Source organism: Lactuca serriola, chromosome 3 (genome assembly GCF_051521515.1).
Source record: "Lactuca serriola cultivar US96UC23 chromosome 3, Lser_US96UC23_V15, whole genome shotgun sequence".
Lineage (NCBI taxonomy): Eukaryota > Viridiplantae > Streptophyta > Magnoliopsida > Asterales > Asteraceae > Lactuca > Lactuca serriola.
In genome coordinates, this window is record NC_136410.1 from 185,406,989 (window position 1) to 185,479,077 (window position 72,089).

General features: G+C 35.3%; 5 protein-coding genes and 1 non-coding gene across 8 annotated transcripts; 3 read left to right on the forward strand and 3 right to left on the reverse strand.

Moving 5' to 3' along the window:
* Nucleotides 1-21,579: 21,579 nt before the first annotated feature.
* LOC145093436 (uncharacterized) lies at nt 21,580-25,409 on the forward strand. 2 transcript variants are annotated; one of them, XM_079031562.1, is made up of 9 exons: nt 21,580-21,790; nt 21,998-22,333; nt 22,459-22,492; nt 22,873-23,052; nt 23,167-23,256; nt 23,913-23,978; nt 24,085-24,176; nt 24,259-24,306; nt 25,126-25,409. In XM_079031562.1, exons 2-9 carry the CDS (start codon nt 21,999-22,001, stop codon nt 25,241-25,243), a joined length of 963 nt encoding a protein of 320 aa, XP_078887688.1. In that variant the 5' UTR covers nt 21,580-21,790; nt 21,998; the 3' UTR covers nt 25,244-25,409. The 2 variants fall into 2 exon arrangements, with proteins under 2 accessions (XP_078887688.1, XP_078887689.1); XM_079031563.1 differs by having other exon boundaries at nt 21,580-22,333.
* A 4,394-nt stretch (nt 25,410-29,803) lies between these two features.
* On the forward strand, nt 29,804-38,231 carry LOC145093437 (polyribonucleotide nucleotidyltransferase). Its single transcript, XM_079031564.1, has 16 exons — nt 29,804-30,279; nt 30,369-30,524; nt 30,610-30,780; nt 31,337-31,462; nt 31,575-31,736; nt 31,829-31,948; nt 32,829-32,966; nt 33,039-33,201; nt 34,082-34,207; nt 34,321-34,451; nt 35,358-35,577; nt 35,663-35,746; nt 36,193-36,272; nt 36,361-36,504; nt 36,601-37,296; nt 37,874-38,231. The coding sequence occupies exons 1-16, from the start codon at nt 29,926-29,928 to the stop codon at nt 37,976-37,978; spliced, it is 2,976 nt and encodes a 991-aa protein (XP_078887690.1). The 5' UTR covers nt 29,804-29,925; the 3' UTR covers nt 37,979-38,231.
* Nucleotides 38,232-38,602: 371 nt separating this feature from the next.
* TRNAV-UAC (transfer RNA valine (anticodon UAC)) lies at nt 38,603-38,675 on the reverse strand. The gene has a single exon. It is a non-coding gene; the product is annotated as a tRNA-Val (tRNA).
* A 442-nt stretch (nt 38,676-39,117) lies between these two features.
* On the forward strand, nt 39,118-43,062 carry LOC145093439 (chaperone protein dnaJ C76, chloroplastic-like). Its single transcript, XM_079031567.1, has 6 exons — nt 39,118-39,272; nt 39,910-40,060; nt 41,363-41,555; nt 42,036-42,142; nt 42,508-42,706; nt 42,805-43,062. Exons 1-6 carry the CDS (start codon nt 39,172-39,174, stop codon nt 42,927-42,929), a joined length of 876 nt encoding a protein of 291 aa, XP_078887693.1. The 5' UTR covers nt 39,118-39,171; the 3' UTR covers nt 42,930-43,062.
* Nucleotides 43,063-43,451: 389 nt separating this feature from the next.
* Nucleotides 43,452-47,749, reverse strand: SIRB (sirohydrochlorin ferrochelatase B). 2 transcript variants are annotated; one of them, XM_079031569.1, is made up of 8 exons: nt 47,606-47,748; nt 47,285-47,375; nt 44,737-44,795; nt 44,385-44,584; nt 44,192-44,253; nt 43,990-44,100; nt 43,806-43,898; nt 43,452-43,681 (listed from the first exon to the last, which is right to left on the reverse strand). In XM_079031569.1, the coding sequence occupies exons 3-8, from the start codon at nt 44,784-44,786 to the stop codon at nt 43,580-43,582; spliced, it is 618 nt and encodes a 205-aa protein (XP_078887695.1). In that variant the 5' UTR covers nt 44,787-44,795; nt 47,285-47,375; nt 47,606-47,748; the 3' UTR covers nt 43,452-43,579. The 2 variants fall into 2 exon arrangements, with proteins under 2 accessions (XP_078887695.1, XP_078887694.1); XM_079031568.1 differs by lacking the exon at nt 47,285-47,375 and having other exon boundaries at nt 47,606-47,749.
* Nucleotides 44,915-47,277, reverse strand: LOC145093438 (pentatricopeptide repeat-containing protein At2g22070-like). The gene has a single exon (XM_079031565.1). The coding sequence runs from the start codon at nt 47,273-47,275 to the stop codon at nt 45,038-45,040; it is 2,238 nt and encodes a 745-aa protein (XP_078887691.1). The 5' UTR covers nt 47,276-47,277; the 3' UTR covers nt 44,915-45,037.
* Nucleotides 47,750-72,089: the final 24,340 nt, after the last annotated feature.

Sequence of the window (72,089 nt, forward strand, 5' to 3'; positions counted from 1 at the left end):
ACACACACACACTACAATCATAATTGTAGTTCAAATCACGATTTACAAAAACAGGTATTACGATTATCCCCTCCTTCAAAAGATTTTGTCCCCAAAATTCTTTATCGATCAACTAAATAGGTAAGGATTCTTTTCCCTAAACTCGGCTTCGGGTTCCCAAGTTATGTCGGAACCTTTGTGGTGACACCATTCTACTTTTAATAATACGGTCTCATTATTTCTCAATTTCATTATCTTTTGATACAGAATCTCCTCGGGTTGCTCGGTATACCTCAATTTCTCGTCCACTTCAATCTCAGTCATTGGTACTGTTTGCGTCTTATCAAACAGGTTTTTATTAAGTAAGAAATATGAAAGACATTATGAATACCTTGCAATTCATATAGTGTATCCAATTGATATGCAACTTTTCTGACTCTCTATTGTAACATCCCAACTCCCAGGATTATGGAACCTACTCGATGAGTTGCAAGACCCCAACTCAATGACTTGAGGCTATGCATGAAAACCCTAATTTTTAGGGTTTGCACCCTATTTAAAGGACCTTAAGTCCCCTCACCGGCCTCCCATACCAACTTATTGTCCAGAGAGAAACCCTAGCTGTGCTTTATTACTTTCTTGAGTGTGTGTGTGTGTGTGAGAGCTTTGGATAGTAAATCTTGTGTTCTTTTGGAAGAAACTAGAAGCTTGAAGATGTTGGATTGCGTAGATGGCCTTAGATCCGGGAGCTTCACTGCTTTTGCAACCATTTGGAGGTAAAAAGTCGCCATCTTGATCACTCCTTTGTTAGATCTCTCCATTAGAGATTTTATGGTCATTTCTAGCATATTCTTGAGTCATTCTTGGTCTTGAGCATGCTTTGAGGCTAGGACTTCAGATCTGATCATCTTAGGGCCTCCTTGGACTTAAAGTTGCCAACTTTATTAAGTCTTAGCCCTCCTTCATTCTCTAAAACCCATAATAAGCTTCATATGAGTGTTTTAATCCCTTTGATTCCTTGCATGCACGTAAAGTTAGCAACTTTACATGGTATCTCAGTCCTAAGGGGATAGATCTATAGTTTGGAGCCGTGGTTTCGACTAGAAAGGGTTGAATACACTAAGACAGGAAAAATCGTTGAGTTGCTTAGACAACTCGACGAGTTGGATAGGGTTTCCCACTTTCTGGATATTGAGTGAACTCGGCGAGTCGATGAGATAACTCGGCGAGTTGGTTGAGTTTTCCCAGTTTTCTGAAAATTGAGGAAATCGACGAGTTTCTCTAGTAACTTGGCGAGTTGTCTCGAACTTTTTACAATCTTCTGAGATATGAAGTAACTCGACGAGTCAATAGATGCACTCAACGAGTTGGGTCAACATGGATTGTTGACCTTAACTGTTGACTTTGAATTTGACCATGGTTAACCAAGTTGGACTTCTGAGGGTATTTTGGTAATTTGGGATTTTAATAGAATTAGTCATATGGTGGTTACAGGCAGTTGAGTTTGGAGCTATGAGTTGGGATTCGATTTTATCGGTTCAACACTACTTGTGAGGTGAGTTTTCATCACTATAATAACACGGTCGAAGGCACCAATGTCGGCCCTTTTTGGATTGTTTTCCTGGTTATCGCATGATGATATGCTTAGTGATTTGTTAGATTTGTATCCTAGTATATAGGATGATGCTATGATTAGTGATTTGTATGACTGTTTGTACGTGCTAGCTAGCATTTCATATGTATGTATTGATTGTGTGTTTGCGGGTGGGTTGAGGCGGTCCTTCTTTGTGCTCTAGGCCAACAGACCCAAGGTGGATTAGATAGACTGAAGGCCAATGGGGTATACCAGTCAAGTCGAAGGCCCGGAGAATGGTCCAGATATGTTGTAGGCCCGGTAGGGCGAACCAGACATGCTGAAGGTTCTGAGAGTGGGCCAGACAGACTGAAGGCCCAGCGAGGGCGGTCCAGTCATACTGAAGACTCTATATGCATGTTGTTTGTCATGATATTGTTCTGGTTTGTATGGCATTGGTATTTTGGGGGAAACTCACTAAGCTTCGGGATTACACTTTTGGATTTTGTTTCAGGTACTTCGGATGATCGCGGGAATGCGAAGGCTTGATCATGCACCTCCTCACATTTTATGATTTTGATTTCTGGGATTCTCTAATATGAAACTATTTTGGAAACATTTTTTAATAACTAATGGCTTTTGGATGTTCGAAAAAGTTTTAAATTTTTATGAATTTTATGGATGTTACAAGTTGGTATCAGAGCCTTGGTTTGAGTGAATTGGAGGAACACTCGTGTGAATCCAATCTCAAACTAAGGAAAAGGTATTCAAATGGTTTTCAAAATACTAAAGGAGGATGCAAAGTATACGATCAGTCGGAGCTAGTAATTAGACCCCAAAATACCGTACTGTTATTTGATATTGTGATATGTTAGAACAACATGCTAGTGATAGGCTAGGGATCTTCATGAATTGCATGATAGAATTGCCTGATTATATGATGCCTGATAGCCTAGGGTTTTCCTTATATGGAATTGACATCATTACTGTCGTTGCTTAGTATATGCATCACAGTTGTATATGACTAAGATCTTATAGCCTAAGAATGTTTGGTTTGGCCTTATTTCCTGTTCTTGTTTGATGAAGGGCTTAGGGTAGGATCTGATATTCGAATATCTATAGGCTCCAGTGTTATGTATGGCTAGCATACACGAGTGTTGCAGGGTTGGTGGAAGTTTCATGGACGAGTTGTGTGAGGTCAGTCGGCCAGTTGTGAGATATTTAGCCTTCCTCTAGGAGTGAGGATTAAGCGCTCGCCTATGCTTATGTACATTGTTAGGGTGTTGTGATGATCCTTGAGACAAATATGGGTAGGTGTGGAAGGTAGTATTGGCCCGTACTACTAAAAGCACAACACCCATACACGTAGAAAGGAAATCACAACCCCTAGGGCTTTGTTGGGAGTTGGTTGCCTGTTATTATATGGAATGTCTGATATCTTCCTGGTATATTTTCAGCATGGTGGTTACGAGGTGATTTGTGACCGGATCTGGGTCGGGATCAAGAGATGGCAGTCAGGGTGGACCAACAGTGCCCGAGAGCATTGGTAAAATGAGACCAGATGAGTTAAATGCCAGGCTTAGGGAGATCCTGCATGATGAGGTTGCTACACTTTTCCGGGCTCAGTTACTGGAGATGTTTGGGTTTATTAAGACCACTATGGTTGAATACTTTGATGAGTGTTATACAACCATTGCTGAGACGGATGCCGTTGCAGCCTCCGTAGTCGTGGCAGTTGTAGGTACGGGGACATGTCGGGCTTTTCAGTACTGGGACTTCGATAACACGAAGCCCCTGACTTTCGATGGGATTTAGGACCCGATTATAGCCATGAGGTGGCTATCTGACGTTGAGGGATGCTTTTTCACATGCTCGTGTTCTACTAACCAGAAGGTCAAGTGTGCTCTGGACCTGCTGAGGTCCGGAGTGAAGGACCGGTAGAGATTGATGATGGGGTCGTATTTTAATGAGCAAAGAGCTGCGGTTACATGGGATCAGTTCAGGTATATGTTCCACACTCGCTCCATTATGCGGGTTGAGCGAGAGCGGTTGGCACATGATTTTTCGGATTTCAGACAGGCTTTGGAGTCGGTGACGAAGATCACCCATATGTTTACTAATAGGGCGATGTTCTGCCCGAAGTTTGCTTCCGAGCAGGCTCATATGACTCATTTTCTGAGCATGCTCAAGACTGACATCATACAGTCCGTTGCTACCCAGCGTTGTGATACATTACTGGAGCTACAGGAGGCCACTAGGCGGCGTGAGCTTGAGATTAAGTTGCAATTGAGAGAGTAGAGGCAGGCCCCGACGCAGTCACAGCCTACGCCGAAGCGGCCCAAGACCACCGATTCTAGGTTTGGAGGCCAGCGCAGCCGCACTTGTGGGAAGTACGAGAGGGGTCTTTCTGGAGTTTTTCGATCCAGTGGTGTGTGTCGCAAGTGCGGCAAGGAGGGGAACATTGCGAGGGATTGCCACCAGTTAGCCCTAGTACAGGATATGAGGATTTGTTACCACTGCGATCAGGTTGGTCACATGAAGACCAACCGTTCGTTGCTTGCTGCCAGGCCGGCGCAGGCTCTAGTGTCGGCTACACTGAGGATTACATACGGGATTCAGGGTAGACCAGAGCCCCCAAGGGCTTGGGGACACGCTTTTCAGCTTACAGCCGAGGAGGCCAGGACAACACCGGATGTGGTGGCTGGTACGTTTCTATCCTTTATCTTATTGATTATATATGTTTTATGCTTATGTGTTTGTATAGTTGTACCTATGTTAGGTATGTTCTTAGTGAACTCCTTACCTGCGTTGGTATTGTTTGACTAGGGGGCGAGTCGGTCTTTTGTCTCTCGATCTTTTAGTAGGGATTTCAGTTTTCCCTTAAGAGAGCTAGAGTGTCCATTGCGAGTCTCTATCGCCAACGAACATGGGATTTCTGCTTCTTCAGTCTATCAGGGTTGCGTTTTGGAGATCTTCAGGGTATCCTTCCTGATTGACTTGATTTCGATTCCCATGGGGGATATGTGTGTGATAGTGGGTATGGATTGGCTTAGTCGTTTCGGTGCCATGATCAATTGCGAGGGTCAGCGTGTAGTAGTTCGAACCCCAAGTGGGGGAGAGCTAGTTATCTAGGTGAAGGCACTAGGTTGGGTTCAAGGTTCTGTTCAGCCTCCAGGGATCGGCAGTATATTCAGCATGGGTGTGCGGATTATCAGGTGTATGTGGTGGATACACTGGTCATGGATCAGGTCTCAGTTTCAGAGGTTCCAGTCGTTAGAGAGTTCGTTGATGTGTTCGCGGAGGAGTTACCCGGAGTGCCTCTGGAGAGGCAGGTCGAGTTCAGGATCGACTTTGTACTAGGTGCAGACCCTATTTCCAAGGCGCCATACTGATTGGCACCACCAGAGATGTAGGATCTATCATCTCAGCTGCAGGAACGCTAGGCAAGCAGTTCATCCGTCCAAGCAGTTCTCCATGGGGAGCGTTTAATCTCTTCGTCAAGAAGAAGGATGGTTCATATTATATATGCATTGACTACCGGGAGTTGAACAAATTGACGGTGAAGAACCGTTATCCACTTCCAAGTATTGATGATCTCTTTGATCAACTATAGGGATCATCGTGGTTCTCCAAGATAGACTTAAGGTTCGGGTACCATCAGGTCAGGATGAGGGAGGAGGACGTGGAGAAGACCGCGTTCTGGACTCGTTACGGACATTACGAGTTCGTGGTGATGCTGTTTGGACTCACCAACGTGCCGAAAATATTCATGGATCTGATGAATCGGGTATGAAGGCCGATGCTCGATCGCTCAGTCATCGTGTTCATAAATGATATATTGGTATATTCCAAGACCAGAGAGCAGCATGAGGAGCATCTCTGTGAGCTATTGAGAGTCTTGGGGTGAGAACGGTTGTATGTCAAGTTCTCGAAATGCGAGTTTTTGTTGCGAGAGGTTCAGTTCCTTGGACATCTCGTTAACCAGTAGGGGATTTTGGTCGATCCGGTCAAGATCGAGGTGGTTATGCAGTGGGAGGTTCCGAAATCTCCCTTGGATATCAGGAGATTTTCGGGATTGGCAGGGTACTACTGGAGATCCATACATGATTTCTACAAGATTTCAATATCCCTCACTCGTCTGACGAGGAAGGGGTGGATTTCCAGTGGGGCCCTTAGCAGCAGATTGCATTTGAGACTCTGCGACAGTGACTCTGCGAGGTGCCATTTTTGACATCGCTGAGGGAGTTGAGGATTTTGTGGTGTTCTGTGATGCATCGATCACCGTATTGGGAGCAATCCTCATGCAGAGAGGACGAGTGATAGCCTATGCTTCGCGGCAGCTGAAGCCGCATGAGCCAAGATATCCTACACACGATCTAGAGTTGGGAGCGGTGGTATTCGCTCTTAATATTTGGAGACATTATCTCTACGAGGTCTGCCGTACCATATACACGGACCACAAGAGTTTGAGACATATCATGGATCAGCTGAACCTGAACATGAGGCAACGCAGGTGGCTGGACGTAGTCAAGGATTATGACTACGAGATCCTTTACCATCCGGGTAAAGTGAATGTGGTGGCGGACGCCCTGAGCCGCAAGTCGGCTGGATCTTTTATTCCAGTGACATGTATGAGGATATCAGTGGATTCTCCACTTGTGAGCTTGATCGGGGAAGCTCATGTCGAGGGGGTACAACAGGAGAACTAGAAGCTGGAGAGGATTAGGGGCTCGGGGATTGTTGACCCGTTGTTGTTGGGTATGGGTTCCGATGTCTGGTGGGGTCAGACAGATTGTAATGGAGGAGGCTCATAAGTCTCATTTCTCTATTCACCCGGGGGCCACCAAGAGGTATTGAGATCTTAGACTAAGTTACTGGTGGCCATGTATGAAGAGGGAGATCGCCTGGTACGTCCAGAGGTGCTTGACCTGTAGGATGGTCAAGGCCGGGCATTAGAGGCCGCATGGCAAGCTGCAACCTTTAGAGGTTCCCATGTGGAAATGGGAATAGATCACGATGGACTTCATCACCAAATTACCGAGAATGGTAAAGGGTTTCGACGCTATTTGGGTTATCATGGATCGATTGACTAAGAGTGCCCATTTTCTGCCCATTCGAGAGAGCTCATCAGTCGTGACGTTCAGTTCACCTCCAGTTTCTGGCAGAAGTTCCATGAGGAACTAGGCACGCGACTGCATTTCAGTATAGCTTATCATCTGTAGACAGACATCCAGATTGAGTGGACCATACAGACCCTCAAGGATATGTTGTGGGCCTACGTTATTGACTTTGGTGGGAGCTGGGACTCCTACCTACATCTTGTAAAGTTCTTCTACAACAATGTCTTTCATTCTAGCATTGGTGCTCCGCCTTTTGAGCTATTGTATGGATGGAGATGTCGTAGCCCAGTCTGTTGGGGTGAAGATGGTCATAGGGTGATGGGTCGGACCGAGGTGGTTCTGTAGACTACCGAGATGATTCAGCAGATCAGGTAGCGGTTTGCAGACATCTCAGAGTCAGCAGGAGAGTTACGCTGACCGGTACCGATCTGAGTTGGAGTTTCAGGTTTGTGACATGGTACTACTGAAGTTCTCACCCTGTAAGGGTGTGATTCTCTTCAGGAAGAGGGGAAGTTGGGTCCCTGATACATTGGACCCTTTCGGATTATTTCCAGGGTTGGCAAGATGGCGTATAAACTGGATCTTCCAGAGGAGCTCAGTCAGATTCACGTCACTTTTCACGTCTCGCAATTGAGAAAGTGCATATTGGATAAGGATACAGTGGTGTCATTGGATGATATTCAAGTCGATGAGTGCCTGAATTACGTGGAAAGGCCAGTGGGCGTTCTGGAGAGGAAGGTGAATATTTTTTGTAACAATGAGGTACCTTTGGTAAAGGTACAATGCGAGCATTAGAGGGGGTCCGAGTGGACTTGGGAGCCAGAGGACGAGATGCGGGAGCATTATCCAGAGTTGTTCACCGCAGTAGACTTCGAGGATGAAGTCTAGCTCAAGTGGGGGAGAATTCTAACATCCCGACTCCCAGGTATGAATTTTAAGAATTTTTGTACATCAAATAACACCTACTCGACGAGTTGGAGGCCCCAACTCATCATGTAGAGACTAATAAGGCCGCGTGGATTATGGAACCTACTCGGCGAGTCGGAGGATCCCAACTCAACAAGTTGAGGTTGTGCATGAAAATCCTAATTTTTAGGGTTTGCACCCTATTTAAAGGACCTTAAGTCCCCTCGCCGGCCTCCCTTACCACCTTATTGTCCAGAGAGAAACCCTAGTTGTGCTTTATTACTTTCTTGAGTGTGTGTGAGCTTTGGAGATTAAGTCTTGTGTTCTTTTGGAGGAAACTAGAATCTTGAAGAGGTTGGATTGCGTAGAAGACCTTAGATCCGGAAGCTTCACTGTTTTTGCAACCATTTGGAGGTAAAAAGTCGCCATCTTGATCACTCCTTTGTTAGATCTCTCCATTGGAGAGTTTATGGTCATTTCTAGCTTATTCTTGAGTCATTCTTGGTCTTGAGCATGCTTTGAGGCTAGGACTTCAGATATGAGCATCTTAAGGCCTCCTTGGACTTAAAGCTGCCAACTTTATTAAGTCTTATCCCTCCTTCATGCTCTAAAACCCATAATAAGCTTCATATGAGTGTTTTAATCCCTTTGATTCCTTGCATGCACGTAAAGTTAGCAACTTTACGTGGTATCTCAGTCCTAAGGGGCTAGATCTATAGTTTGGGGCCGTGGTTTCGACTAGAAAGGGTTGAATACACTAAGACAGGGAAACTCGCCAAGTTTCTTAGACAACTCGACGAGTTGGATAGGGTTTCCCGGTTTCTGGATATTGATTGAACTCGGCGAGTCGATGAGATAACTCGGCGAGTTGGTTGAGTTTTCCCGATTTTTTGAAAATTAAAGAACTCGACGAGTTGCTCTGGTAACTCGGCGATTTGTCTCGAACTTTTTACGATCTTCTGAGATATGAAGGAACTCGATGAGTCAGTAGATGCACTCGACGAGCTGGGTCAACATGGGCTTTTGACCTTGACTGTTGAATTTGAATTTGACCATGGTTGACCAAGTTGGTCTTCTGAGGGTATTTTGATAAATTGGGATTTTAATAGAATTAGTCATATGGTGGTTACAGGCAGTTGAGTTCGGAGCTATGAGTTGGGATTCGATTTTATCGGTTCAACACTACTTGTGAGGCGAGTTTTCATCACTATACAAACAAGGTCGAAGGCACCAATGTCGGCCCTTTTTGGATTGTTTTCCTGTTTATCACATGATGATATGCTTAGTGATTTGTTAGATATGTATCCTGGTATATAGGATGATGCTATGATTAGTGATCTGTTAGATCTTTATGATTGTCTGTACGTGCTACCTAGAGTTTGATATGTATTGATTGTGTGTTTGCAGGTGGGTTGAGGCGGTCCTTCTTTGTGCTCTAGGCCAACAGACCCAGGGTGGCTTAGATAGACTGAAGGCCAATGGGGCATACCAGTTAAGTCGAAGGCCCGGAAAATGGTCTAGGCATGTTGTAGGCCCGGTAGGGCGAGCCAGACATGCTGAAGGTTCTGAGAGTAGGCCAGACAGACTGAAGGCCCAGTGAGGGCGGTCCAGTCATACTGAAGACTCTATATGCATGTTGTTTGTCATGATATTGTTCTGGTTTGTATGACATTGGTATTTTGGGGGAAACTCACTAAGCTTCGGCCTTACAGTTTTGGATTTTGTTTCAAGTACTTCGGATGATCACAGGAAGGCGAAGGCTTAATCGTGCACCTCCTCACATTTTATGATTTTGATTTTCGGGATTCTCTGATATGAAACTATTTGGGGAACATTTTTTAATAACTAGTGGCTTTTGGATGTTCAAAAAACTTTTAAATTTTTATGAATTTTATGGATGTTACATATATATTATTTGGAAAGGTGCAAGATATCGAGGACTCAACTTTCCTCATTTACAGAAATGAATTGTACCTTTCTATGGAAATACCTTTAACATCACCATATCACCAACCTAAAATACTAACGGTTTTTGTCACTTGACGAAGATGAGCAACTCTCATATATTCTCTAATCTCCTTGATTTTAGCCTCGGTTTCTTCCACAATCTCTGGTTTTGTTAATGACCTTTCTCCAGCCTCAGTCCAGCATGTGGGAGTCCTACACGATGTTCCGTATAGTGCTTCGAATAATACCATTCAAATACTAGAATGGTAACTATTATTATACGCAAACTTCACTAAGGATAAGTGTTCATTCCAAGCTCGTAATATATCTTAAAGCATTTCAATTTTTCTTTTGCTTTATCCATCAGTCTTAGGGTGATAAGTAGTGTTCATTAAGATCTTAAAACCCATTTGCTTCTGAAAAAACTCTTCCAAAATCAGAATGTAAATCGACTATCCCTATCAGATATAATGGAAGTTGGCACTCCATGAAATTTTACTACTTCTTTTAATATAAACATATGCCAATCGATCAACAGAAAAACTTTCTTTTATAGGTATAAATCGAGCAAATTTGGTCAAATGATTAACCACAACCCATATTGAATCGTGCCCTCAAGAGGTTCACCGTAACTTCGTAATAAAATGCATAGTGATTTCATCCCATTTCTTCATAGGAATAGGTAACGACTATACCTTTCCTCCTAGCTTCCGATGATTTGTTTTTACTTGTAAACAAGTTAGGCAGTTCTCAACATACCTTCCAATCTCCCATTTCATCCTCGGCCACTAATACATCTTTTTCAGATTTTGATACATTTTCATACTACTGGTATGCACCATATATCAAGTACAATGAGTATCATTCAACAATAGCTTTTGTGTCTCACCGTATCTTGGAACCCATACCGTCCCATGAACGTCTTAATACCTTGAGAATTTTCAGTCAATTGGTTAATATAATTAACCACTTTTCAACTTCTTTTTGATATTTTCTAACCAAATCTGGTAATTGGTTAACAATTCCCATTCGAGCAGAAATCACTTATATCAGCTTCTCCTTCCGACTTAATGCATGGGCAACCACATTAGCTTTTCTCGGGTGATAATGAATCTCACAATCATAATCTTTAAGTAATTCTATCCATCTTCGTTGTCGCATATTCAACTCCTTTTGCTCAAATAAATGCTTCAAACTCTTATGAGTGGTAAAAATCAGGAACTTTACTTCGTAAAGGTAGTGTCGCTAAATCTTCAAAGCAAAAACTACCGCAACAAGTTCTAAATCATGAACAAGATACAATTTTTTGGTTGGTTTTCCTCGATGCATAAGCAATTAATTGACCTCTCTGCATTAAAACACATCCAAGACCGATTTGAGACACATCAGTATACATAATAAAATCATCTTCACCTTACGTCAAGACTAATATACGGGATTGACACAGTGTTTCCTTCAGTCGCTAGAATGCTTGCTGTAGGACATATGTCCATTAAACTTCTTATATTTTCTCGTTAATTTTATCAACAGAGCTACAATTAAGGAGAAATTCTCTACAAATCTTCGATAATAACCTGCTAGTCCGAGAAGGCTACGAATTTTTGATGAAGTCTTTAGAGGATCCCACTTCATTACCTCCTTGATCTTAGTAGGGTCCACTTGTATGGCATGTTCGCTAATAATGTGACCAAGAAATTGGACTTTTTAATGCCAAACTTCACATTTAGAAAATTTAGCAAACAATTACTTTTTACGTAACGTCTCTAAAATCTATTGCAAATGCACTCGATGCTCATCTTGACTTCTCTAATAGATCAAAATATTGTCTATAAAAACGATTATGAATTTCCAAAAATGGACGACAATTTCTATTTATCAAGTCCGTAAAAGCTGCAGGTGCATTCGTTAACACGAACGACATTACCAAAAATTCATAGTGACCATATCGGGTCTGAAAGTTAGTTTTTGACATATTTGACTCGTTCACTTTCAGATGGTGATATCCCGATATCAAATCTATTTTTGAAAAGAATGAATCACTTTGTAGTTGATTGAATAAATCGTCAATACACGGTAGTGGATACCGATTCTTTATGGTGATCTTATTTAACTCGCGGTAATCAATACACATATGCATGGTACTGTCTTTCTTCTTAACAAATAAAATCGGTGCACCCCACGATGATGAACTCGGACGTATAAAACCTTGATCTATTAAATCTTGTAACTATTTGCGAAGCTCTTCCATTTCTGAAGGCGCTAGTTGATAGGGAGCTCATGCTATAGGAAATGCTTCAGGTATTATATCAATAGCAACCTCAATTTGCTGATCAGGAGGTAATCCTAGTAGTTCATCCGAAAACACATCAGGGTACTCCTTGACAATCTTAATATTATCTATTATGCATTCTTCCAGCTCCTTTGTGACAAATAAGCAATGTATTCTGTCCCACCCTTTTTAAGATCATGTTTAGCTCTTGCCATGGAAATTATCGAGATTTTGCCAAATCATCTATCTCATCGTATATTTATCATGGACTCACTGAGAGGATCAACAATAAGTAATTTATCATCACAAAAATATGAGCCTTATTGTTTGATAACCAGTCCATCCCTGCAAGCATCTTAATTTCTTTGGTAGTTATCGGTTTCAAATTGATAGGGTAAGCGTTCTCGTCAATTCTAGCCGACAATCTAAATACTCACGTGTAACCAGAATTTAACTCTCATCAATCATTTCTACTATAACATTAACATCTAACAGGCCTAATGGTATTTTAATCTTCTCAGCAAATCGACTCGACATTAATGAAAATGTCGCATCGGAATCAAATATAGCACATATGGGAAGTGATTTTAAAGTAAACGTACCTGAGACAACATCATGTTTGTCTCTAGCTTCTTTAGTAGTCATTTGAAAAGCTTGTGCTCTCGTACGCATGCATCTTTCTTTATTTTTCTTCACATCATGCAGTCCTCCTCTATCATTCCGTCCGACATTTCTCGACACCTCAGTTTTCGCCTTTGGGCAATTTGCATAAAAGTGACCACTCTCTCCACAGTTAAAACATAGTGGTTTACTTTTTGAATAATTTCTTATGGTGTGTGTTGTCTTTTCGTATTGGAAACATTTTAACAAAACATAAATGTTGTCACAACTTCTCACATGCTTTTTTCAACATCTCTCACACCATCTGCCATCATCTTTTCTTGACTTGGTAGGATATGATTTTCTTGACACTTTTCCTCTTTTTGAGGATTCTTCAGTTCTGCTTTCCTAGTGGTGCTTTTCTCCTCTTACTTCTCTATCTCCACCTCTTTCCCTTTCTTGATCTTGACGTCTCAGTTCTATTTCACGATCTCTCGCAACATCTACCACTTGATGGAAGGTAGTATACTTGGAATCCCATATAAATTCACGTATCTGAGTCCATAACCCTCATCGGTATTTTTCGATCTTTCTCTCTTTAGTATCAACCAAATTTTTTGCAATTCGAGCTTTATTGTTAAATTCAACAGTGTATTCTTGAACTGATTTTGTTCCTTGCACAAATTTGGAAAATTCTTGTTCCAGTTGTTGCACTATAGTTTGAGAACAATATTCTTCACATAATTTTACTTTGAATTGTTCCTAGGTTAACATAGCCGCCAAATCGTCTCCTAAAGTACTACTGATCATTTGCCACCAATAATGGGTTGCTCCAGTTAGCAAGTTAGTGACATAATCCAATTTATCTTTTTCTACACATTTGCTAGTACGATTTTTTTTCTCAATGTGGGTCAGCCACATCATAGCAGCTATTGGATCGTCTCGTCCCAAAAACTCCATGGGTTTACAATCCATGAATTCTTTAAAAGTGTATCCCATCTTATTTGAATTCTCCTTTTTTGGAGCTCACCACCTCTCTTTCCTTGTTTCTCTTTATTAACATCTTCTACGATCTTATCTTGCTTTTGTTTCCGATTTGACTCTTCCCTAGCATTGAGAAGAGTAGGAAACACATCTCGGAGGGCTTTAGTTACTTCTTCTACAATTATTGCTCTAAGTTTCATGGGTTATTCGGGTGGCCTCTCATGTCCTCCTTAGCATACTGAGCCTTATGATCTTTCTTGTCCACCATGAGAACTGTCCCTTCCATGTAACCCACCTCTGTTACGGGTATCCACCATCTTTAACAAAAACTTCAAAAATTTAGCTCAACATTTCCATATATATATATGTGTGTGTGTGTATATATATATATATATATATATATATATCATGTAACATCAACATCATATCATTCTCTAAATAAAACTCATTACAAACGCACAGATAATGTGAAGTAGCCATATCGACTCACTCATTTTGGTTTAAGTTTTTAGGTATAAATCTCTTTTTTTCTAAAAAATACCCAAATTTCAGTTAAACCTCGGCTCTAATACCAACTTGTAACACCCGACTAAAAATAAAGTACACTGAATTTTTTTTTGAAACATGTGTACTTCAGACAAGCCAACATACAAGTCATTATCATTTATGTCAAAAAGATAGTTATACAGGATTGCATTCGAGTTGGGTTTATGGTTTATACAAATACATTCAAAAGTTTGGTCATCAAAAGAATCACACTATGCCTACTCCATTAAGCTATTTCCTTATCCGTGATGCTTGTACCTACAATCATAAAGCAATTGACAATAATAAGCTTAAGGCTTAGTGAGTAACTTTTCATATAGTATAAGGAATTATGATCATAAGATCGTCTCTTGCATCAATTTGACTCATATACCTCTCATGTATATAATGTAGAAATCTCATATATTATGCATCAATCTCATTTAATATTGATGTCTCATATCAAGAATTTATCTATCTCAATTAATCTCATCTTGTATATCATCATAACTATATCAAGATCAACTTAATGAATTTCTCATCCATAAGTTATCAAATCACCCCTCATGGGTTTACTAATCTTAACTCGCATTTTATATCAATCTTTATCTCTTGCAATTTACATATATTTGCAACATAATCAATACAACGACATAAACTTGAAATTTATCTAACATGTCAACAATCACAAAGTCAATATATTATGAAATTAAAGTTTACTCACCTTGTATCTTATGGTTTATTTTGATGATATCCCTACCTGGAACCTCCTTGCTCGACCCTTCCTCTAGATTTCCTAATCACAATTATCTCATAAACATCATTAGCAAGATCAATTACACATTTCAACTCATAAACATCAATTATCATTTGTGAAACCATATCATTATTTCATCATGAATGGAATGTATAAGTATATCAATCAATAAATACTCATATCAAGTTTAATTTACCTATTATATCATTACATACATCATAATCCAACATTCAAAGACTTAATTCATTAAGGCATATTTCTTCATTCATGAACCCTAATCCTTATGAATCAAACTTAACATACAATGTTCAATAACATTGTATTAAACTGGAATCAAGTCACAATATATCAAATAACATCCTAATTTTCATCAATTGAACTCAAACCCTTCGTCTAGGGTTTCAACTAAAACCTTCAAACTTTTCCCTAATTTCGCAACAAAAGTGTTATAGATGATTATCCATACCTTGATTCAACAAATTGGACCTCTATGCCTTTAATCTCTTCAAAATTGGACTTAGGAGGGTTAACTAGGTGTAAATCGTACCTCAATGTGTGTTTATAGAGAGTTGGAATTGTAATACCATGTTTAAGAGCGTAACCAGTTTTTACGTCTGTAGCGTCGCCACGTCATGGCATTTTACCGATCGTGTCGTGGCCATCTTTTCCAGACACTTCTTTCCTACGACAAAGCATAATCCGTTGCAAATAATATTAAGCAACATAATTTCCCATGTCGTGGAATTTCCCCTTCCACGTCATGGTATCAATAAAGTAGGATGTCGTCACTGTTCATTTACGTAACTTACATCCCGTTCTCCCATTTTCCATGTCGTGGCACTTTCTTTTCCATGTCGTGGGGCTCGATATCTCAGTTTTCCTCTTGATTGTTTAACATGTTATTCTACCAAATAACATCACATAATTTCTCATACCATAATACTCAGCTTTCGGTTAAATTCACACAACATATAACACAATATATATATATATATATATATATATATATATACACACACACACACACTACAATCATAATTGTTGTTCTAATCACGATTTACAAAAACTAGTATTACACTAATTAATCCATAAGTCCTTGAAAGGTGTCAAACAATCACAATTCGCCATGTAGCCACTTTTAGAACCTTCATCATTGAGATACATTGCACGAGCATCAGCCACACACATGATGGAGGTAGCATCTTGAGCCAAGATAGATCATCAGGAATGACCATGGCGCATCATGATGAAGCATCCTCCATCATGATGATGCACCCTCTGCCAAAGTGGTACCATGCCATTTAGAGCATCCACATTGAACATCTTCCATTTCTAAGAATCCTTGGACAATCTTGAGCATCCTAGTGTACCTCACAAGATAAGTGGAGCATCAAAGGACAACATGGTGCATTAACAACACATGTGGCGCATCAAGCTACCGAATGGTGCATCCTGATGCTCAAGTAGCACATCATGATCAATAGTGACACATCCATGCTTCAACAACACATCAGCAACACATCAATACTTCAAAGCACACCAAGGAACACTAGAGTGACGCAACTTGTACTAAGGTGTCACATACATAACATAAGTGGTGCACCTTGTTCCTAAGATGGTGCATCCGACTCCCAAGTGGTGCATCTTGTCTATAGATGACATATCCTCTTCCACAATGATGCATCTACCTTCCAAAGTGGTGCACCAAGCAACGAGATGGCGTACCACGCATGAAGATGGCACATATTTTCTATAGGTGGCGTACTTTCCTGCAAAAGGGTGCATCCTTGTGTCATGGTTCATCAAGGATGCTTCATTCCCTTCGTAGGTGCTCCATTCCCATTTTGAGTGTTCTATTCCTTCTTAAGTGCTCTATTCCCTTCTTAGGTGCTCCATTCCCTCCGAGTGCTCTATTGCAACCAAATGCCCCATGAGAATGCTCTAAATGATTAAGTCACATTTAACAGGATTAAACTGGGTCTTTATCAAAAAAACGATTTTCATTAGAACCTGAACTCATGGTGAATCCCAACAAATGAACCCTCTCGATAAAGCTTAATCTTTTTGTATTAAATGATGATATTGTTTCCTTAATGCCTAATGACTTTGGGCCAATTCTAGAGCTTTTTAGGGTTATTAGACTTCTCTGTGAGATAGACATGGCATTCTTGTGAGAGTGATTGAACTCAAATACTAGCAAGCAACTATAATATTTCGATTAGACCTATGTGTGAACTATGTATGAGAGCTATTTTGGTCTCTTGCTTTTTGTGGCTTTCAGACCTATAAGAACAAGGGTGCATCCCAATGTAAGTTAGCTACCCGAACTCCTATATGGTTGAATCTATAACTATTATAGTGCAATGGTCAATCTATTGGCGACTATTGGTTTCGGTGATGTTTATATCCCACCGCATTGCTTATAATGGTGATAATGAATCCGCAACTCTGAAATTTTTACCATTAGAACCACTATTGGGACGAAAATCATGAGTAGATTTTTAATAATTCTTCCCTTTCTTCCCTCTCACAAGTTTGGGCCAGCCTACTTTGCTAACAATATTTTAAAAAGGAGTTACTAACAAGGAAATCATGGGTTCTATCACAAACATATACTAACCTATCGTTCTATAATAATAATAATAATAAATAAATAAATAATAATTCTTCCCTCTCATTAGTGTTAACATGTATCAGCAAAGTTGTAAGGTGCGTAAGGATTTGTTAGCATTACTAATATTTATCCGTTAAATTTTATTTTATTCTAATAAATTGGCCGAAATACCAACTTGTGATTTAGGATATCTATTTTTGTATATTAGTTAGAAACGTACAAATAAATATGTGTCGGTGTTTGCCAAAGGTAACAATATTGAAAACGTGGATACCTCTTAAAGGTCTTGTCGAATATATGAAAAGTCATTTTCCACAAAATAAAATAAAATGAAAAGTATACAAAAACACGAAAAAACACTACAATACGAGATAATAAAAAAGAAACACGTGTTATGTTCACTTATTATACAGTTTAGGAAACAAAGTTATGTAATTGTAAAACATAAATACTTTAGGAGTGGGGTCTTGGTCTAACTCTAACACATCAATATGTAGGAGGAAATCAATATAAATTATAGATGCCCTGTTGAGGTTCAAGATGTCGATACCAATACTACCATTATACCATGATACTATAAGAACTTTGTGCTCAATTTTAATTTTTTTAATCACCTTGGAATGGATTTTACCAAAAATGCAGGCGAAAATGTTCATGTTTTCTTTAAGTAATTTCTTGGGAGGAGGGAGTCGTACCCTCCTAACCCACCAAACTCACTGTCACATCAATTTTTGCCTCTTCTTTTTCTTCATCTTTTCCAACCCACAACACACGGAAATTCTATCTTTTTGAACCCATTCAATCCACTCAATTAAAAAAAAAATACAAAACAACTAAGATACAAGTTTTAAAACACATGGTACAAGAGAAAATAAGAAAGAAAAAATAGAGAGATGATGAAGTGGGTTAGTGAAACCAATCAACCCAGTCGTTGAAGTGTGAATGTTACCGCCGATAACTCTATTTTAAATTAAGATTTTACATTTGATTGTTTTGTATTTTTTTTAATTGAGTGGGTTGAATGAGTTCAAAAAGATAGGGTTTCCGTGTGTTGTGGGGTCGGAAAGATAAAGAAAAATAAAAAATAAAAAATGATGTGACAGTGGGTTTAGTGGGTTGGGAGTGAGTGACTCCCTCCTCCCTTATTCGAGGCAAAAAAAGAAATGATATATCAGATCATCAATAATAGTTTTGTTTATATTATCATATATAATGATTGCTTAATTTCCTCTAATAAAGAAAAGGTTTTTTGCCACTTGTCAATCTCTCGTGATTTTTTATACTTGTCATTTTGTGGTATTTTTAACTAGATTTTATCAACTTGTCAAATTCTGATTTGTTTTAATTTTTAAATTAAAGTCATATATATATATATATATATATATATATATATATATATATATATATAGATCCGGTAAGAAATTTTTTTTGGTACGAAGATAAGAAGTTTTTTTTTCTACATATTTTTTTGACGAACTAAGGAAATGAATCACTAGATGATTCATTTGTAAGATGATTCACAAGAAAAAATTCACTTTTGTGACAATTTTAGTGAATAACAACAAAATCATTGTATAAATGAATCATCGAGATGTTTTTTTGAGAATTTTTTCTTGTGAATCATCTTACAAATGAATCATCTAATAATTCATTTTGTTTGTTCGTGAAAAAAATATGTAGAAAAAAAATTTCTTACCTTCCTACCAAAAATTTCATTCTTATTTGATCTTGACTCTATATATATATATATATATATATATATATATATATATATATATATATATATAAGGTATTAAATATAATATATATGAAATTAAATTGCAATGAATATATTTCTTTTTTTCTTATTTTAAAGTTTTATATAAAAAATAGTTACTACTTACATTTTAATGTTTAATTTTTTTTAAACTAGCTCGTATAATATACGGGTCTCACACCTCCTATAAATATAAAGTATAGAATACGATTGTTATATAACTAGTATTTTACCCGCCGCGCGTTGCGGCGATAGTAATGAATTTAAGAACTAAAAGTTTGTCGCTATTTATTGAAAGTCAATGAAAATGTTGTTTCTATTTTTATTTCGTTTGAGTATATGCGTTTTCGAATACTACATACACCATATTATGTAGGAAAAGTTATATACATTCGTACATTCAAAAATGTTGAAAGTCGAAGAAAAATTTTCATTTTGTTCGAGTATACACATCTTCCGATACTGCATGCACCACATTATGTAGAAAAAGTTATGTACAGTCATACATTCAAAAATTTAGTTATAGTTTCGAGGGTACCAACAATTCTAGGATGTAGTTAAACACGAAAGTTTAAACAATGAGGGGATGAAAGTGACATTGTAGAAAATTCAAAGTTAAAAGGTAAAAAACGACGATTAAAAAAACAAATGGTGGAAAATAAAGGGGTGAAGTGATTTCTTAAAGACTTTAATGTTAAAAAGGTAAAAATGATGTTTTAAAAAGTAAAGAATGAGAAAACATCATTTTCAAAAGTAAAGAATGAGAAAAAACTTCTTACCTTCCTACCAAAAATTTCCTTCTTATTTGATCTTGACTCTCTCTCTCTTTCTCTCTCTATCTCTCTCTCTCTCTCTCTCTCTCTATATATATATATATATATATATATATATATATATATATATAAAGTATTAAATATAATATATATGAAATTAAATTGCAATGAATATATTTCTTTTTTTCTTATTTTAAAATTTTATATAAAAAATATTTACTACTTACATTTTAATGTTTAATTTTTTTTAAACTAGCTTGTATAATATACGGGTCTCACACCTCCTATAAATATAAAGTATAGAATACGATTGTTATATAACTAGTATTTTACCCGCCGCGCGTTGCGACGACAGTAATGAATTTAAGAACTAAAAGTTTGTCGCTATTTATTGAAAGTCAATGAAAATGTTGTTTCTATTTTTATTTCGTTTGAGTATATGCGTTTTCGAATACTACATACACCATATTATGTAGGAAAAGTTATATACATTCGTACGTTCAAAAATGTTGAAAGTAGACGAAAAATTTTCATTTTGTTCGAGTATACACATCTTCCGATACTACATGCTCCACATTATGTAGAAAAAGTTATGTACAGTCATACATTCAAAAATTTAGTTGTAGTTTCGAGGGTACCAACAATTCTAGGATGTAGTTAAACACGAAAGTTTAAACAATGAGGGGATGAAACATTATAGAAAATTCAAAGTTAAAAGGTAAAAAACGACGGTTAAAAAAACAAATGGTGGAAAATAAAGGGGTGAAGTGATTTCTTAAAGACTTTAATGTTAAAAAGGTAAAAATGATGTTTTAAAAAGTAAAGAATGAGAAAACATCATTTTCAAAAATAATGGTGAAAAATGTAGGTAGATAGATAGTTGAAGGTTGAATCAAATGGAAAATAATAAAATGGATGGGTGGAAAAGCAAAAATATGGGCCAATGAGTTTTTAGAATAGATGAAATTAAGCACTAAAACGTAAGCAAGGTAGACGAATTCGAATTTATATCGAAATGTACATAAAAGCAAAATAATTTGTTTAATTAATGAAGGAAAATTTTAAATTTACGTTGAAATGTTGACAACCTCGAATTTATAGCCGCACATACATAAAAACGTCACAAATTAGTTTTTTTTTTTTTTTTTTTTTTTTTTAGGTTAACGAATTTGATAAAATCCAAATCCAAATGGGTGAAACATAAAATTGAGGGGTGGTAATTGTAGAAAGATCAAATTATATATATTATGGGAGTAAACACAAAAGTTTAAAAATAAAGAAGATGAAAGTGATATTTTAGAAATTTCAAAGTTAAGGGGGTAAATGTTATATTATAAAAAGTAGAGGGGTGAAAAATATAATTTTACAAAGTAGAAGAATAGAAAATGTCTGTGATATAAAAAGTCAAATTATATATATTACGAAGATAAACACAAAAGTTTAGAAAATAAAATGGGTGAAAAAATATTATAAAAGTTTTAAAGATAAAAGGGTAAAATCGATATTTTATAAAGTATAAGGATGAAGATGCTATTTTGAAAAGTAAAAAGCTATTAACTAATCTAAAATATTTTAAAAAGGAGAAAAATTGAAAAGTGAAATAGTTAAGGGGGTTGAAAACCAAAGTTGAGGCCACCGACTTTGGTTTTTAATATAGATATAATTCATTTTCTCCTCATATTTGACTAATTGACTATTGAAAGGGAATCAAACCAAACACATTGATAAACGTGGTCAATTTATAAAAAAGGTTTCATGACTCATGAGAGGCCCATTCAGACACGGCATTTCTTTTCCCTCCGTCGGAAGATTCTGGTTGGGCGCCTATCGTTGTCGGAGAGAGAAGATGAAGAAAAAACTAACTTTTCTTTCAAATTTTTTATCACCTACTTATCATATTAACAAATAACAATCCCTTCATATTATGTTAACTTCTTGATCGATACAAAGCAAAAACAGCCCTCCATCTGTTGTTTTAATTCCTCCTGTAAGTTTCTCAAACTACTTTCACTTAATTTCATCTAAGTTTGTTTATCTACTGTTTCATTTTTGTATGCAATGCTGTTTATCTTCGATCATGTTCCATATTTCGTGTTTATAGTTTGAGTTCTTGTTTTTTTTTCAATCATCTGTTAAGTTTTTTTTCAATCATTTGTTCCATATTTCGTGTGTATCTTCATTTGTTTTTTTACAGGATGGAGCTTACTTTGACTAATGATACAACTAATCTGAGTTACTGGTTGACATGGAAGTTCTTACTGTGTGCAATATGGGTCTTTACTTCCATGGTTATAGCATCATATCTAATTTGGAAATATGAAGGTTCAACTAATACAGATAATTATAAAGAGGTGAAACAGCAAGAAAGGGTGTGGTTTAATTATGATTCTGAAGCATGGATGCCATGTATAAAGGGAATACATCCTGCATGGTTATTGACTTTCCGAATCATTTCCTTTTGTTTGCTTCTAGCTGCTGGAACCTCTGATGTTGCCATTCATGGGACTGATTTATTTTTCTATTATACTCAGTAAGCTCTTTTCTATCTTTCTTGATAACATTGGAATTAACTTTCTTCAAATAAAAAAAAATATATTATTCTTCTAGCAACCTTTGACCCATATAGATTATTGAGATTCTTCTGATTTTGTATAGGTGGACTTTGTCTTTGGTTACCTTTTATTTTGCGGTATGTACCTTTTCTTTATCCAATTTTTCATTTTTCTAATGCATTTATCAATGCAACAAAGTTACACTTGAAATTATATTCGTTGTATTTTTTTAGATCTAATGACTTATTTTTGCAACAAAGTTGCATATTTTTACCGATTCATGCAACGAATTGGATATCTAACCGGTTATACAAACATTTTTAGTTTTTTACCAAATAAATTGGTAAAGTTATGGTAAAATGTTGAATCATAGCTGTATAAATTCGGAAGAAATCCACGTTGTTGCGTATTTTGGTTAAACTGTATACCTTTGTTGCATAAATAAGTCACTAACCCTTGTTTTATTTATTGACTTGGATACACTTGTTCTTATATATGTCTTGAAGTTTGCTTGTAGTTTGGGTCAGTGCTCTCGGCTTATGGATGTTTGAGGCAACATAAAAGATATGATGTGGGTGAGGAGCAAGAACTTCTTTTGCCTCTCACCCATGAGGAGAATACAAAGAGTCAGCAAGGAAAAAGTCATTTTTTGCTGACTGCTTCATTTTGGGGCTACGTATTTCAAATCATGTTCCAGGTATATCAACCTTGACGACTTTATATTATACATAGTATACATTATACAGTACACAATACATAGTTCATAGTTCACAGATGATTTGCTTATAATTTACTTGTTTGTTACATCCAGATGATTGCTGGGGCAGTGATGCTGACAGATTCTGTTTATTGGATAGTGATGGCTCCATTCCTTACGGTCGTAGGTTATGAAATGGGTTTTGTGAGTCCTCACACTTTCTTGATATTACAATTTGCTCATACTTTGTTGACCGTTTTCTATTTTTTGAATTATTTCTAGTGTGACATACGTGATGAACTTTGATGACACTTTAACCGGTTAATTTTCAATTTGTTCCATTATTGTCAAATTTTCTAGGTTTTTATTCCATTGTTTAATAAAAAAAAGTTCTCAAAATTTAATCAAGTTTTATAAATGTTCTTCTGTTCTTTCTTGGATAGTAACCTCTTCATTCGTTTAAGAAGTTGAACTTTTCTTATTAGAAATTGACTTAATAAAAATATATCATACTTTTATAACTATAGAGTTATTATTTTAAATAAAGAATTTTTTTCATAATAGAATAAAATTTCACAATAATGGAACAATTTACTCCTTAATGACATTGTCCTATCAATGTTTCAACATTTTCAGAACAACGAACAAAATTGAAACTTATAAAGTTTCATAACAATGGAGCAAAAAATATAAAATTTAACAACAATGTAACAAACTAAAAGCTAAGGTGTTAAACCTCTTGAAAAAAAAAGTTTAAGGCACTTAGGTGTAACATTTCTAACACTTGGTCACTATTTAGTGATGTGGTACTTCTATATTTTGCCTCGTACACTTCAAAATTTTCTTCTTACTTATTACAGTTGACGGTTGTTGCACATTCACTTAATCTTGTTTTGCTCCTTGGGGACACAGCCTTGAATAGCTTGGTAACGTTTCGACTATAGTTTCTTATGTATTTTTTTTGTTAATTTTGGTGTTTAATAATAAATTTTCTTCTATAAACTATTAACTTGTTAAAAAAACATTTTTCAGGACTTCCCTTGGTTCCGAATTTCATACTTTCTATTATTGACTAGTTTCTACGTGCTTTTTGAGTGGATTCTTCATGCCTTTGTTGCAACTTGGTATTTTTTTCACCTTAACTTTTATATATTTCAAACTCGAATCTTTAGTGATTTAATTTAGTTGTAATTTCTTTCTTTTCAGGTGGTCATACCCATTTCTTGACTTATCAGTAGAATACGCTCCATTGTGGTATGTATTCTCAAACATATAATATAGCATTGTACTTTCAATTTTTTATTTTGTTATTAAGGTATTATACCCTAAAAATTCTACTCAATTGTAACAATGAAAATTGTTTTGTATTTGGATGACATTGCTACAATTGAGATGAGTTTTTGAAGCAAAATGTTGTAATAAAAATAAATTAAAGTAAAATGTTGTAATAAATAAATCAATGAAAGTAAGTTGCTATTTCTTGCATTAAACCCTTCATAAATGACAAATATATTAAATTTGGTTGTGGAAATTATCATTAAATGTAATAAGTAGCAATGTACTTTCATTGATTTGTTTATTATAGGATCATACTTTCATTTCTTCCTAGTACAACATTGTACTTTGAAAAACCTACTCAATTATAGCAACCTGATTCAAATACGAAGCAATTTTCACTACTATAACTGGGTAGTTTTTCAAAGTATAATGTCCTAATAAGAAAAAAATCGAAAGTAAAATTATGAAATTGAAAGAAATGAAAGTAGGATTCTATTATAACAAAATCAAGGAAATTGTGTTGTTATTTAACCCTTTTATAAGGCATAAATAACTAACATATTAAATATAATTGTTAATTTTGTTTATACAATATTCGACTTACATTTCTCCTATTACAGCATTGTATTTGAAAAATCTACCCAATTATAGCAATGTGATGCAAATACAAAACAACTTTCACTGCTATTTTAGACAATAATTACCTAATAAATCAACTTCAAAATAGAATGTTAAATATTGTATAATTTTTTAGTCCAATCTAATGCTGTAAAACATCTCATAAACATTATGCAGGTATTTGATCGTTGCATTATTGCATCTTCCATGCTACACCATCTTTTTGCTTGTTGTTAAACTTAAATATCACATATTGTCTCGACGGTTTCCTGATGCTTTTCAATCTTTGAGATGATTGTTTTATGTTGATGAGCATATTTTTTTGTATATGACTCTAGTATTCTTTTTCTATGAATCATACAAAAGAAAGCATTTTTTAAAACTTTTAATCCTCATGTAAATGAATGGTGAATTCTAGTTTTTGGTTCAAATGGCACAACTAATACAAGCTTGTGTGGGTTTCTTTTCATCTAAAGTCAGTTTGTTTACACATAATGTTATCTGTAATACCCTATTTTCTCCTTATAATATAAACGACCTTTCAGGTAAATAGACGTCTTTGATAGAATACTATTTAGGGTAAATAGTCTTGACGAAAGTCATAGTAATCACAAAACTGAGAGCATACGAAGAGAAAACGTTCGAATTTGACCTCATAAGAGGAAGTTATGATTTTGAGAAGTTTCAACGCATCACTATATGACATAGAAACCGAAATACAGATCGGTCGATTGTTAGGAAAAACAATCTAAACGAGAGTTGAAGATCTCGTCCATATGATTCTATCGATATAAAGACAGTCAAGAACAAAATTCACATGAGAGAGTTATGATTTTTAAACATGCTTTAACAGTCTAAGCATGTTAAAAATGTAGCCTTAAAAATAAAGTCAAAATTAGCCAACAGAGTTTAAATGGAAGTTATAGATCTCGTCAATAGCTACGCGTGGAGATAAACAAAATTTCGAAAACAGAGCTCGTATGAAGAAGATATTAAATTTACAAAATCCACATTTTGCACAAAGCGCGCGACACGCAGCTTCTAGAAGGTGCAATGAGGACCACATGGAATTTGACACGTGGCAGGCAGCGGATGGATCAGTGTTACCCTAGTGAGCGACGCGCACCTATAGTGCATAACATGCAAACGTACTATAAATAGATGTCTTTGGTTTCTTTCATTTCTTACCCTTTCCTCGCAATATTCTCTTCACTCCGAACTCTCTGGAGACCACCCACCCCTCGAGTCCAACCTTTTGGGTTTTTGGAGTGCTTTAGCGAATCTCTGAGGCAATGGGTCGGCTAAATAGAAGTGCTTGGTATCAAATCCCTACCTGCGATCTTTCCCGATTTTCACTAGGATCCATATAAGTTAAGCTACGTTTTTAGTGTAACTTATGTTTATATTCATAGTCGTTGTTATATATATATATATATATATATATATATATATATATATATATATATATATATATATATATATATTGATCTACTTACGGGGGAAGTATCTAGAATGGTCATGTTGGTTTGGTTGTTGGATTTCAGAAAGGCTATACGTTAAAATGATCATGTCTCCCGACCGTCTGGCTTGGCTGATCCTTATTTGATATAACACTCTGTATTCATTGGGATTAGTGAAATATCTAGTTTTCATTACCCAATCCTCATAGAAATTAATAGGTTAAAGTATTATATGTTAATACGTGTTTGACATGTTATCTGCCAGTTGAATCACCAGTAGAATCGTCCAGATAGATGTCAGTCTTCCAAGTAATTATCCAAGTGAGTTACCTCACTATATTGTGTACTACAATATATATTCATGTATGTTAGTATATAAGAACAAGTATGATTGGTTGGTAGAATTGTATCTTTGGGCCTAATGTTCGTATGCTTAAGTTAGTTAGAGGTGGTTGCAGTATGCTATTAGGTAATTAGATTAGTTTAGTTAGTTGCCTGTTTGTGGACTGTTTATTTGTTTGCTATATATGTGTTGATATGTTCAGTGGCGAATCTAGAACATGACACAACATGGTTCACTAATTAATTGAATCTGATAAAAAATAAAATAATCAATAATACTTGTTTCGAGTCGGATTGTAGACCGTAAAAAACCAAACCAAACTGTTTGACCGGTTAAATAGAAGCCTCTCAGGTCATCTATTAAAAAATTAAAAAAAAAAATCGATTGTAATTAAAAAGAAAGAACCCTTTTGGTTTAATGAAAAACTAGTTGAACCGAGAGGTTATACCAGTAAAAAATTCTTTTTTTTCCAACTTAAAACTAGGCTTAATATTGCTAAAAGACCTAACTGATTAAAAATTTGTAAACAAATGCTAAATTGGATGTTCATCACTTTTTGCTTAATTGTTAATGACTAAAACACCAAAATCATTTGCTTTATATACGATGTTATGTTGAGAATTATATTGTTGTTGAATGGATGTGGTACCTTGAAAAGGTAGGTCCTAAACTTATGTCAAGGTAGATCCCAAACTAATTACTATAGAAATTATAAATGCAATTGCAATTTTAAGTGGGTCATGTGACCCACCTTGGGTCTTAATAGCCCTACGCTTCTAGCAACACGTCACAACCTTAAAACTCCTCGAACAAAACCCCAAACTTCATAAAAGATCTAGCTAACGCCTTCACCGATGCTCTTGGGCTCTAAAGCACAACTCGAACCCCTTTCATCACACAACCTACCTTATCCATATCCAAAAAGGGCCTAAACATTTCTCCTTCAAAGCCTCAAAACCTTCTCATACCCGGATTACGACCCACGAGCCTTGAATCACAAAACGATCCGAAACAGGATGTTACATTAAGCCTAAGAAGAAAACGGGAATTCTTGAAGGTAGCAAGATCATACACGTGATCCAACTCAGCCAAACCTATATCTAGACCTCTAGACCGGTTTAATTTCTCAATCCAAAACAAGACTCTCCAGACGATCGGCATGGCTTGGACGTAATAAATTTGAGTGGCTTCAAAGAACTTGGAAATAATCTCGGGAAAAGGGGTATTTCAGACCCAAGCCAAGGGGATATCCAGGAAAGCAGACCCACGATGAGGAAGCAAAATCAGGTTGGTGTTTCAGATCAAAGGGTTTGAAGACAACTTCGTTAGAGAAAGCGCCAACTATTTTCAATGACTCGATATCATCTTCGTCGAAAGAACATATCTCATCGTAGTATAAGATCCTTTGGTCGACAAAATCATCCCCAGAGGACGTGAGGATGTCCTTGTGAGATACGATCATTTTCTTGCCCATTGTTAGTGAAAGAGAAAATTAAGGAGAAGAGGAGAGAAATGTACCTTCTAAGGTAACTGAATGAAAGCTTAAAGATGCACGCATGAGTAGCCCTAATCGATTGCCTCTATTTATGCTAATGGCAAAAGCGAGAGAAAGATTGATTGGACCAGTTATGATGACTCTTTAACGGATAAAATCCTATCCGTTAGGGTTTAAAATTCAAAAAATCTTATCATATTTATTTCGTTATATTTTAAAATTATCCCTTTGAATTTTGGTAAACTAACTCCAAATATCTTGCAAGAATAATTTGGGGCCACTTGTTAGGGCTAGGATCTTGAAACTACTATAGGATCCTCAAGTCTTAGGATCCTGAATATACTCTACGAATTTGACTATTATTATTATTATTATTATTATTATTATTATTATTATTATTTAACGATTATATATTATATTGTCTTTCTCATATGTACAGAAATAACTAGTAAAAGTCTCAATGAATAATCACAACCATGCAAAAGACCCAGAGGACCAAGTCATGCAATGACTATAAGTTGATCTCGGAGGATCCCGAAATTTTCGGGATTATTGTTATTAGCTTTACACTATATATATCACCTGCATCACACAACACCCGATTTTTTTTGGACAGAACACTAGCACTTATACTCATACTCATTCTATTTTCTTTGTAATTATTCATTTCAATCAATAAAATCATCAATGAAGGTGATTGTTATCACCTCCTAAGGTTTTATGCCGGAGATCGTAGCAAGGATCAAAGGTTTTCCTTGTAAATGAATTGTGTTGCTTTGAGCTATATCACATACTTGTTTTATACTGAACATCACAACCTCTCATACACTTTGGTATATTTTTGTTCGATTATTTTTTAACCAAAACAATATACATTTGGTTATGTATAGAGACGTAAACGAGCCTTGACACTAGTCAAGCCATACTCGTTTAAAGTTATAGAAGCTCGAGCTCGAGAACGAACTTGGCTCGTGAAACATATATGAAGCTCGGGATCGGCTCGTTAATGATTGTTCGTCCGTGATTCTCATTAAAATCAAGACCGGCTCGTTATTTTTCATATTTTATCAATATATAATAATATATAAAATAAAAATATATTATACAATAGCTCATTTAAGTCTGCAAGCTTAAACGAGTGCTCAAATGCAGACTTGAGATAAGACTCGTTTATTAAATGAGTTTTATTTTAGGCCTGAATTTGGGCTCTTTATGACTAGGTTTGTTTCAAAATTTTAACGATCCGAACCGGAATAATCCGGTTCGTTTGCATCCATAGTTACGTAGTCATTATTCTATTATACGAGACCCTCGCTATGGGTGATACGATTCCAAGAGACAAAAGCATATTCGATTAGCTATTTAGGATGAACCACACGGATTTCAAAATTACATAATTATTTAATAAAAATTAAATATACTAAAATAGTAGTAGCTATTCAGATTTCAAAATTTACATAACTATTTAATAAAAATTAAATATACTAAAATAGTAAAAATTAATTCTAAATTTTTACTGGAAAAATCCTATTTTACATGGGTTTACAAAGAAATCTGAGCAACAGAAGCCATGTGCCCACTTTGTTTCCGGTCAATCATCGGCCTCCCCTGGCGCTAAAAATCTTAAACCCTAAACCCTCCATCACTAAACCTCTCCAAGGTTCACCTTTACTTTCGCCATGGCTTCGGTGGCGATAACCAGAAAAAACCACCTCGTCTCTTCTCTACTCTACAGTATCCGATGCCGAAGCTCATATTTCCGTCGTCCAATCACCAACAGCCGCCTCAGCTTCACCACGTCAACTTCCACCTCCCCTTCGCCGGCAGATACAGAAATTCCCGTCTCCAGAACCAAAGTCCTTGAAGTATTCAAAGAAGAATTCGAAATTGGATCACGCCTACTCACGTTTGAAACAGGGAAGATAGCGAGATTCGCCAATGGTGCAGTTGTATTAGGCATCGACGATACTAAAGTGCTCTCCACAGTTTGCTCATCTAAAGGCGATGGTGTCCGCGATTTTTTGCCTCTCACTGTACGTATATCTCCTTCCATTTCGATTCTATTCATTGTTTGAATTGTTTAACTTTTTGACTGAGGCTTTCATTCTAATATCCGATTTAGGTCGATTATCAAGAGAAACAGTTTGCTCAAGGAGTGATTCCAGGCACATATATGCGAAGAGAAGGTGCTCCAAAAGAGCGAGAACTTCTATGTGGTCGGCTAATTGATCGCCCTATTCGGCCACTCTTTCCAGCTGGGTTTTACCATGAGGTTCAGGTATGTCACCTGTTCGTTTTTCAACTCTTTCACCATTTGTAGCTGTTTGTCAATTGTCATACTCTCTTATTCACGTTGTTTATAGGTGATGGCTAGTGTGCTTTCTTCAGATGGGAAGCAAGATCCAGATGTAATGGCAGCTAATGCCACTTCTGCTGCACTTATGTTATCAGATATACCATGGGGTGGCCCCATTGGAATGATACGTGTAGGAAGGATTGATGGGCATCTTGTTGTAAATCCAACCATGGATGAGGTAGTAATCTTCTTCTCCTCCTCCTCACTGTTAGAAACTACTATATCCATCTTGTAAATTGCAATAAATAGCAACATACCTTTGTCTTTTACTTTATTTCTTATTTAGTCATTGGACTATAAATATCGTTATTAAAACCATTGTGCTTCTCAAAATTGATTGTTTTGGCTAAATGTTTATATTAATGACTTTTGAAAGTTGAATGATTCTTGCTATGAATTCCAAAGTTCAGTGACTTGTTATTGATTCCAATTTGCTCACTAAATATATCAAAGGGTTAAATGCAAGAAAAAGCAACATTAACATACTTCTGTTTAGTTGTTTACTATAGCATCCTACTTACATTTCTTTCTATTTACAACATTGTATTTTGAAAAATCTACACCATTATAGCAATATCATCCTAATAGTTTGATAAAATTTTCAAAATACTGTTTCTTAATAAGAAAAAAAATTGCGTTTTTAAAGCACAATGCTATAAATGGTTTGATTTTTGTAAAAGTTGCAATACTGAATACCCTATATCTCATTGTTTTCTACAACGGATTTGATGCAGCTTAATCTAAGTGATCTCAACCTTGTATATGCCTGCACAAAAGACAAGACTTTGATGTTAGATGTACAAGCAAGTGAAATTTCCGAAAAAGACCTTGAAGCTGCATTTAGGTTTGCACATCCTGAGGTAAGTTATAAGTCAAAATTCATAAACCTTGGTCAATATTTTCATAAAAACCAGAAAGTACTTTTCAAGAGTCTAAATGAGGACATGAGGTAGCTTTTGATTATACATACAGGCAGTTAAATTCATCGCACCTCAGTTAAGACTCGCTGAAAAAGCAGGAAAACAGAAAAAAGAATATAAACTATCATTGGTGTCAGAAAGAACAATGAATAAAATTCGTGATTTGACTGAAACGCCCATTGAAGCTGTTTTTACAGATCCTTCTTATGGAAAGGTACATTGAGTTTATATAGTATGTCATATTTTGTGTAAGCATCTATTATTTTAATTAATTAATTTTTTGTTTCTTCTTTTGATTGCTTGTAGTTTGAACGTGGAGAAGCCTTAGATAAAATTGCACAAAATGTGAAAGGTATTTTAGAGGAAGAAGGTGATGAAGAAAGCTTAAAAGTTTTATCAAAAACAGTTGATACAGTGCGAAAGCAGGTGCCTTTTTATATGCCTATCAAGTCCTACTTCTTAATGCTTTCTTCTAAACAATCTTTTTATGAGTAAATTACAGAAGTGGTCCCTGTAGTATGCGTAAAATTTCAAGTTCAGTCCAATTCTTGAAATTGTCTCAATGTCGTCCTTAAGTTTCCATTCTGTTGCGGATCCGTCAAAATGTCAAATGACCATTTTACCCCTGTTTTCTCTTTTTCTTATTATTCAAAAAATGCCCCCCCCCCACCCCCCCACCCAACCCAGCCACATCCTATGAAATTTTATAATATCCTTTTTTTAATAACAACAATAACAATAAGCTTAATACTAATAATACATAATAAAAAATGACAGAAGGATAAAATAGGGGTATAAAAGTCATTTCACAACGATTTAACATCCATTTAGGAGAGACTAAATCCACAATAAAATGCATACTTCAGAATTTGGATTAAACTTGCGATTTGTGCAAAGCACATGGACCATTTCTGTTATTTACCCATTTTTTATTACGACAACTAAGTAGGACGTTGAATATGTAAAACGACCATTTTACCCCTGTTTTCTTCTTTTCTTTTTATTCAAAAAATGCACCCCAATCCACCCCCACCTGAAACACTCACATCCTTTGGATATAATAGGCCAATAGGGATATTAAAGTCATTTCACAACAATTTGATATCTATTTCAAACAGTATTAGTAGAGCCTAAATCCGCAGCAAAAAGTAACCCTAAAAAATTGGACTAAACTTGCAATTTTGCATACCACAAGGACCATTTCTGTAACTCACTCGTCTTTTATCACAACAACTAATAACAAAGAAATCAGTGAAAGTACATTGCTATTTTAACATTTATGCATTTAACCCAATAATTTTATCAGATTATACGCAAAAGGATCATTACAGAAGGGTTTAGGCTGGATGGAAGGCGTCTGGATGAGGTCAGGCCTTTGTATTGTGAAGCTGGCAGTTTACCTGGATTGCATGGTTCAGCTTTATTTTCACGTGGAGATACACAGGTAGGTTATTAAACAAATTTATAATATTATAATTTCATTTATGTAGAAATAAAATATAATTTTTTTTTAAAGGTTTTATGTACAGTTACCCTTGGTGCCCCTGGGGACGCACAACGTTTGGATTCAATTGTGGGCCCCCCAACAAAACGGTTTATGCTTCACTACAGTTTTCCACCTTTCTGTATTAATGAAGTTGGGAAAAGAACTGGATTAAATCGTCGTGAAGTTGGACATGGTGAGTTATTATTGTTAAGAAATAGCAATGTACTTAATAGCATCCTACTTTCATTTTCTTTTCATTACCAACATGTCACCTCCAAAAAAAATCTTATTTAGATGGAAAATGACATAAAAGCCCTTAAGTTTGGTAGAAATGTGTGGATTTACCCTTTTGCGTATTTTAGGTTCATTAAAGCCAGAGGTTTGCAACTTTTTTCCAAACATAAGGGCTTTGATGAACCTAAATTACACAAAAGGGTAAATTTGGAAAAAAAAGTTGTGAAGCTCTGGCTTTAATGAACGTAAATACGTAGAAGGGTAAATCCGCATATTTTTGTAAAACTTAAGGGCTTTTATGTCATTTGCTCTAATTTAGACATTGTACTTTCAATTATTTTTGTTAGGGTTAATCTAATAAAAGATCTTATATTTTGGCGTTTTTTCCGGATTAAACCTCATCTTTATTTTTTTTCATGAAAAAGACCTTATATTTTTTCATTTTTACGAAAAAAAAACCCTCAACTTTTTAGTTTTTCCTGAAGAAATCCTCACAATTTACAACTTTTTTTGGCGAAAAATGACAAAGGGCCAAATCGGAAAAAATGAAAAAAAAATTATCATGAAAAAAAATAAAGTGAAGGTTTAATCCAGAAAAAAACACAAAATATAAGGTCTTTTTTTATCGAGGACATTGTACTTTAAAAAAACAATCCAATTATAGCATTGTACATGTATGTCATTTTTTTCTTGTATTTTATTTGAAATAGATGTTTTTTTAATGTATCTTTCATGAGTGATATAATATTTTCAACAACTTTAAAAATCTCTCCTAACAAAACAATTAATTATGTTAAAGAACTAAATAGAGTTATATACTTTGGAATCTTTTTTTGTAGGAACTCTAGCTGAAAAGGCTCTTGTTGCTGTATTGCCTCCTGAACGTGACTTTCCATATACTGTTCGTATCAATTCTGAAGTCATGAGCTCTGATGGTTCAACATCAATGGCAACTGTCTGTGGAGGTATATATATATATATATATATATATATATATATATATATATATATATATATATGTAATTTTCATTTTCCACCTGAGGGTAAAAATGTCATTTTCACTTTATTGATGATGCAGGTAGTATGGCTTTAATGGATGCTGGCATCCCTTTACAGGAACATGTTGCAGGGCTTTCAGTAGGCCTTGTTACTGAAGTTGATCCATCAACTGGCACTGTTAATGAGTATCGTATACTAACTGATATTTTGGTCAGTGTTTTTTTTTTCTTTTTTTTAATAACCAAATTACGTATTTGGTCCCTGTGCTTACTTTTTGTTTGGTTTAGACCCCAAAAATGAATCTTTTTGCAATTTTGATCCTTATTTTATGGTTTTGTTATGCTTTTGTTCCCTCGGAAGTCATGTTTAATGTTTTAAATTGATTAAGGCCATATTATATAAAAATTGTAGTTTGGACCTTTTTTTTTTGGTTTAACCACTGAAACTTTATACTACAATTTTTTTTTTAGGTCGAACTTTTGATGGTTAACTTGAAAAGAAAATTTTCTTCAAGTGGTTAAACCAAACAATTTTCAAACTCTCATGGCTTTTATAGAATTCAAAGTTTTATGTAGTGGTTTTTCTGAAAATAAAAGCAAACTCTCAATAGTTAAAATAGGGAAAAAAAATTATTTCAGTGGTTAAACCCAAAAAAATCCAAACTACAGTGGTTTTTATGGAGTTTTCCCTTTGCTTCAATTACAAAATGCGATCCTTATAGTATACTCAAAATGACAGGTTTAGTCCAAATTTCGTTATTGTTAAAGTTATGTCCCTGTGGTCTCACTTTCTTTCAGTTTTGGTCCCTTGGTCGTTAGCTTTTCACATTTTTATCGAACTAAATTACAAATTTGATCCCTATGTTATACTTAAATTGACATGTTTAGTCCAAGTTCCATTTTTTTCAAATTTTTCCACATGGTTTCATCTTGTTCACTAAATATAACTACTCAGCTGTTACTTTGTTTAAAATGACCATTTTGCCCTTGTACTAAACCCAAAAAACAGTAAACCAAAGGGACCAAATTTGTAATTTACTCTTTTTCATCTTTGTTATTGAGAACAAAACGAATCCAAATCTCTTAACAACAAAATTATCTGGTTCTCTATCTTTAGGGTCTGGAAGATCATCTTGGGGACATGGATTTTAAAATTGCAGGGACCCGAAATGGAATTACAGCAATCCAATTGGACATAAAACCCGCTGGAATTCCTCTTGATATTATCTGTGAGTCACTGGGACCCGCATATAAAGGGAGACTCCAAATCCTTGACCATATGGAACAAGAAATAAATGCAGCACGTGCTCAAGATGGAAAAAATTCTCCAAGATTAGGTATTATTATTGCTTATTCTTGTTATCAACTATTATTATAATAATTTCCATTTTAACTATTAACTAATAATATTTTGTCTTGAAGTTACCTTAAAATATAGCAACGATGATTTACGCCGATTGATTGGACCACTTGGCGCCTTGAAGATGAAAATCGAAGAAGAAACAGGTCTGCATTAGATTTAAAAAATGTTTTTTTTATAGAAAATATTATTATATATAATGAAAAGCAACACTCTTATGAATAGTATACTTTTGTATTTTCATAATTTGGCCACAAAAATTTCTTCTTTCACACTTTGGTCACTAATCTATTTTATTATTTAATACTTTGGCCACAAAAGTTTCTTATGTTGACAGATTTGGTCCCTATACATTGGCAATTTCTTCTCCCTTATTTTGTAGATCGGCACTTTCCACCCCTTACTTTATAGAATGACACTTTCCACCCCCTTTACATTGTAAAATGTCAGTTTTACCCCCTCAAATTTGAACAACAACAATTTCCACCCCTTCAACTTTTGTATATTGCCATGTTTACAGGTTTAGTCCCTAGACTTTCGTATGTTGGCTATAATATAATGTATTAAAAATTGGTTTGTAATTTTCTTGCAGGTGCTCGGATGTCTGTGAGTGATGGGGCCCTAACTATAGTCGCAAAGAATCAATCCGTAATGGAAAAAGTGCAAGAAAAGGTACTTGATCTTTCAAAGGGTAATTAAGTAATTTGCATTTATTTAGGGACAAGGACAACCCATAAATGTATAATATGATCTTTGACAGGTTGATTTAATAATTGGGAGAGCAATTGAAGTAGGAGGTGTTTACAAAGGGATTATAACTTCAATAAAAGAGTATGGAGCTTTTGTAGAGTTCAATGGTGGACAACATGGCCTCTTACATGTTTCTGAATTATCTCATGAACCGGTTATCTTTTTCTTTCTTCTCTTTTTATTTATATTTTTAGACTTTAGTAATACTAATATTATTAAAAATATAAATTAAAAAAATATATTATTTCAGATATCCAAAATTTCAGATGTGATTTCAGTCGGGCAGCAACTTTCTTTAATGTGTATCGGGCAGGATCTTCGTGGCAACATAAAACTCTCTCTAAAAGCCACTTTACCTCAAAAGACCAAAAAACCCGATCCAATCAAAACATCTTCGACACCTGTCGAGGAGGATCCGCCACGTCAGCAAGAACCCCAGAATTCCACATCGTATTCTGCCACGTCACCGATTGTGATCCGAAGCGCTGTTGAGTGTGATGAGGAGGAGAAACTGTCCACTTTAGTTTCGAGTGTCAAACATAACAGCAAATTGCCACGTGTTTTGAAGACAAAATCTTCTTCTCAAAAACCCAAGAGTTTAAAGTCTTTAAGTAATGAGGATGAATTAGGTTGTGATTTGGGATCTAAAAAAACTAAAGGGGTGAAACCGTTTTTACTAACGGAAAAAAGAACGAATAGTGGTTCTAATTATACAAGCTCAGAAGAAGAAGAAGAGGAAGATGATGATAAACATAAACATATGTTTGCAAATGTAGTGGATATTTCTGATTTTTTTAAAGATAGAGAATCAAAAGTAGAGGAGACTTCAATTGATGCAAAAAAGCTGAAGCTTGGAACAAAAGTAACTGCAAAGATTGTTCAAGTACGTGCACGTGGATTAGTATTGGATTTGGGTGGTGGAATTAATGGGATGTATCGGTTTGAGGTATGTGTCACACATCATATGTTAGTTGCAAGAAATAACATTATACTTTCATTTAGTTATATTCTTATAAGAGCAATCCATAATAGGAGCTCTTGAGCTCTTATAATACAAGTTCTCTTTCGACTCAAAAAGCTCTTGAAAAATAAAAAAACGATTGGAGGAGCTTTTTCGAGAAGCTTGCTAATTAGCAAGCTCTTCTCTTGAGCTCTTTTTAAGTGATGTGATGGGACCTATAATTCATTTAGGAGCTCTTATAATACAAGTTCTCTTTCAAATCAAAAAGCTCTTGAAAAATATAAAAAAAACTATTGGAGTAGCTTTTTCAAGAAGCTTGTTAATTAGCAAGCTTTTCTTTTGAGGTCTTTTAAGTGATGTGGTGGGACCCATAGTTTTTGCTTTGAAAAATCTATAATTGGGTAGTTTCTTTTATTTTAATACTTTTACACAGAGGCTTTCAGTTTCCCCTTTAATTTGACTATGCAATTGTGAAATGTGTCGTTTATTGGTTTTGATAAAATTATACATGTTTGTGGAGAGTGTGTAATTACGGTTTTAACCTTGATGGTTGATGTTACAGGGTGGTGGGAAGCAGGATTTTGAAGTAGGCAGTGAGGTACGAGTACAATGTACAAGCTTTAACAGCAAGGGTATTCCTGTAATGTCAATTGTACAGGATGATTAGAGTGATGACATGAAGATTGCTTGATTTTTTTTTATAGATAATTAATATTAATATTATATTATCTATAACGGGTTTTGTAGAATAGTGTATGGAGTTAAATGCAAGAGACCAAATTGTTGATCTCTAATTTTTATTTTGAAAAATTGTTACGATTTGAGGTAGAGTTTCATGGGTTCCTATGATCAATTGTTCATGATACCTTTTGTAAGTTGTCTCAATAAATTTAACTAATTCAAATATGTTTATTTGTTTACGCACCGATGTGTAAAGTATTCTTTTTAGGATTTTCTCATTGTTGACTTTTTTTTTACAAACTAATACGTTTAAATCCTTTTTATGTAGGAGGTGCTTTGTAAAACTGATTATGTTACGTTAAAATAACTTGATATGGTTATTACTTAATATACATAAAAAGTATTAATACATCGGTAAATGTTATAACAAAATTAAGATGAATCTTATAAAGGGTATTGTAATAAAAAGAATAAAAAATAAAAACCTATGTTATAACAAAATTAAGATGAATCTTATAAAGGGTATTGTAATAAAAAGAATAAAAAATAAAAACCTTTAACTTTACACAAAGAAACATATTTAGAGTGAAGAAGGGGCAAAAAAATGATTTGTTGCTGCCTAGGATCGAACTGGAGACCTTCAGTGTGTAAGACTGACGTGATAACCACTACACCACAGCAACAATTTGTTTGGCTGAGGCTATCAGCTAAATCATAATAATTCAATAGAGACAGATATTGTATGCTTATGCTTTGAAATGTTATATGAATAAATTGTTGTGTATTAAAATGTTATACTGTATAATGAATAAATTGTTGTGTATGAAAAAAAAACTGTTATGTACAAATCATTTCCCTTTAGCTAAGTTACTCTAGCTCAAATTTGAATTAAATACGACTAATCCAACATGATTTGTATTTAATGTTTTTTAGAAAATTCAAATCTAAATCCATAAAGATTGCGCCTTATGGATGTATTTGTGTTTTGTACCGACGATGATGACAATGAAGGTCACGTCAACAAAAAGTGCACTAAGAAAATATCTAAAGAAACATAAATATCTTCACGTTTGAATATTCTCATTCACTAGACTTCATTTATCATTATCCCTTCATAATTTATATATATCTGCCCACAAAAACCTTACATTTCATTTTAATATAAAAAAGAAAAGACATATGTCGGCTTTCCCAATATTCCGGCTGCCCGAGGTGTTGAATCCGGTCATAACCACTCATCAACGCCATGGATTCAATCGTCCAAAATTCCCTGTCCCAAGGTACCTTCAAACTAGTATTCATTAATATTATAGTGGATTATATTTTGTATTTATATTTGTACATATGTTCATCCCTTATTTATCGGGATTTTATGTATTTATAATACCTTTGTGATATCAAAAAGCATTTTGTACTAAATACTGATGTTAATAGGGACAACAAAATGTTATATTTTATCCCAAAAAATAGGAAACAAGGACTTCCTAAGATCCCACCTATGTAAAAAAAAAAGGCAAATACCATATTTATCTCGTTTGGTCGTGGAAAATAATACTATAGATGTTTTCTGTAGCTAGCTTTTACGAAAGAAAAAAAAAACTCGAATTAAACAAAAGTTTCGTTTTGTTTAACTACTTCAAGTAGATTTTGGAAAATTTTAGTTTTTTAGTTTTTATATAATTTTATATATCTAAAAGCTAGCGGTTACTTTTGTTGAATATTTTTATACAAATAAAAGCTACAACTTCCGGTTGTCAGCTACCGGCTACGTTTTCTAAACACGCCATATAAATTTTGTCTAGTCCATTTCACTAGAATACTTTATTTACAAGATTATGAGACATTTGGTTGTTATTTAAAGATTGATTTTGTAAAAAAAAATAATAAAAAAATAAAACTATTTATATTGATGAGCAGATGTTGTATGCGAAATCCTGCTGAAACACGAAGAAATGGTGGGAATTATTACGAGTTGCTTGGCGTATCTGTAGACTCCAATTTTAAAGAAATAAAAGAATCCTACAGAAAACTACAAAAGAAATACCACCCTGATATTGCAGGCCAAGAGGTCCCCCACATCTTTCTCTCTTTCATATCTACTATACATAATATTCACATGTCAATTTCTATTTTTTTTTTCAATTTTTAAAATTAAAAAGTCATCCCTATACTAATAAAAGAGTAGTTCTTTTGCCATGTGTCACTATGTTAGACATTGTAATTAATATCATGACACTTGTCAATCTATTAATTCTCCATTTCAAATTTCAAAATTTAAAATTTAAACCATATTTTAATTACATTAAATTAATAATATTAGAATAAAAATAAAATAAAATTTATACCAATTATAATAAAATAAAATTTATACAAATTATAAGATGATATATTTTACTTATTTATTTGAATCAACGATTATAATTTTATATATAACTAAAAAAATATATTTTAATTAATAAGTTATTTAAAATTATTAATTAATAGTTTTGAGTTTTTACTTAGAAAGTTTAATTAATTTTTTAACCGTGATTCCCACGGGTTATAAACTAGTATAATAATATTTATATTTATATATGTAAAGTATTAAATATAATGAATATGATAGTAAATTGCAATAAATAGCTTTCTTCCTTCTTTATTTCAAAATTTTACTTAAAAAAATACTTATTATTTACAATTTAATATTTTATCTAAATCAACCTGTGCGTCTCTTACCTGGTACATATTTATCAAAATTATTAATGTAATATAAAAAGAACCAATATTGTTGGAAAAGTAATACGACTTTTTGAAATAAATCAATTGTTGTAATCACTTAGATACACTTTCATTGATGACATGTTTAACAGATTTCAAAATTTCAAAATTTTTTAAAAGCATACTAAATGGCTCGAAATTGTCACATCTATTATTTATCAACAAAAAAAAAAAAAAAACTAAATGTCATTTGGTGTGCTGGACTCCGTGGGATTTGATTGGAATAAAATTCAATTTCATTCCATTCCCGTGTTCGGTTGCAAATGCGTATGGAATTGAATTGTGTTATCGTTGGAATTCACAAAATCCTTTGACCGATGAAAACCAACATAATTCAACTCCCAACATTTTCCTTTGTGAAAATTACACAAATACCCTCTTAACCCAAGCATTTCACATATAATCTCCTCTCGGCTCACGAATTCCATTTCATTTACATCTAATTAAACGCACATAATTCAATTCCTTCATATTCAAAATCCTTCAAATTCTAATTCCTTTGACAGATACATAATAAAACTTTATGAAGTGGTCAAGTTTGGTAAATATCTATTGTTCAAACTACGACTCTCCTTCGAATAAGATTATTCATAATTTCATGTCATGTTTTCAGGGTCATGAACATACGCTTCTATTGAATGAAGCGTATAATGTGCTAATGAAAGACGATTTAAGAAAAGATTATGATGCTTCAATTGGCCATGTAAGGGTCGGGTTTGTTGGAGATTCATTAGACATGGGTTATAGCTCGTGGAATGGACCATTTCGCGCTCAAGCGCTCTTTGTCGATGAGAAAGCTTGCATAGGTCAAATTTTCCTCTATGAAATTATATCCTAAACTAGAATTGCAATAAAGATCTTAAAATACAACCGAACCTCATTAAGTTAAAACACATGGTAAAAGGTAAGGCTAAATGCAAGAAAATAGAAACAAACTTCCATTTGTTTGTTTATTATCGCATCCTACTTTCATTTCATTCTACGAAAACAATTTAATTCAATTATTTTTTTTATTAATACATTGTACTTTGAAAAATCTGCTAAATTATTGCATTACACTTTCATTTTTTTTTCTTATTATACCATTGTATTTTGGAAAATCCACCCGATCATAGCAGTGAAAATTGCTTTGTATCTGGATGACACTGTTATAGTTAGGTAAAGTATTGAGAGTAGAATTTTTAATAGGAAGAAATTAAAGTACATTGTCGTTTCTTGCATTTAACCCTAAATAGGGTGGGGCCTACAATTACAGTTATGACATTTGAAATGTTGAATTCTAACAGGGTGTAGAGAGTGTGTGCACAATGCTCATAATACATTCATAATGGATGAAATTATTGGATGTGCTCGAGTGAATGTTCAATTTGGAGATGATGACACTAGCATTGAGGTAACCAAAGAGCTACTTGTAAATATAACATGGCTAAATGTAAGAAATAGCAACACACTTCCATATAAACTACGATAGATATCATACTATAATAATCTATCTTTCGAAATTTCACTTTCATTATTGTACTTTCAATCTTTATTCTTATTAAGCAATTGTACGTTGAAACTCTACCAACCACAACATTATACTTCCAAATATTTCCTTTTTAGAGTATTATTTTTTTGAAAAATCAAGTATTGTAATAGGAAGAAATGAAAGTAGGATGTTACAATAAACAAACCAACGGAAGTATGTTGCTATTTCTTACAAATTATGTAGGATGCTAAAAGGGAAAGACTTAAGACACTTGGTTATAAAAACAGGTAGCAGTGGACTCATGCCCAATGAATTGCATCCATTGGGTGGAAAGAGAAGAGTTAGCTATACTTGAATACTTTAACATCCCACGACCTAAACAAGGCCACGGTGTATTTGGACAAGGATGGGAAAGACCTCAAAATGTCTTCATGGCAGCCAAGACTTTCCAAAAACAGCAACAATCTCAATCCCAACAAAAAAACGGTAATTATTATTTTTTTTTTTCCAAAAATGGTAAGAGTATTATTTTATAATATTTTTATTGATATTTCTTGTAAGTGTGATGCAAATTTTTTTTACAGTAAGATGCGATGTGGAACAAGAAACAGAAGCACAGGCACAAGCTCGAGAAAGTGCAAGCTTAAAATTGGAGATGGAGAAATTTTCGGGATTGTGGGAGTGGGTGAAAAAAATATCGGCTTTTTAGATGAAAAACTTAGGTTACTATTGTTAAAATGTAAATATATAATTATGTATGTATATATAAAGAAACTTTTAAAAATGTATACAACAGAAGTATGGTTTTATACAACACTTTGCTTCAAGAATCAAGAGTTAAATCTCCTTTGCCACCTATGCTGTTCCAAAATGAAACAAAACACAAGCACATGAAGTTGAATTATAACCAATATTTAACAAATCTTGGATTTTTTAAGGGGAAAATGTCAGTAAGTATTCGAAAAAATTTCCACCTAGGTCCCTCAACAACTTTTTATTTTGTTCCATTGTTGAGAAATTAGTTAGTTTCTAACATGTTATGTGTTGAAGTAATGATATGGCAAAAATTGCTGCTGACATGGCAACATATTCGAAACACAAGTTTCAGTTTTGTTACAATATCATCAAAATGTATACAAAATCTAATGTTTTAACAATTAATATAAAAAAGACACATAAATAAAGTTTATTTGGAATCTGCCATAAAGAAGGTGGATGATGACACAACATATGAGATAAAATGAACTTGTAACGAAAGTTTCTATTTACTCTGATGACTTGGAGTGATTATACAAATTAAAAAAATTATTCTACCTGAAAATTAAAACTTTGTTTATAGATTTTCTTTCAATATATAAATCAATGAAAACGACATTTTCCTGTTCCCACACAAACTGCACACTCCTCTGCATCACCAGCAATATGGCTTAAGCAATGTTTAATTCTGTCATCCACTACGTCCTGTTTACAACAAAAATGAAATATAAGAAGGGTAAAATGGTCATTTCACTCAGATTCAGACAGTTTATTTAGTAATAGTAAAATTAAAAAAAAAAAAAAAATGAAGACATCGGTAATTTGGTACCAGAAGAAGTGAATGTAGTCCAAGAGGTGCAGTTATCAAATATGAGACATCTGGATAGTCTTTTGCAGCTTCAGCAGTTAAGGAAGGAATATCCTCAAAAAAATAAAAATTATTTATTTATATCAATAAATTATTTTATCAAGAATAAAAAAAATATAAAAGTAGGATGTTAAATTTGGTATACCTGATGCCAGTGTCGCCCTGGGAAGAGGAAGAAAGGGCTTACAATCACACGATTTGCACCTTTTTCAACACAAGCATGAAAAGCATCTTGTATTGATGGTTTTGCTAGCTCCTATTTTTATATATCCAAATAAAACTTTTAGTAAAATTTTCATTAGTTTCAATTAAAAACATTTATACCTTAAAAAAAAAACAAAAAGTACCATATGAGCAGGCTCAACAATTGGGTACCCGGTTTTCGCTATAAACATTGCCACAAATTCATCTGCAACCCATCAAATCACCACAAATACATCAATTTATAGGTTCCTTACACCTCCTCAAGTTTTCCATGATTTTTTTTCCAGATATTTTAAAACATCATTTACTTGATGAAAATGAAAACACATCACTTACTTAGCATAAGATTGGACTCCTTTCTACGTGACCCATGATCAACAATAATCACCCCATCTCTCTTTCCAATCCCATTGCTTCTAACACCACCATTTCCATTTCCCAAACAAGACCTTGTTTGTAAACTCAATCTAGGGTTTCCTTTCTTTCCAAATTTAGTTGATGTAGGGATTTTTTTATTCCCATAATTCAAGCACAAACTGATCATCAATCATAAACATACATTTCAAGTTCATGTTATGCGACAAATTTAGTCAATAACGTTAATTACAGCAAACAAAAATTGGACTTGAGAACATGATTCAAAGTGATGAATTTGAAGTTAATGTGAAGTAATAGAGAAATGAAATACCTTTTGATGTTTAAATTGGATGGTGTAGTGCAATTCAACTCAACTACCATTTCAATTATCTGAAACATTTTTAAAGAAGACTTTTTAATAAAAGCTAAGTGTGAATAATGGATGATCTTTTTTCATAAAATTATATAATTATATTATATAACACAATTGATTCAAGAGCAATTTGAAATTCAAATCAACATAAACTAGTTTCATTCTATCAAATCAAATGTCCTTTGTTTCTTGTAAAAAGGACTCCCACAATATGAAAGAACTATTTACTAAAAGCTTGGAAAATCATTCAACATTCTAATCAATGTTCAAGAATCAACATATCAAACTTCAATAATTCCAAGATTACATAGATACCATTCAAATCCATGTGAGATCCATCTTGTGAATAAAACAAATGCAACTCATTCCTCACTTCAATCCAACTACACCCTCCACTCTTCTTCAACCCTCTCTCCTTCATCAAATTCCTAGTTTTCATAACTTCACTCCATCTCCCACTTGAAGCATAAACATTCGATAACAACACATACCCACATGACTTCTTTTCCACCATTTCTTGAATCTTTAATCCCACTCTCTCTGCTATCTCATCTTCACCATATGTTTTACACCCACTCAACAAAGCACCCCATGCACTCACCTCTGCTTCACATGGCATTGACATGATCAAATCCTCCGCCTCTTTCACTCTCCCTGATCTAGACAACATATCCACCACACACGTGTAATGTCTCTCATTAGGTTTGATCATGTATAATTTCTCCATTGAGTTGAAGTAGTAAAGACCCTTGTTCACAAGTCCACAATGAGAACAAGCAAACAAGATTGATAACAAAACAAGCTCATTTGGCTTAATGGAACTCATCTTCTCCATTTCTTCAAACAATTCAAGACTCTCTTCTCCAAAACCGTTCTCTGCTAACCCTTGAATCATAGCAGTCCAAGAAACTTCATTCTTTTCATGCATTTTGTTGAAAACTCTCTTAGAGTTTTCGATATCTCCCGATTTTGCATACATGTCAACAAGAGCAGTGTTCACGAATACATCGTGTTGAAACCCGAGTTTCAAGGCCTTTCCATGGAGATTTTTTCCTTTGTGTAATGAGGTTAAGTTTGCACAAGCACATAAGACACTAGAAATGGTGGAGACATCGGGTGTTTGACCTAAAAGTAGCATATCATTGAAAACTTCTAAAACTTTATCATATTCTTCGTTTCCTAAGAATCCTGACACCATCGAATTCCATGATCCGATGTTTTTCATGGTTATTTGATCAAATAACTTTTTAGCTTCTTCTAGATTTCCATTTGAGGTATAGGCACTAATCATACTATTCCAACAAACAGCATTCTTGTTCTTGATATTGTCAAACACTAGACGCCCATCTTTAGTGTTTCCACATGAACCATATAAGTCAACTAATGAACTACTAACAAAAACATCGTTTGACATTCCTAGTTTCATGACATGGGCATGAATGTTTTTGCCTGAATGTAATGCCTTAAGGTTAGCTAAAGCATTAATAGCACTAGAAAGACAAGAGGAATTTGGGGCAATATCATTTTCAATCATTTGGCGAAAAAGTTTGATTGCTTCTTTTGCATAACCTTTTTGGGTGTATCTTGAGATCATAGCACTCCAAGAAACTTCATTTCTTTCAGGCATTTCATCAAACACCTTCCGAGCTTCTTCCAAATTTCCCATTTGAACATACATATCTAAGATTGCTGTCCAAGAAATCACATCTCTTTTCCCCATTCTTTCAAAGACTCCACGAGCCATTTCCATTTTTCCTAATCTTAAACTAAATGTTATTAAAGAATTACAAACAGACACATCATCTTCATATCCAAGTTTAATAGCTAAACTCAAAAGGGTCATTCCTAATGAAAAGTTCCCCATTTCAGTAGAAGCTCTTACAATGGAAACAAACGTAACATTATTAGGGTTTACCCCGGATCTTAACATTTCCAAGAAGAGTTCTATTGATTTTGAATGCATTCCATTTGACAACACCCCACTAATTGCAGCTGTCCAAGAAATTACATTCTGAAAAGGGTTTCTTTGAAATAACCACATGGACTCATCCACTCTACCATATTTTAAATACCCAGAAATTAAAGCAGTCCAAGAAACTTCATTTCTTTCAGGCATTTCATCAAACAGCTTGCGTGCTTCATCTATGTTCCCCCAATCGACATTGGCAGATATCAAACAATTGTGAACAATCATATCAAACCCTTCATAGTCTTTAAGTAATTGATCAACTTCAAATGATCTTCTGAAATCTAGATACATGATGAGTAATTTGACTGCTACATGTCTATGTGATGAAATGCCAATTTTGTACAAATGGCCATGGAGAACTTGGCCTTCTGTGATCAAACGTTGTTTTGAACAATGTCTTAAGATTGAAATGTTGGCTTCAATAAAGCCAACAAAGCTTTTTATTGGATTTCTTATAACAGATAGACTTTTGAAAATACTCCCCATTTTGAAGCACACAAGTTGAATGATGTTGTGTTGGTGCAACATGTAACATACCCGGTATCCACTTTAGGTCAAAATCGGGTATGGATGCATCCAAAGTCTTTGGAAGGACATATTGGATGTGGGTTGAAGATAATCGAGTAAACTGCAAGAGACGTATCCACAGATTCATAAATTACATGTTCTACTTATTAACAAGCTCGATGGACATAGCGAAAAAGCATCGTAATGCATTATTAATCTTAATAACTATACGAACGAGTCACAAAACCCGACTAAGGTCCTCTAAAATCAAGATGTAGCATGTCCCATTTTCTTCCTAGTCGAGCAACAAACCCTAACTAACAAGATGTACATAAGAAATCGAAACCGTACCTGTTAAGAAGAACACTATGCGATTAGACCGAACTTCTTTACCAAGAATCTACACTTTCACCCTAAAAGAGTCGAAGGGGTGGGCAATTTTGGCACCACTGATAGAGTTCAAACACTGTTTTTCAACCGACCTTAAGTTGTGGGGAGTTGTGGTGGGGTTAGCAAAAACACTGTTTTTCAACTAAAATTAATTGCAAAAACCACATAAACCGCAATCGCAATAAAAACCGATGGTGAGGTTTTCTGTTTTTCAAAAACCGCAAATTTGCAGTGCGGTGCGGTTATTAGTTTCCAAAAACCGCAAAAAAAACTGCACCGCACCGCATATATTATATACAATTTTTTTTTATCAATTATTAGTTTGTTAAATATTAAAAATAAGACAAGTTTCATGAATTGAAGACATATACATTACTAGAAGACAAAAATGTTTGTTTTTTCTTATGTTTCACTTTGAAAAAATGATGAAATTAGACAATTTTAAGATATTTATTGTTAATTACTATTGATTTGACGTTTTTAAAATATTAGTTGTTTGTGGTTTAAGCTAAATAGTTAATTGTCTTATACCTTATGGTTTTTTTTTATTACAAGTAATATGTTTGAACTCTTAAAACTATTTGAGCTCTAAATTGTGGTTAAAAACCACACAAAATAACTGCACCAAATCCATGCGGTTAATAACCGCAACACAAAAAAAACAAAACCGCACCGCAAAAATAACCGCCTAACCGCATCGCAAAAATAACCGCACCATGCGGTTTTGAAATTGGATTAACCGCATTTGCGGTTAGTAGTGAGGTTTTGGCTAATAACCGCACCGAACCGCACCACGCTCACCCCTAGTTATGGGGAGGGGACATAAGATTTTTTATTTAATTTTGGCATGTTTAGTTTGGTGACCGATAACAAGTTTGGTTAAAAATAGAAAAATAAATAAATACAAACACTAAACCACAACACTACAAAAGTAAGCAAAAACGAAAATGGATAAACAGAAATATAAACAAATTGAATTTATATAAATCAAAGATTCTTAAATAAAAATACATACTTGAATGTTGAAGTATATAACAGAAAATAAAAACTCCTAATTGTAGATTGAGACCTGCAATTGCAGTGTCCGAAGACATAAATTTCTTTGGTAGGGATCTTACCTAAGATCTTCTCTTGATTCTGACGAAATTTACTATGCTCTCTCTATTGTTTGTGGAATACGAAATTATATGAGGGATTTGTGTGTTTTTCTAAACCTGAAATCTAGTCTTTGGTGATGTATTTATAGATATACATTAACAGTTAATAACTGTTTTTCCCTCCAAAAACTGTTAACCAAAAATAACTGTCAAGATAATTAGAATGAATTTAACAGATTTTTTAATATAAAATAAAAGTCAAAATTGGAATTTATATATATATATATATATATATATATATATATATATATATATAATGTGATTAGTCAAGGAGACCCCAAGGCCCAAGGCCAATCTTTTGACCATTAAATATATATAAGTCTTTTAAGACCAATTTGACTAGCCCAATCACCAAATCCAACCCAATCCTTTTAATCTAAGTCTTTGATCTAATTATTAAACAACTAGTAGGAGGCTTTTTAAGGGAGTGTAAGTTTCCTCTTTCTTCCAATGTGGGACAAGTCCCATAAAGAAAGTTTTCCATTAACAAAGTTACAACAATACCCTACATTTTCTATTCAAACTCCAAAAATACTCCACATTTGGATAGAAAATAAGAGAAATTTGATATTCAAATAAGTGAAGACATGCATCTAAATAGGTGTTGTAAAACTTGAGCCTTTCATAGTGAGTACTACTTGGATCTACTTTGTGGATAGTGAATTAGAGTCTTGAACTAACCACTTTTTATAGTAGAATAAAAAACAAGAAGTATCACACATATCATATCTAAGCATAGATCATTTCTTACTATTGTGTTCATTTTGGTCATGAACAGTCCTTTCTTCATAAGACTTTAGAGAGCTTAGCTATATCAGCTCCCAAAGATGCGACCTCACATCCATCTCACATAGGTAGTGCTAATCTGGAACAATCCGTACTATTCCACTATAAAAGCTATCAACATTATTAAGAATAAAGATTCATCCCTATATCATCAACGGAAAAACACAAAATAATTATCATAGGAGTGAGCATACCTTTGTGTTAGTGCCTCTTTGAGTCTTCCCCAACTAGTTGTCTTATTAAACCTACACCATGGGATCTCCAATGTTGCTAGGTTAGGTTTCCGCCAGGTGGTGACTCATTGTGTTGGCTTTAAGCCCATTCCCCTCGATGTGAAGATAACTTGCTCTCTACTAAGGCCTTTTGTCAAAGGATCAACTATATTTTCCTTTGACTTTATGTAACTAATGGAAATGATTCCATTCTTCAACAAGTCTCTTATTGTGACGTGTCTACGCCTAATGTGTCTTGACTTGCCATTGTATATCTTACTTTGTGCTCTAGTAAGAGCAACCATGTTAGCATAATGTAAACCAATAGCAGTAATAAGTTTAGGCCACGGAGCAATACCTTCTAGGAAGCTTTTAAGCCATTCATCTTCTTATGTAGCTTTGTCTAAAGCAACAAACTCTGCTTCCATTGTAGAACGAGTATTCATAGTTTGCTTAGATGATTTCCAAGAGATAGCAGCTCCACCAAGAGTGAACACATATCCACTTGTGGATTTTGCCTCTGAAGTATTGGAAATCCAATTTGCATCACAATACCCTTCAAGAACATGAGGATATCTCGTGTAATGCAATCCATAATTCATTGTATGCTTTAAATATCTAAACACTCTCACTAATGCATACCAATGATCTTTCCTAGGATTGTGGGAATAAAGGCTCGGTCTACTCACACTATAAGCCAAGTCCGGTCTAGTACAATTCATAATATACATTAAGTTACCAATAACTTGAGTATATTCTAACTGAGCTACACTATCACGTTTAGTCTTCTTAAGATGACTTAAAGGATCAAAATGGGTGACTATCAACTTGTCATCATAGTGTCCAAACTTCTTGAGTACACTTTCAATATAATGGGATTGAGTAAGAGTATATCCATCTGATCTTTTTTGAACTCTTACACCAAGGATCACATCTACTATTCCCAAGTCCTTCATGGAAAAGGAGGAGTGTAGCATTTTCTTGGTTTGGTTTATCACATCCAAATTAGTACCCATTATAAGCATATCATCCACATACAAGCATATGATGACACAAGCATTCTTGTATTGTCTGACATAAACACATTTATCACATTCATTTTAAATCCATTAGAGAGTAATGTGTTGTCAAACTTCTCATGCAACTGCTTTGGAGCCTGTTTTAGTCCATAAAGTGATCTTACTAATTTATAGACTTTGTTCTCTTGACCTTTAACTACGAATCCTTCAGGCTGATTCATATATATCTATTCTTCTAGTTCACCATACAAGAAAATAGTTTTCACACCCATTTGGCGTATTTCTAAATTGTGAATGGCTGCAATTGCTATCAATGTATGAATTGATGTTATTCTTGTAACTGGAGAATAAGTGTCTGTCACAACTAGGAATTTTGATGCCTTGTAAACATTGAACAATGATAACAAATGTGAACCAACAATGTGAAAACACGTAAGATGCTTATTCAATAACAACAGAATTTTAATCAAACACTTCATACAAGCACTGCAAATAGTCAACAAATAATTGGAAACCCTAGAAATCCTTGTTTAAGTCCATTTTGGACTAGGATTTCCTTATTGGGGCCAATGGACCAATAAGCTTCTAATTGGACTATCTTGAACCTAGAACTCTCAAACGGGCCCTAATTGGACCCATATACATGAAACTTAACATTTTTGGGCCTTATGAACCCAAAATAAACTAAATTAACTTTAATGAGTCTTATTGGACCAAAACAAATTTATATTAGCCCTAATAGGCCATAAAAATCATTCCTATATTTATTTGAGCCAAAAATTCACCTAAATGGATTATAATAGGTGCTTAAGCATTAAGGGCCCAAATCTTTTTTACTTCCCTCTCTATTCTCGGCCCAAGCCCAACCCAAGAGGAGGTGTTGACTTTTGATGCCACCTCACAATTATTCATGGGATAACCATGCATTTTTCTCATGTTCCCATAGTCACCTCACTCACTCTCTCTTTTCTCCTCTCCTTCTTGCTCTCGGCCGAACACAACACACACACACTCACAAAAATTCACTCCATTCTCTTTAAGTCTTCAAGAACATCTTCTCACTTCTTCTTCAAAACTTTCGAGATCTAGAAGGCTTTCAAGGATATTCTCCACAAAAACTCATCATCTAAGGTAAGAGATTGCTTAGATCCATAATCTAGCTACTTCTTTTCATCAAAAATCATCTCTTAATCCATTCAAGTTCATGATCTTGCATCTTAGAACCCACTAAGTTCGAGATCCATCCAAGGAACTTGCTAGGGCCGAAAATAGCACCAAACTTCTCCAAATCTTCTTCAAAACCGATCCACAACTCAAGGTGAGTTTCATACCCCCTTCTTTTCGGTTTTTATGAGTTTTTATGGGGTAGAATACAAGTAAATGTGTAGATCTATGTGTAAATGTATGCTATGTGTGATTTGATGCATGTATGTGTGTGATATCATGTGTTTGTGATGAATATGTTATCCAAAAAGTGTGTAAAAACCGAGATCTAAAACATGAGGAAGGAAATAAACATAACTTAAACTATTTTACCCTAATCAAGTCAAGAAAAATAGTTTATATGGTTAGGATGAACATACTTGAACATAAAACCCATTTTTGGGCTTAAGCTGTCAAAAATACAAAACTTAGGGTCCAAACCGACAAATTATAGTTTCTGGAGGGTCAAAAGGGTCCAAACGGTTTCTATAATAATTTTTCTGAACAACAACATTTTTGAGGGACTTAAAATGAAAATTTTGAATTTAATGGGCTAAATTTGGGCTTTTCGACCCAATAAGCCCCAAAATGCGAGATTTATAAGTTTGAGGGGCTGAAAATGCAATTTTATGTAAAACAGGGGATTTGAAGTGTATTAAAACTATTTCAAATGTCAAAAATGCTTTTCAAATTCAAAAAGGATAAAAAATGTAAAAATTTTCTATTTTGGGCCAAAACTTTAAAAGTTGCGAAACTGGGGGTTTTAACCGAGAAAACATCATTCTGGAAGGGCTAAAGCTGTTTACAAAATAAATTTGGGTTAAAAATGTCTTTTCAACAAGTTTATGATACAAAAGTGTCAAAATAATGTTTTAAGGACTAAAATGAAATTCTTTTATATAAAGGACTAAAAGTGTTATTTTTATAAAAGAAAGGTTGTGAAAAGGTAAAAATCTTACTTTTAAACAAATTAATTCATTAAGACAAAATACAAGATCCACGACTACCGATGAAACAGAAAAACAAATACACTCTCAACAACAAATATCGTTACAAAACGAATTGATTCGGTCTCGAATCAATAACAAAACCAAAAATCAATAACCCAAGTAATTCGTTAAACACACGACAACTATGATGAGTCAGCATACAAACTTTGGGCTTGAAAGTTTCAAATCGTGCTTCTTGGGCCTTGCTAGCCCAATAACATGATCTTTGGGCCCGAAGGGAATACGCTTACGTGTTAATGGGCCTTCTATGACCCAATTCCATTTAAAAGGACTTCAATAGCTCTAATGTGTTATTGGGCCCTAATGGCCCATTAGTACTGCTAGTGAGGTCGAGAAGTCAAATTTGAGTTGGGCCAAGTGCTTTTCGCATTCCCGATAGCCTTGAATAACTTATGGAAATAAAGGGGGCTTCGTACCCTCCTTTTTCCTCGGTTGACCGGCTTATGAGAATTCAAGTATACAGATTCGTGGCGTTAATCAAGAGAAGTCAGGGTGGTTGGATTATGTGAGTAGTACGGACGACGCCTTAAGGATTGTTCGTAATCTGTAGTTATAAACTAGTCATTTTCATTAATGCGTGATTGTAACAACTCATAAACCCTAATTAATCCAATGTCACCTGGGTAATCAAAAACATTCGTCGTATCGGTATAACAATAAACAAGTCATGTAATTTACGTATTGGGAAAACGTCGGGTTTTTCCCGGAAAGTTCAACATTTTCACCTATGTGATGTATACAAAGTTCAACAATTATACATGTTTTCTAAATCGACAAGCATATTTACAGATCTTCACACTTTTTATAAACAAATACTCTTTTCAGAAAATATCGGATTTTCTGGGTTTTTCAAACTTCACAAAAATCATTTCTCCATAACATTACTTATGAACTCACCAACATTTCATATGTTGACGTTTTTCCAAAATAACTTGTATTCTCAGGTAACAGGTAAGCCGAAGAATAAGTATCAAGTTATGTCATGGTGTTTTGCTTAGATTATCTATCGAACGGTTTGTGTTATGAAATTTGTAATGTTTAAAACAATGTATTGAATGTAAACAATATCAGTTGTAATATTTCAATGCATGGTGACGAATGATGTTATTATTCATGTATAATCATTGTGATGGTATTCAATTTAAGTCACAAGAGCCCTCGGACGTTTCCGCCGTTCGGTTCGGGGGTGTGACAGTGTCAAAGAATTCTTGACCCTCCTTTTGATGATACCCTTTAGCTACTAAGCGAGCTTTGTACTTCTCAATGGTACCATCAGGTCTAAACTTCTTCTTGAATATCCATTGGTGCCAATTTGGTTTTTGCCCAAGTGACAAATCTACCATTTTCCATGTGTTATTTTGCACAATGGATTCAAACTCACTTTTGATTGCCTATTTCCAATAAGGTGCTTTAGAAGATTCCATAGCTTTCTTATATGATTGGGGTTCATTGTTCACCACAGAGGTCATGTAATCAGGTCCAAAATCTTTGGCAATTTTGCCTTGTTTGCTTATTTTGGGTTTTAAGTTTTCTTCTTGAACCTTAGAAGAACTCTCTTCATTTGATTGTAAACTTTTTCCTGGAATGGTATCATTCAGTCCATCATCTAGAGGTCTTTTCCTAGAGCCAGAAGCCTCTTTCCCTTTATCCTTAAAATGGTAAATGTTTTCAAAGAATTCAACCTCTGCTGATTCCATGATGGTGTGATTATGGATATCATCAAAATGTGATTTATAGACAAGAAACCTATAGGTTGCACTATTCGTGGCAGGGCCTAGGTAGATGCAATCTATGGTTTTTGGTCCAAGTTTAGTCCTCTTGGGAAGAGGTACTTGTACCTTAGCCATGCAACCCCACACTTTTATCCTTTTGTAAGAGGGTAATCTCCCTTTCCACATATTATAGGGTGATTTGTCACTCCATTAGTAATTAACATTGAGTTTATCATGTTTTTTAATGTTCTATTCTTCCTTTCAGCAACTCCATTTTGTTGTGGAGTGTATGGAGCAGTTGTTTGATGTATAATACCATGTAAAGAACAAAATTCAGCAAAGTCTTTGGATTCATATTCTCCTCAGTCGGACCTTAGAATTTTGATCTTTTTGTCAAGTTGATTTTCAACTTCAGCCATATAATTCTTAAAAGAATTCAAGGCTTCATCTTTGGTATTTAACAGATAAATATAGCAATACTTGCTGCAATCATCAATAAAAGATATATAATAATTCTTTCCTCCTCTTGTAGGTGTTGCTATAAAATCACATAAATCAGAATGGATTAAGTCAAGTATTTCATTAGATTTTTCAACAGATTTATGAGGATGTTGTGAGAATTTTTAATCTACACAAACCTCATATTTCATACTTTTATCTAATGAACATTTTGGTAACATTCCAAGTTTTGCCATTCTTTGAATAGAGAAAAAAATTGACATGTCCCAATCGAGAATGCCATAAAAATGAAGGATCAATCATATGCATAGAAGAGGGGCTAGTAGTGCCCATTTATACATTAGCTTCAACATTGGTTACATCACTGTTTGGTGTTTCAACACCATAGTACAAAGGCAAGACACTGACTTTGAATAGACCATCACTAAGGTATCCCTTTCTAACATACACCCCACCTTTAGTGAGAACAAACTTATCAGACTCAAATAGAAGTTTGAAATCTTTGTTACTAAGAATAAGACCATAAATCAGATTCTTAGTAACTTCAGGAACATGCAAGACATCATTGAGAACAAGTTCTTTATCAAAATTCAGTTACAACTTCACTTTTCCATTTCCTTTAATTTTTGCAGTGGTAACATTCCCCATAAACATTGTTTCAGAATCAGAGACTTTCTGGTGTGTAGAGAACATGGTTCTAAAGTTGCAAATGTGCCTTGTGGATCCAGTATCAATCCACCAATCAACACAATTGCTAACCATGTTGGTTTGAATCACAGCAACAAATTGATTTGGTGATTCAACCTTGTTGGTGTGACCAAAAGTTCCTCCACCATTGTTTCCATTGTTCCCTTCATTGTTTCCTCCTTGACCCCTCCTGAATCTGCAATCTTTGGCCTTGTGTCCAATTTTGCCACAACCATAGCATGGACCAGAATTCTTCTTGTTAGGGCCATGATTTTTGCAATCTTTGGAAGAATTTTTGGATCCTTGTTCTCTTTTCTTGTTGTTATGCTTTGTACTTGAAGAACTTGCTTCCCCTACAAAGTTTTCACTTGATTCCAAGGAATTTGCATCGGCCTTCTCTTTCAATCTGTTATCTTCTTCCACACGAATTCTCAACACAAGTTGATCAAAACTCATGTCATCAGTTAAGTGCTTAAGATATAGTTTGAAATTCTTCCAAGAAGGAGGAAGTTTTTCAGTGATTGAACCAACAAGAAAGTTAAAGTTTATACCCATACCTTCAACTTCAATATCATGTGCATTGACTTGAATTTCCTCCACTTATTTGAGGACAGATTTGGTATCCACCATCTTGAAATTCAAGAACTTTCCAATCACGAATTTCTTGGAACATCCCACTTATGTTTTGTATTTCTTTACCAGTGATTCCCATATCTCTCTTGCAGTAGAAATAGTAGAGTAGATATCATAGAGGGAATCATCCAAGTTTCCATAGCCCTTTGGTGTTCTACTAATTGGGTTGCAGTGGGTGATGTTACTCCTTTTGCAGTGATTACACCAATGGGAGGAGAAGGAGAATCGTCAGTGAGAACATTGGACACATGAAGAGTTGTCAAATAAAACAACATCTTCTGTTGTCATATCCGAAAATCAGAGCCTTTGAATTTCTCAGGCTTTTCCACATGTGTTTTGATGATGGATTGTTGATCCATTCTTCCACTTTTTTTTTTTTTTTTTTTTTTTTTTTTGTCTTAGATTGTTAAGACAAGAGTAAACAAAAACGAAAATGGAGAAACAAAAACATAAAAAAATCGAATTTATATAAATCAAAGATTCATAAATAAGAATATATACTTGAATGTTGAAGTATACAACAGAAAATAGAAACTCGAAATTGTAGATTGAGGCTTGCAATTGCAGTGATACAGAAACATCCCTAGTAGGGATCTGTCAATATGATACAACAATCAACGAATATCTTCTCTTGATTCTAACAAAATTTACTATGTTCCCTCTATTGTTTGTGGAATACGAAATTATATGAGGAATGTGTGTGTGTGTTTTTCTGAACCCGAAATCTGCTCTTTGGTGATGTATTTATAGATATACATTGACAGTTAATAACTGTTGTTCCCTCCAAAAACTGCTAACTGAAATAACTATCAAGAAAATTAAAACAAATTTAACAGATTTTTTCATATAAAATAAAAGTCAAAATCAGAATTAATATATATAAAAATAATGTAATTAGTCAAGGAGACCCCAAGAGCCCCAAGGCCCAAAGCCAATCTTTTGACCATTATATATCTTAGTCATTTAAGACCAATTTGACTAGCCCAATCACCAAATCCAACCCAATCCCTTTAGTCTAAGCCTTTGATCTAACTAGTAAACAACTAGTAGAAGACTTTTTAAGGGAGTGTAAGTTTCCTCTTTCTTCTAATGTAGGACAAGTCCCATAGAAAATTTTTTTCCATTAACAAAGTTCCAACAAACACTTCTTTCCACTTTCTTTCTCATCACGCTACTGAAGGAGCGAACTTGGCTTAGCACCCCTTTATTGCGTGATACGGGTGAGCGAGCCACTTAGTGACCCCCGCTCTCCATAGTCTAAGGGAGTATTTTATAAGAGAAAGTGATTCATAAGGGAAACGAACTAAGGATTATGACCCATATAAACATATTTTGAGGGTAATTTCCAAACTACAGACATAAAATAGGCTATTTCCACATATAGACATGTAATCCACAGAACTACCTCTGAGGGCTCCGCGGAATGAACTTATGCTCCGAAATATCGATGTGGCAAAAAAAATACAAAAAATGGAAATAATGGAGCTCCGGGGAACTGTTCTTCAGCGTCCATCCATCCACGGGATTATTCTTCAACCTTATTTATGTTTTTTTCTGTCACATTGGTTTCTTGTAACATAACTTTATTCCGTGGAGCCCTTGGAGTTAGCTACGCAGATTGCATGTCTATATGTGGAAATAGTCTTTTTTATGTCTATATTTTGGAAAATACCCCCAAAATATGTCTATTTGGGTCATAATCCCAACGAACTATCGCTTTTGTTCACATTTGGTCATTTTTTGTACACTATTTATCACTGAACTTGTTTTTTTTATGTTCACAAAAACTATTATGACTATTATAGGTTAGACGGTCAAGTTGAATTTTTCGGAAAATATATGAATTTCATGGTGAATATATGAATTTTCTGGGAAAAATATCAACTTTTTGACAAATATATGAATTTTTCAACAAATGTATGAATTTTCTAGAGAAGCTATGAACACTATGAATGACTTCATTCCAACATTAGATTGACCTCTATTCCAGCATATGGCTACATGAAAAACATACAAGAAATCAGTGGGGTTCCATATCAAAAATCTGGAAATCTGTGTGTTCTTGGTTCGTTCTCATTCTTGGGACAAAACCCTATAAAAACCGAAAATCAAACATTAGATCGACCTCCATTAAAGCTGTTTGAACAACCTGAACTCGAAGCTGATGAAGGTGTTGGATTAGGTGTCTAAGCCCATAACTATTATTGGTATGTAATTGACCTGATAGTAGCATGGTCCATTTAGGGTTTCCTTCACCAAAACAATTTGATAGATGGATATTTGTGTAAGAGGTTATTATGATTTATTAATATATTATAAGTATAATATATTAATTGAGGAATCATATTATTTGATTAGTATTGATCAAGATTTAATTTAGAATTAATTTAGTGATCAAAAGAGACTAATTAAATAGATACATATGGATTTGGCTATGATCCATGATTGGTTTGTGCTAGGTTAAGCTTATGGATTAGTCCATGAAGTGTTGGTCCAAATCATATGCATGGATTATAAGCTTATGTGGATTAGGTTTATACATGACTATTTGTTTTCCACACATATAATTATGCTATCATAAGCTAAAATAGGTTACCACCTTGCATGACAAGAAGAGAATCCGATTTCTAGTCTCCTTAGTCTCTCTCATATCCATTTAGTTGCTTATTGGTGTTTATGACTTGTTTGAGGCACAACACTTAGGGTGTTAAGTTCTCACAAGGCCAGAGTCTTACTAGCAACATCAAGAGGTAACTTTGTAACTTGTTTTATGATTCATGTATCAAATTTTGTATGCTAGTTTAGGCTTCATGCTTTGGAAACAATGTTGCATGTATAATTAGAGAAAACTTAGATCTAAAGCATTAGGGTTGTATGTTCACCATAGGAATGTTAGAGTACATAAAACCCAACAGTGGTATCAGAGCCATGTGTGTTTTCTATTGTATTGATACAATTGTGTAATTCTCAAAGCTGAAAAAAAAACTGCATTTCGGGATTCTACCAGGGCCAACTCTCTGAGTCCATCATTGAACTCGACGAGTTGGATGAATTTAGTCATGAACTTGACGAGTGCATAATGGGACTCGACGAGTTGGATGATCTAATGGCAGAATTCTCGAGTTTTTGGCCTATTTGGATTAGAATCATTACCACAAACTGTTTTGGTTCATAAATTCGATTTTAATGATATGGTAATTTTAATCCCCATCTAATAAAATGATGTTTATCAAATTCTAAGATAACTACTTGTTTTTGTGATATACTATTTATTTGTAAAATTTGAAGTTATCATGTACTATGAATCAAATTAGGTCAAATTGGTAAATGATCTTCATATCATAATTGGATTAGTTAATTTGATCTATATGTGTTCTTGGAAAAGTTCCATAACTTGTCCTCAAGTTATGGAGTTTGAAAAGTCTTTATTTATGAAACCATCAACTAATGTAAGTTATAGAATTCTAAGAGTCTTGGAAGGTTTCATAACTTGTACACAAGTTTTGAAGTGGAAAGGTCTCATTCATGGAACAGAAAAGTTCATAAGTTATGAATGTTAAAAGTTTTTGACAAGTTACAAAACTTGCCCTCAATTTTGGAACTTGAAAAGTTACATTAATGAAACTTTAATTCAAAACCCTAGAGTTTTAAAAGTTTTAAATTCAACCCTTATACTATTATAATATTAAAGTTTAATACTTATATATATATATATATATATATATATATATGTATAAGATAGTCAGTTTTACCGTTAGTAGGCATCATTCACAAAGCCGGCCTATAAAATGGCGGTTTAATGGGTGTCCACTCTCACCTACCGCTTCCTTGACTGGTGGAGGGTCGTTAGCCAAACGGGTAGGATAGGACATTAATTCTCATTAATAAGTATAATGAAATTATAAATTAAATAAACTTTTAAAAATTCTCAATCTTAGTTACATTAGAAAAAATGTGAAAATGGTGTTATTCCATGAAATTGCACTTTGCACCTTTGTTAAGTCGTTAGTGGAGCGTGTGTGGTTAACCAGCACACTAATTTGGGACTGACAATGTGTGGCAAAGGGTAGCTTTGTGTTAATCATGGATCAATGGAGCGCGTGTGGTTAACCGACACATTGATTAGGTGATTTGTAACATCGAGAGTACCAAGCTAATTTGCATGGTTATTCACACCTTGTTTGTGATCCTCGATATCCCAGTCACAAACTTGAAGGGCATAATCTAGATTTAAACATGCCATTGAAAAGTTCAGTGAATCTCAAAAGAATCTAGGAATTTCAATTCATTTAAAACTTAATAATCTATTTTGTTTTTCATGGTGGAAATTGGTAAATCATCATTTACCTACCTTCAAATATTTTTCAATTGGATTACGACATCCCTCTCCGAATTGTAAAATATTGTGTTGGGTCCTAGCCTTAATATTTCATTTTGGGTGTTATATTAAGGATCCTTATCTAATCTAAACTTTGTCTTTCTTTTCAAATGTCTACTTCAAACAATACTTCAAACCCAACCCCTTCCGACTCTTTCTCCCTCATGAACCTATATGGGAGGGTTATTTTTGATGGTTCGAACTTCAATGATTGGATTCAAAACATCCGAATGGCCATTCACTATGAGGACAAAGAATATGTCCTAGATAAAGAGCTTAAGGAGATTGATGTAAAAACTGCTACTCCTGAACAGATTGCTGAACATAATACTCATGAGAAGGACGCGACAAAGGTGTCACGTATCATGATTGCTACCATGACTGTTGAGTTACAAAAGTCCTATGAGGGCTACTATCCTTTTGAAATGTATCAAGATTTTATGGAAAGGTAGCATCAAAGTGCTAAGTAGGAAATGTATGAAATTATCGCCTCCATGATTACAGCCAAAATGAAGGATGGAGAGTCCATCACGACCCACTTGCAAAAAATGCAAAGGTTCGTGGACCTCTTGTTGAAGTTGAATGTTAACTTCAATAAAGACTTGGCCATAGATATTATTCTACATTCTTTTCCTTCTTGTTATGATTAGTTTCGTATGACTTATCATATGAACTAGGAGGAGGTCACTCTTAGCAAGCTTCAAGGCCTTTTGAGGACTGTTGAAAATAGTCTCAAAGGTAAATCTGTTGTACCTACTCCTACCACTACTACCCCTGTCTTGGCAACTGGACAAGGGAAGGGAAAGAAGAGGAAAGCTTCCTCAAAGAGCCACAAGGGAAAGTCCCATGTTGGATCCTATTCTAGTGGCTCCAAAGGTGGTCCTGCTACACCCTCTTCCTATCCAAAGGACTTGATACAAAATGTGGTCTTCACATTTGTTTTGATTTGCAGGGTCTAAAAGAAAGTAGGGATATGGAGCACGAGATGATCATGGGGAATAGGAAAAAGTCGCATGTCACCAAGATTGCAGTTTATTCTTTATTGCTTAGTAATGGTTTAAAATTAGATTTTAATAATTGTTACTCGTCTAACAGGGCGAGGAATTTTATTTCCTTTCACAGTTTGTATGAACAAGGTTTTGCCTTTTCTTTTAATAATGAAATTGGTGGTTTTAACGCTTATTTTAATGATGTACTTTCTTTTGAAGCATTGCCTTGTAATGGTATATATGAAACCGTGATGGTTGTAGATAACTTAGGAAATAATGTGTTGCATATCGATTCATCCAATAGTTTGGATAAAGCATGCTTATGACATTGTCGTCTTGGACATGTCAACAAGAAGCGCATAGCCCAACTCCAAAAGGATGGAGTTTTGGAATCATTTGACTTAAAGTCAGATGACACTTGTGAATCTTGTTTGCTTGGAAAGATGACCAAGTCACCCTTCACTGGTTGTTATGCAAGGGGTGAGGTCCTGTTGGATCTCATACACACCGATGTATGTGGACCCTTCAGAACCGCCACAAGGGATGTTAACCACTTCTATGTGACTTTTATTGATGATTATAGTAGATATGGGTATGTCTACTTAATCAATCATAAGTCATAAATCTTTGAAAAGTTCAAAGAATTTAAGCAAGAAGTGGAGAATTAATTGGGCAAAAAAATAAAGATGCTTCGATCCGATCGTGGAGGAGAGTATCTTAGTATCGATTTTCATGACTATCTTAAAGAATGTGGAATTGTTTCATAATTGACGCCACCTAGGACACCACATCTTAATGGTGTGGCTGAGAGGCGCAATTGAACCTTATTGAACATGGTTCATTCTATGATGAGTCGAGCTTTGTTACCTATCTCATTCTAGGGGTATGCCTTGGAGATTTCCGCCCATATCCTTAATCTAGTCCCAACTAAAAAGGTTACCAAAACACCTCACGAAATGTGTACAGGGAACGTTCTCTCATTAGACCACATCAAGGTTTGGGGTTGTGAGGCTTTCGTAAGACGAGAGACTCACGACAAGCTCGAACCTCGTAGTGAGCGATGTATTTTCAACGGCTACCCATAGAAATCCTTTGAATATCTCTTCTATAGACCGATTCACAATGTTGTCTTCGTTATGAGGAGAAGGGTTTTCCATGAGAGAGAGCTCATATGCCAGGAGGAAAGTGGGAGGCAAATTAACCTTGAAGAACTTCAAGAGTTAAGCAATGAAGGAACCTCAAACACTAGTGCTCAACCCGAGGAGGAAACTCCTGTTGAACCAATTGACGAGTCCTTACCTCTGAGGCATTCCAGTAGGGTTAGACAGGAACCTGAGTTTTATGGTTCCCATATTACTACTGAGGTTGACACATTTATCAGTGATAGCACACTGGTAAACCTGGATGAACCTAACAGCTACAAACCTGGTAAACCTTCTGTTAATTAAACTGTTAATTAATTCCCAAATTGTTTTCCAACTAGTTTCTAATTAATTATTAAACCATAATAATTAATAAACTAATTACTCCTATTATTTATCCTACTCAATTTTGAGTCTTGAGGGCAACCTAAGAGGACCATGCTATTATTAGAAATATCACCAACTAGTTAATGACCTTGGACACACTTCCAACACCGGGCCCGGTCAGGACTCAATTGATGTGTTAAATTAAGTTCTATGTCAAACAAATCAGAAATCGGGAAACAAACTGTTGGACAATGAGTATGAATTTATTCCATGTCTTTGTCCACACGATATTTTGCAGAACAGAGGATTATATGATCATTTATATAATGGACGCATCAGAGTATGACAACGGCTTTTTGAGAGCTACGATTGCTAATCGGATTTTGAGTTGCATTGGCAATTATAGTTATTAGACTTATCCAAGTTGGAGACTGTTGGATTAGATGTCTAAGCCCATAACTATAATTGATATGTACTTGACCTGATAGTAGCATGGTCCATTTCAGGTTGCCTTCACCATTACAATTTGATAGATGGATATTTGAGTAAGAGGTTATTATGATTTATTAATATATTATAAGTATAATATATTAATTGAGGAATCATATTATTTGATTAGTATTGACCAAGAATTATTTTAGAACTAACTTAGTGATCAAAAGAGACTAATTAAATTGATACATATGGATTGGGCTAATGATCCATGATTGGTTTGTGATGAGTTAAGCTTATGGATTTGTCCATGAAGTGTTAGCCCAAATCATATGCATGGATCATAAGCTTATGTGGATTAGGGTTAGACATGACTCTTTGTTTTCAACACATATAAATATGTTATCATAAGCTAAAATCGATTACCACCTTGCATGACAAGAAGAGAATCCGATTTCTAGTCTCCTTAGCCTATCTCATATCCATTTAGTTGTTTATTGGTGCTTGTGACTTGTTTGAGGCACAACACTTGGGGTTCTAAGTTCTCACAAGGCCAAAGTCTTACTAGCAACATCAAGAGGTAACTTTCTAACTTGTTTTATGATTCACGTATCAAATTTTGTATGCTAGTTTAGGCTTCATGCTTTGGAAACAATGTTGCATGTATAATTAGAGAAAACTTAGATCCAAAGCATTAGGGTTGTATGTGCACCATAGGAATGTTAGAGTACATAAAACCCAACAGAAGGTTCATCTATGGAAGAAAAGGGGTTGGACTCTATTCTCTTTTTGAAAATTTGGAAAATAGAAAAGAAAATCAAGAACTCATTTCAAGGTTTCTGCCATGGATGTAAAAACAAAAGCAGGTATGTGTGTGTGCAGGTGAGTTTCCTTACGATTTTTGGACCCGCTATCGAAGTTCATCCATTTTTAATGAGATCTGGACCTTCAAAATCACAATCATGTGTGTGTAGGTGTGTGTTGGTGTGTCGGATCTGATAATCCCAGATCTGTTCCCTATTCATCATCTTCCTAATCCTGATACAACCCCCCCCCCCTTTCCACCGTAAACACTTATAAAAATAGGATTTTAGATATAATTTATATTCTCTCTTAGTTAAAATTTTAAACTAAATACTTATAAAAATAAATTCTACTCTACACCGTAAACATAAAATATTTATAGTTGTTGCTTTTTTAAACTAAATGACACACTTTATACGTTTATCACAAAAAATTATATAAGAAAGTTTAAATTCTATTACTATGATTGTTTGTAGCGTGTTTGTAACACCCTATTTCGAATCGTTTCATAATTTGGGGACGTACCCAAAAATCAGTTATCATAAGGATTCGGGCCTTGTGGGAAGAGAGATTTTCACCTCTTTGGATGTGGGTAATATAGATTAGGTAATCCGAGAGTTTGGTTTGTGTTTCGGGGCCCAAAGGTATAACCGTAAAGTGATAGTTCGGGCCTTTTATGAAATTTTTATTGAAGCTTGGGAAGTTTTAAGGAAAAGGAGAGTTGATAGGATTGTAGAGCTTCTCATGAACTTTCCATAGATATAAAGAACGTTGAAATTGGACTTAGAACGAAGAAGTTATGGCCTTCAGAAGATTGTGATTTTGGAACAGATCCAAGTATGTTGGGCGTACGTTATGAGTACATTGAGTGTACTGGGCTGAAGTTGATCTCGGAGGAAACCCACGTACGTTAGGGATACGTAGGAGTATGTCGGGCGTACGCTTGGCTGACACAAACCCTAATTTTTAGGGTCTGGGCCTATTTAAGCAACTTATGTTTTCTTGGTGGTATCTTTTGGTCAGCCTCCACTCCACTAAACCCTAAGAACGAAACCCTAAGTGCCATTTGTAAGTTTTGAGCTTGGAAATGAGTTGTGGTTGTGGTTTTGGTGATTTGTAGGAAGAAGAACACTTGGAAGTTGTCTTGGTGTGGCTTGAGCTTATAGATCTAGAACCATCATCAACTTTGCAAGCTATTGGAGGTATAAAGCTCTCAACTTGATGAATTCTCATGCTAGATCTAGTTTAGGGCTTTGTTTATACATTTTTGGGTCCTTTAACTTTGTTTGGGAGTATGGGCTACTCCAGCAACTTGGGATGACAGATCTAGGTTTTTCTGAGGTCCATTGTTCATAAAAATGACAACTTGATGGGTTTTGTGCAACCATGCAAGGTTGCTATTTCACTTAATGGAGTTAAGATGCTAGAATTGGACCTTGGGGTGATTTTAGCCATGCAAAGGCTTAAAGTCTTCAACTTTATGGGTTAGGACCTTAATATGATGTTATTTTGTGGATTGGATGATAAGTTTGAAGTGGCTAAGTTGTTTGGCCAAGGTTTTGGGATCAGGCCAGTACACGGGGCGTACTACTGGGTACGTTGATCGTACTGGATGCGAACTCATTTTTAGATCGATCGCGTATACAGGGCATGCGAGCCTGGTATACCGATCGTATGCTAGTTTGTGGGCCAAAGTAGTTGTTGGCTTGGGTTATTTGGACTATGTTTTGTTTAGGCTTGGCCCCTTAACTCCCCAGGATAATTTATGGACTTTGGGCTTTCTTGGATTTAGACCCAGAATGGGATTTGGGTCTCATTTTGGAAGTTGGGCCATATTGGGCTTTTTGTTGCTATTGGTTTGGGTCTCGGATTTTGGGCTAAGTGAAGGAAGGGTAAAATAGACTTTTACCTTGAGTTTTGGACAATCGGACCACGATTCCAACTATGGGTTGTGGACTAATTATTATTTGGGTATTATCTGACGGTGCTAGAGCGGGGATTTTTTGGATCATTAGCCATAGCTTTTATCTGAGTTATTCAGTAGTTTGAGGCAAGTCTCCTCACTTTATATGGTTTGAAGGCACCAATGCCGGCCCATTGGCTTATGTATTATAGGTAAACCAAGGGGTGGCCCTTGGTATTTGTATGGAAGATACGAAGGCGACTCCTGACAATTTGTATGCTAGTTGTCTTTCTGATACTTGCATGGAAGACTAGGAGGTGGCTATTAGCACTTGTATTAAGACCCAAAGTTTTGTCCCCCAGCCTGACAAGGAAATAACATGATACGCCTCGTGACATAATGTCAAGACTATGGTTGTGTGACAACCCGAAACTTCTAACCCATGTAATTGATCTATGTTTTAGCACTAAAACTTGAGTTCATTGTCTTTTATTAAATCTTGTGATTCCATATGGGTGCTTTAGACTTAGTATAATTTAGATATGAGTCTTAGGAAGGGTTGGAGAGTGTTTAATATCACAAAATCGGGCCAAAACTCACCAAATAAGGTGTGTGCGGCCACACACCTGTGTGTACGGCCACACACCCAACCGCAAACACCCTCAAACTCACACCCAATTCAATTTATGGATGGATACCTCTTCATTCATTCATTTAGATGTTCTCTTCCCTCTCTCTACTTTCTCTCTCTAAATCATTAACCAAGAACACTTGGAAGGCTTCATAATCGTGATCTACTTCATCTTCAAGCTAAGTGTAGTGGTAAACACTTGAATCCCAAGCTTAAAACTCATTATATTCATCATATTCATCATCCCATGAAGGTGTACGGCCATACACCTTCAAATGGGGGCAGCATACATTCAAAATTCCCAAGTATGAAGAGCATACACTTCAAAATCAACATATGGACTCAAATGAGGAGTGTACGGCCGCACACTCCTGTGTACAGCTGCACACACCCTATGTACGGCCGCACACTCTTGTGTGCTGCCTCACACACACTCCTGGCCACACTCCCCAGCCGCACACTCATTTTCAAGACCATACACCAACTCTAATACCCATTTTTGGCCCTAAACTTGCATAAATCATTAAGTTTGGATCATAGGACACTTATTCTTAGTAACTCCAAGCCCTAAGGATGTTTTCCCATCATGTTAGTCATGGAAAAACCTTAGTTCTAACTCATTTATGTTTCATCACATGTAAAATAGGGGCCATAGGAGTTCAGGGCATCCGTTGACACTCGATCTCTACATCAAGCGGTGAGTTCATACCCCTACCCTTTTTCACTGTTTTTAACTGTTTTCAGGGGGGGAACACAAGCAAAGTACAAGGGTTTCTTGTACTCAAAACTTATTTTCGTGTGTGTGTTTCACATTTCATATGCTTTTAACCCTGATATACACTACTGATAACCGTATGAACATGCAGATCACGTAACATATTATTTGTGAAATGGGTTTTATAAACTGTTATGTTTTATATATTTCACAAATGGTTTTCCACATTTTATCAGTTAAAAGCATGACATTAGAACATATGAACATGAAACTTGTACACTGTTTGTCATCGGTAACACTCCACAGAGATACGCGAGTGGAGGACTATCATATTATTACTAGTAAATTTGTTATTCCTTTATGATTGGAGACACATCCTCGGCGAACACTCCACATAGATACGTGAGTGGAGGACTACACCCGTAACCAGAATCTCTGGGATTTAGAGAGCATGACTTGAGTGTATAGATCTATACGGGGCTGACTACCCCACACCTGGCTGCTAGCTACAGCCGAACCGAAATGGTTCAAGGGTGACGAAAGTCATAAGGATGTGGACTACTTATTGCCACAGGTTCAGTCTATCGTATGGTTATGGAACTCGCAATTAGGATAACAGAGATTTACCTATAGTAATAATGAATAACTTTATACATTTCAAAAGATAACCAGGTTTCGGAATACATCTTTTACATTGATAACCAACATTCAGGAAAGTATGAGACTTTCCTGGGAAACCTTGTACATAACCAGGTCTAACCAGAATACATCTTTTATATCTTTTACAAAAAGGTAACCAACATTCAGGAAAGCATGGGGCTTTCCTGGGGAAACATTTACATAACTAGATAAGTGTAACAAACTAGATAACCTTACATCTTTGACAAATGGTAACATACAATCAGGAAGGTATGGGACTTTCCTGGGGATCCATTCGTACATAACCAGAACAGTATAACAAATTAGATAACCTAAATGTACATTTTCAAAATGGTAAACATGTTTTTAGTGTACAACTTTACTTTACTTTACATAATGTGAAACAACAACCAAGCTTTTTAAGAAAATGTGAGATTTTCTTGGCGTGTGTTACATTTTCAGAAACAGAAAGGAAACATGAACATTTTCACAAAACAAAAACCACTTATGAACTCACCAGCGTTATGCTGATTTTCAAAACTGCTTGTGTTCTCAGGTCAACGTTAGAACAGGTACCGAAGATCCTTTTTGCCATAAGTCGGAGTGCTCAGAAGACCCGTTTCATTTTGTTCATATATATACTATGTATCACAACTGTACAAATTTACTTTTGAAACAATTGTAAAACTTTTCTATATGTAATGTAATGGTTGTTCTACTTTACTTACTATGTACATTGGATTGGATACTCAACGTGGAGTCAACCCCGAAAATGTTTCCGCCTTCGGTTTTCGGGGTGTGACAGGTTGGCACATATCATTCTCAATTGTATATATGATATGTGGTATTTTGGGAACTCACAAAGATTTGTGCTTACGGTTTATGGTTTATGGTTTTAGGTGCTTCTGATCCAAAAGGGAAGGGTTCGACGTGACTGCACTGCATCCACCCATGTTTCCACAACTTTTATGATTTTAGGATTGTACTCGGATAACTATTTTTACCTTGTTACACTTTTGATCGATTGGAAATGTTAAATGGTGTTTATGGTTGAATTAAAAATGAAATTTTTACCTTATAAATTTGGGATGTTAGAAGTTGGTATCAGAGCCTTGGTTTGAGCGATTCGGGTACACTCTCGGGTGTGTCTGAACTCAAGCTGAGGAATTGGTAATCTTTTGAAAAGAAAATAAATTTTCTAAAAAGACTTTTATAAAGAAAAAAGGGGTGTGATGTATGCAATCGACTGAGTTCAAGTAAGTGAATCCCAGAGTACCTATACATGTTTATTATGATTATATGTTATGAGAACTACATGCTAGATTAGGGTTAAGGATCTGCTCAGGATTTCATGTTAGGAGAGATGCCTTTCTATGCCTGATTGTTTAAGCTTATGGGATTTCATGCTAGTATGGGTAGATTGGCCTGATTAGGTGATGCGCCAGTTAGATTTTCCCGTTGCTAGAATATTGCTTTCTTTGTGTCTTGTGTTACTCTTGATGATGTGAATTAACCATTAATTGAATATATTAAGTCACATGTTGCAAATGTTAAATAATATCAAAGTGGTGGATTTGACCCTATATTGCAACTCTTATCTGAGTCCAACCGTTGTAGGGTTGAGTCTGTTACTTGAAGGATTATCTAAGCTTTGTGGCATGTGATTGTGTTCATGAAGTAGTTAGTTGATATTAGTGGGATTTCTTCAGCAGCTGATGGCAGGGTGAGGTCGGGAACCTAGGAGAGCCTAGGAAGTGATTTAGTGGGTTGGTTGCGCTACTAAGTGGGTATTTGGAGTATAAGTTTGATAAGGTGACTTAGAAGATTCGGGATAATTCTTAAGGAAAGTATGAATAGGTGTGGAAGGTAGTATTGGACCCGTACTACTGAAAGCACATGATCCATACTCAAATCGAGGAGAGTCACGGAGAGTCTAGGAAGCCTGTTGGTTGAGGATTCTTAGATATGTTTTGATCATTTGTATGATTGGTTTTTAGAATTGTAATGAGCACGCGTGGAGGGGGTTCAGGTTCTGGTTCAGGTACTGAGCCAATTGATGAGCGGATGCGGGAGTTTATCTCATTAGAGATCCCCCGCGATATTTTGGAGCAGACTCATGTGATATTTGGTATGATCAAGGGGGGGGGGGGATTATGGAGATTTTAGATGAGTGTTTGGGCGTGTTCAGTACTGAGATTATGACTACTGTTGGAGCTCGAACCCTTTCCTTCTGTGAATTTCGTGCTTGTGGAGCTCTCGAGTTCTTTGGGGAGAAGGGACCTATTGCTAGTATGAGGTGGTTAGAAGATATGGTGAACGATTTTCGAAAGAGTTTCTGCACCGAGGGGTCGAAGGTCAGATTTTCTTCCTGTCTTCTGAAAGACAGAGCCCGAGATTGAGGGAGGATGTAGACTTCACTTTGGAAGGCGAAGCTCTGGAGATGATGATTTGGGATGATTTTATGACCCGATTTAGGGTCGAGTTTGCACTAGATATTAAGGTGGAGCAGATGGCGAGGGAGTTTCAGGAACCCTCGCAATACTACTAAGATTGTGGCAGAGATCACTGCCAAGTTCTAGGAGAGGGATTTGCCGGGTCCGCAAGATGTAGCGGACGAGGAGATGAAGAAGTTAAGGTATCATGATATGTTGAGGGATGACATTAGGGAGTTTGTAAGTATGTAAGGGTGCAAGACCCTAATTGATATGATTGTTAGATCCCGGGAACGGGAGATTGATTTGGAACACCTGGGAAGAGGAAGCCAGAGAAGGTTTAGGCAGCTGAGGGTCCTACGAAGAGGCCCAAGACTTTAGGCCGGCGGTTGAGAGGCCACCAGGTCTGGGGTCACTGCAGTACGTGCGGGAAGCAGCACAATAGGGTTTGTCGATCTAGGGGTATGGGTTGATACAAGTGTGGCAGGGTTGGTCATGTCAGCAGTGATTATCCCCAGGGAATGAGTTTGTTATATTTTCACTACAACCAAGTGGGCCACAAGAATGTTGACTGTCCAGAGTTGAGGAGAGGAGTGGTGAGGGCACTTGCTCCAACCACTTTGAGGATTACTGATGGTCGTGAGGACAAATTGGAGATTCCTATGGTGAGGAGCTAAGCATTGCAGTCACAGGTCGAGGGTAGCCGAGTTCCATCAGTTGATGTCGCAGGTGTGTATTGTATTCATTTCCTTCAGGATCTTATTAATTATATTTATGATTGTATATTTATGTTTGAGATGCTATGTGGGTGTATCTAAGTCTCTGCCTAGGATTATAGTTTTCTTCATGATGGTTTAGACATGTTATTTTGAGAATCTTCATATGCCATTTTGCATGCCGAGAGCCGTGTTTAAGGGATGTTTAGGTGAGTCGGATTGGAATTCGATGTGGGAAGCATCAACCATCGTCGGACAAGCTTATAGTGAGAAAATATCAGCAGTCGATTCGATCTTTGGTAGTTGCCAAGTTTATACCTTCGTATTGTGGTCAGATACAGGCTCACATGGGAATTGCTTTAAGTGTAAGTAGGTTGTGGAATTGGTTAGGTACCCGTTGCGATATTCTAGATGTAGTTCTTCTTCATCTGGTATGTCGCCAAGGAATTATAGTGAGGT

What these genes read in the sequence shown, in the direction of transcription:
- LOC145093438 (XM_079031565.1), bottom strand. Translation starts at nt 47,275, where the DNA reads ATGTTGCACCAACACAACATCATTCAACTTGTGTGCTTCAAAATGGGG.
- LOC145093437 (XM_079031564.1), top strand. Translation starts at nt 29,926, where the DNA reads ATGGCTTCGGTGGCGATAACCAGAAAAAACCACCTCGTCTCTTCTCTA. An exon ending in GCGATTTTTTGCCTCTCACT is followed by an intron (nt 30,280 to 30,368) that starts GTACGTATATCT and finishes TATCCGATTTAG; the next exon opens with GTCGATTATCAAGAGAAACA. An exon ending in GAAAATCGAAGAAGAAACAG is followed by an intron (nt 35,747 to 36,192) that starts GTCTGCATTAGA and finishes ATTTTCTTGCAG; the next exon opens with GTGCTCGGATGTCTGTGAGT.
- SIRB (XM_079031568.1), bottom strand. Translation starts at nt 44,786, where the DNA reads ATGGTAGTTGAGTTGAATTGCACTACACCATCCAATTTAAACATCAAA. An exon ending in TTGTTGAGCCTGCTCATATG is followed by an intron (nt 44,101 to 44,191) that starts GTACTTTTTGTT and finishes ATATAAAAATAG; the next exon opens with GAGCTAGCAAAACCATCAAT. An exon ending in GACTACATTCACTTCTTCTG is followed by an intron (nt 43,682 to 43,805) that starts GTACCAAATTAC and finishes TGTTGTAAACAG; the next exon opens with GACGTAGTGGATGACAGAAT.
- LOC145093436 (XM_079031563.1), top strand. Translation starts at nt 21,999, where the DNA reads ATGGAGCTTACTTTGACTAATGATACAACTAATCTGAGTTACTGGTTG. An exon ending in TGGTTACCTTTTATTTTGCG is followed by an intron (nt 22,493 to 22,872) that starts GTATGTACCTTT and finishes GTTTGCTTGTAG; the next exon opens with TTTGGGTCAGTGCTCTCGGC. An exon ending in TAGGTTATGAAATGGGTTTT is followed by an intron (nt 23,257 to 23,912) that starts GTGAGTCCTCAC and finishes TACTTATTACAG; the next exon opens with TTGACGGTTGTTGCACATTC.
- LOC145093439 (XM_079031567.1), top strand. Translation starts at nt 39,172, where the DNA reads ATGTCGGCTTTCCCAATATTCCGGCTGCCCGAGGTGTTGAATCCGGTC. An exon ending in CCAAAATTCCCTGTCCCAAG is followed by an intron (nt 39,273 to 39,909) that starts GTACCTTCAAAC and finishes ATTGATGAGCAG; the next exon opens with ATGTTGTATGCGAAATCCTG. An exon ending in TCAATCCCAACAAAAAAACG is followed by an intron (nt 42,707 to 42,804) that starts GTAATTATTATT and finishes TTTTTTTTACAG; the next exon opens with TAAGATGCGATGTGGAACAA.